The sequence below is a fragment of the Ranitomeya imitator genome, chromosome 10 (genome assembly GCF_032444005.1).
Source record: "Ranitomeya imitator isolate aRanImi1 chromosome 10, aRanImi1.pri, whole genome shotgun sequence".
Taxonomy (NCBI): domain Eukaryota; kingdom Metazoa; phylum Chordata; class Amphibia; order Anura; family Dendrobatidae; genus Ranitomeya; species Ranitomeya imitator.
The window spans coordinates 23,072,517-23,144,605 of record NC_091291.1 but is presented as its reverse complement, the minus strand read 5'-3'; the positions used below and the strand labels follow the sequence as shown (position 1 = coordinate 23,144,605).

The following is a 72,089-nucleotide window of genomic DNA, read 5'->3' as shown; positions in this document are numbered from 1 at the left end:
TGTGGATTCTGACGTTACAGCTCCCTCTGCTGGCGAGACCGTTGGAATGAAAATGAGATTTCGCAAAAAATGTAATAGCCACATTCCACCAATTTGCTGCCCATCTTATTTTTCCCCCTATTATGGATTGTTTTGTAGCCCACATTTTCTTATGGGACTTGCCCTGTACTTAGATTTGTGTAAAACAGCAAGTTGTACTTAAAGGAGTCTCTAATTTTTTTAGTTGGCTTGGTTTTGGTAAACTGTTGGGCTGTCAAAACTGGGACCAGAGGGAATCCGCAGATCAGGACACCTGTGATAATAAAAGTACAGCAGTGAGTTTAAAAGTAACTTTTTTATGCACATTCATGTATAAATTTGTTTAACTTAACTCCTTCATGCTCCAAGATGTATATATCCATCATGGATGAGGTCCGGGTGCGTGAAGGCTCAGGCACTGCACAAAGAGCAGGTGCCAGCTGCGCCATACAGCTGGCGTCTGTCCCTAACAGCAGCTAGCGCCAATTATTGCTGTTTAACCCCTTAATGAAGCACTCCTCTTCCTCCTTTCCTCCTCTTCCGCCTTCTCTTCTTCCTCCTCTTCCTCCTCCTCCTCTTCCTCCTCATCCTCCTCCTCCTCTTCCTCCTCATCCTCCTCCTCTTCCTCCTCCTCCCCATCCTCCTCTTCCTCCTCTTTCTCCTCTTCCTCTTCCTCCTCTTCCTCCTCTTCCTCCTCTTCCTCCTCTTCCTCCTCTTCCTCCTCCTCCTTTCCTCTTCTTTCTCCTCTTTCTCCTCCTCCACTTGCTCCTCCTCCTCCTCTTCCTCCTCTTCCTCCTCCTCCTTTTCCTCCTCATCCTCGCCTTCCTCCTCTTCCTCCTCCTCCACTTCCTCCTTTTCCTCCTCTTTTCCTCCTCCTCCTCCTCTTCCTCCTCTTCCTCCACCTCCTTTTCCTCCTCCTCCTCTTTCTCCTCTTTCTCCTCTTCCTCCTCCTCCTCCTCTTCCTCCTCTTTCTACTCTTCATCCTCTTCCTCCTCTTTCTCCTCTTCCTCCTCCTCCTCTTCCTCCTCCTCCTCCTCTTCCTCCTCTTTCTCCTCTTCCTCCTCTTCCTCCTCTTTCCCCTCTTCCTTCTCTTTCTCCTCTTCCTCCTCCTCATTCGTCTCCTTCCATCAAAGTGTTTATCCTCTTTATATATTGCAATCATCATATTACATAGCACTGTGTACTTACAATTGCTCATTTTACCTTTCTACCCGGTTAATTCTTCTCTTTCTCCTGCTCTATGTAGAAACAGGAAGTCTCTTTTCCCTGCATTTATAATCCCCATCTTCAACTTCTGACCCAGCTGTTCCCTCATTCCACTGACATTGACTTTTGCAGTGATTCATGACTCACGCAGGGAAAATTGACCTCCTGTTTCTACATAGAGCTTAATATGATCTCACACTCAATTTTTCTTTTTTTTTACAAAGTTCAGATTTTTTTTTTAAGACACTAAAATATTAATAAAATAAAACTTGTTAAGACCCAATGAAGAATTTGTTGCTTTTAATTCACTTTATTGGATTGGAAAAAAAAAACTTTTTCATCACTTAAAAATTATATATACAGGTTTGTCACCAGGGTAAATGTACTGACGGGGAGAATTATATTTCCAGGTCATTTTTATAGCGTGTTTTTCCCCATTTGGAATTTTTTTTTTCCCATTTTTCGGTACATTATTTAGTAGAATGAACGGTGTCATTAAAAATACAAATCGTTCTCCAAAAAAAAAAGTATATCGATGGAAAATGAAAAAAAAAAAACCTGGCTCTTGGAAAAAAAAGGAGAAAACAACAAAAGAACAGAGACAAAAAGTGGCTGCACCCTTAAGGGGTTAACTTGAAAACCCCTTTAAATGGTGACAATATTTTAATTAGTAGGATTTATTGGAAATTATTGATCATGGGCTCCAAATACAGAGAATCCCACTGATCAGAAAAATTAGCCAGTTCTCTGTGTCACAGATACTGGACCGCTGCCTATTGCCGTGGTGATGATTGGTGGAGTTTTTTTTATATATAAATATATGTGTATATGTCATTTACTTTTGTAATTATATATTTTTATTTTATTACATTGCTGTTTTATATCAGTTACCACATGTGGCCACCAGAGGGCAGTGCGGCCTAAGGAGAATACAAGACAAAACCCTAATCCAGGAACAATGAGAGGCAGTAATGGCGTATGGCCACTAGATAGCACTAAAGAACAGTGTTTGCATAGTGCCCCAATCACAGTAATGAAAGGGTAAAGTAGTCCAAGTTTGCTGACCATTATAATGGATAATGACCACCTAAAGTATTGCAGTAAGGGTTTTACCATATAGGCAAGGGTGCACATCTGCAGCCCCGACGCGCGTTTTGCATAGGCTGCCTCAGGGGGGACTGTGTGGGCATGTATGCAGTATGGAACCTTTTATAAACCTTCCAGTAGCTGTATGGACTTCCAACTGCTCTAATGGCGTGCATGATGGGTCGGTTTTTGGTGGCGGGATCACGCCACTTCCTGCAATCCCAGTGACAGGGCAGGTCAAGGAAAAGTTTTCTTCCACATTAGAGGCACACGCTGTCCGGTGTGGATGCCTTGAGAGAAGCGCTACTGGAGCAGCGATGGGCATGCGCACGCAGCGATGGCCATTTTTGAACAGGGAAGAAGTGTGGGCAAACATGGTAAGTCGCAGTGGAAAAAGGAATGAAGAAAAAAAAGTATATGGGAAAACCAAAAGTGCGTGAAAGTAATAAATGGAAAAGATATATGAACTTCTTGAAAAAAGAGGAAAATGTACATGAAAAAAAAAAAAAGAGGGGTGGTCTGCGGTGTCAATGCAAACTGGAAAAAGAAAAAGGGAAGGAGGAAACAATATAAGTTGTGATCTACCAGTTAGCACATGTGGCCACCAGAGGGCGGTGTGGCCTGTAGTAAGCAGCAGGCGCTCGTTTCTCGCCATTATTAATGTGCGCGGTGAGAGCGCAGATTGAACGATAAACTAATTATTGTAAATGAGAAACGAGGGAACATATTGAAGAACATATTTAGCTCCCTGGTGTTTTGTGGAAATTACGGCTCCAGCAGTCGCACCTCGGCGCACAGCTCGCACGATTCCCACATATTCTGTTTACACAACACTGAGCGGTTAATGACAACTAAACATAAAGTGATAATATACTAAAGAGGGGAAAGGGGAAAGGAGGTGTTTGTCTAATCGTGAAAAATTGGAGTTTCCCACAGTTATCTCATATGGAAAACCCATAATGGATTGTCAGGAGATGCCGAGTTATCACCCAGCACCAGAACCAGGAACAAGTCTACTCCCGATCATCAGACATCACTGTCACTGGACCGCAGCAACTCAGACACTTACACAAAATCCCAGAACGTTCAAACAATGAAACAATTGTGAAAGCTGTATAAGTATGATTATACAATACATTACTGATCCTGCATTATACTCCAGAGCTGCACTCACTATTCTGCTGGTGCAGTCACTGTGTACATACATTACATTACTGATCCTGAGTTACATCCTGTATTATACCCCAGAGCTGCACTCACTATTCTGCTGGTGCAGTCACTGTGTACATACATTACATTACTGATCCTGAGTTACATCCTGTATTATACTCCAGAGCTGCACTCACTATTCTGCTGGTGCAGTCACTGTATGCATACAGTACAGTAAAGATCCTGAGTTACATTCTGTATTATACTCCAGAGCTGCACTCACTATTCTGCTGGTACAGTCACTGTGTACCTACATTACATTACTGATCCTGAGTTACATCCTGTATTATACCCCAGAGCTGCACTCACTATTCTGCTGGTGCAGTCACTGTGTACATACATTACATTACTGATCCTGAGTTACATCCTGTATTATACCCCAGAGCTGCACTCACTATTCTGCTGGTGCAGTCACTGTGTACATACATTACATTACTGATCCTGAGTTATATCCTGTATTATACCCCAGAGCTGCTCTCACTATTCTGCTGGTGCAGTCACTGTGTACATACATTACATTACTGATCCTGAGTTACATCCTGTATTATACCCCAGAGCTGCTCTCACTATTCTGCTGGTGCAGTCACTGTGTACATACTGTTGTGAATTCTGTGATCAAGCTCCCTCCTGTGGTCACGAGTGGTACTGCGGCTTCTGAGTTTCCTTCCTCAGGTGATGAGGTTAAGTCGTTAGGTGCTGCTCTATTTAACTCCACCTAGTGCTTTGATCCTGGCCTCCAGTCAATGTTCTAGTATTGGTCTTGCTTCCTCCTGGATCGTTCCTGTGGCCTGTCTGCTCAGCATAAGCTAAGTTCTGCTTGTGTTACTTTTGTTGCTATATTTTCTGTCCAGCTTGCTTTTTTGGTTTTGCTTGCTTGCTGGAAGCTCTGAGACGCAGAGGGAGCACCTCCGTACCGTTAGTCGGTGCGGAGGGTCTTTTTGCCCCTCTGCGTGGTTGTTTGTAGGTTTTTGTGTTGACCGCAAAGCTATCTTTCCTATCCTCGGTCTATTCAGTAAGTCGGGCCTCACTTTGCTAAATCTATTTCATCTTTGTGTTTGTATTTTCATCTTACTCACAGTCATTATATGTGGGAGGCTGCCTTTTCCTTTGGGGAATTTCTCTGAGGCAAGGTAGGCTTATTTTCTATCTTCAGGCTAGCTAGTTTCTCAGGCTGTGCCGAGTTGCATAGGGAGCGTTAGGCGCAATCCACGGCTGCCTCTAGTGTGGTGTGATAGGATTAGGGATTGCGGTCAGCAGAGTTCCCACGTCTCAGAGCTCGTCCTATGTTTTGTGGTTTTTGTCAGGTCACTGTATGTGCTCTGACCTCTATGTCCATTGTGGTTCTGAATTACCTATTCATAACAGTACTGCAGGCCCAAACTACTATGCTTCTCAATAGAGGGAAAAAAGTTCTGAGACCATTTTTTTTTTCTTTGCACTGTGTTTTGCCTTTTTTTCCCCTAGACATTTGGGTGGTTCAGGACACAGGTGTGGTGATGGACATTAAAGGTCTGTCTTCATGTGTGGATCTTCTCACTGCAAGAGTACAAAATATTCAAGACTTTGTGGCTCAGAATTCTATGTTAGAACCAAGAATTCCTATTCCTGATTTGTTTTCTGGAGATAGAGCTAAGTTTCTGAGTTTCAAAAATAATTGCAAACTGTTTCTGGCGTTGAAACCTCGCTCCTCTGGTGACCCAGTTCAACAAGTTAGGATCATTATTTCTTTATTACGTGGCGACCCTCAAGACTGGGCATTTTCTCTTGCGCCAGGAGATCCTGCATTATGTAATATTGATGCGTTTTTTCTGGCGCTCGGATTACTGTACGATGAACCTAATTCAGTGGATCAGGCAGAGAAAAATTTGCTGGCTCTGTGTCAGGGTCAGGATGAGGTAGAGATATATTGTCAGAAGTTTAGGAAGTGGTCCGTACTCACTCAATGGAATGAATCTGCGCTGGCAGCAATCTTCAGAAAGGGTCTCTCTGAAGCCCTTAAGGATGTCATGGTGGGATTTCCTATGCCTGCTGGTCTGAATGAGTCTATGTCTTTGGCCATTCAGATCGGTCGACGCTTGCGTGAGCGTAAATCTGTACACCATTTGGCGGTATTATCTGAGCATAAACCTGAGCCTATGCAATGTGATAGGACTTTGAAAGGCAAGAACACAGACGTCAGAATGGGCTGTGTTTCTACTGTGGTGATTCCACTCATGCTATCTCCGATTGTCCTAAGCGCACTAAGCGGTTCGCTAGGTCTGCCACCATTGGTACGGTACAGTCGAAATTTCTTTTGTCCGTTACCTTGATCTGCTCTTTGTCATCGTATTCTGTCATGGCATTTGTGGATTCAGGCGCTGCTCTGAATTTGATGGACTTGGAGTTTGCTAGGCGTTGTGGGTTTTTCTTGGAGCCCTTGCAGTGTCCTATTCCATTGAGAGGAATTGATGCTACGCCTTTGGCCAAGAATAAGCCTCAATACTGGACCCAGTTGACCATGTGCATGGCTCCTGCACATCAGGAGGATATTCGCTTTCTGGTGTTGCAAAATCTGCATGATGTGGTCGTGTTGGGGTTGCCATGGCTACAAGTCCATAACCCAGTATTAGATTGGAAATCAATGTCTGTGTCCAGCTGGGGTTGTCAGGGGGTACATGGTGATGTCCCATTTCTGTCTATTTCATCATCCACCCCTTCTGAGGTTCCAGAGTTCTTGTCTGATTACCGGGATGTATTCGATGAGCCCAAGTCCAATGCCCTACCTCCGCATAGGGATTGTGATTGTGCTATCGATCTGATTCCTGGTAGTAAATTCCCAAAAGGTCGACTGTTTAATTTATCTGTGCCTGAGCACGCCGCTATGCGGAGTTACGTAAAAGAATCCTTGGAGAAGGGTCATATTCGGCCGTCGTCATCGCCATTGGGAGCAGGGTTCTTTTTTGTGGCCAAGAAGGATGGTTCGCTTAGACCTTGTATTGATTACCGCCTTCTAAATAAAATCACGGTCAAATTTCAGTACCCCTTGCCGCTGCTATCTGATTTGTTTGCTCGGATTAAGGGGGCTAGTTGGTTCACCAAGATAGATCTTCGTGGTGCATATAATCTTGTGCGTATTAAACGGGGCGATGAATGGAAAACTGCATTTAATACGCCCGAGGGCCATTTTGAGTACCTGGTTATGCCATTCGGACTTGCCAATGCTCCATCAGTGTTTCAGTCCTTTATGCATGACATCTTCCGAGAGTATCTGGATAAATTCCTGATTGTATACTTGGATGATATTTTGGTCTTCTCGGATGATTGGGAGTCTCATGTGAAGCAGGTCAGAATGGTGTTCCAGGTCCTGCGTGCTAATTCTTTGTTTGTGAAGGGATCAAAGTGTCTCTTTGGTGTTCAGAAGGTTTTATTTTTGGGGTTCCTTTTTTCCCCTTCTACCATCGAGATGGACCCTGTTAAGGTCCAGGCCATTTATGATTGGACTCAGCCGACATCTCTGAAGAGTCTGCAAAAGTTCCTGGGCTTTGCTAATTTTTATCGTCGCTTCATCTGTAATTTTTCTAGTGTTGCTAAACCATTGACCGATTTGACCAAGAAGGGTGCTGATGTGGTCAATTGGTCTTCTGCTGCTGTGGAAGCTTTTCAAGAGTTGAAGCGTCGTTTTTCTTCTGCCCCTGTGTTATGTCAACCAGATGTTTCGCTCCCGTTCCAGGTCAAGGTTGATGCTTCTGAAATTGGAGCGGGGGCTGTTTTGCCGCAAAGAGGTGCTGATTGCTCGGTGATGAAGCCATGCGCCTTCTTTTCCAGGAAGTTTTCGCCTGCTGAGCGAAATTATGATGTTGGCAATCGAGAGTTGCTAGCCATGAAGTGGGCATTCGAGGAGTGGCGTCATTGGCTTGAAGGAGCTAAGCATCGCGTGGTGGTCTTGACTGATCACAAGAACTTGACTTATCTCGAGTCTGCCAAACGGTTGAATCCTAGACAGGCTCGTTGGTCGCTGTTTTTCTCCCGTTTTGACTTTGTGGTTTCATACCTTCCGGGCTCTAAAAATGTGAAGGCGGATGCCCTGTCTAGGAGTTTTGTGCCCGACTCTCCGGGTTTGCCTGAGCCGGCGGGTATTCTCAAAGAGGGAGTAATTGTGTCTGCCATCTCCCCTGATTTGCGGCGGGTGCTGCAAAAATTTCAGGCTAATAAACCTGATCGTTGCCCAGCAGAGAAACTGTTTGTCCCTGAGAGGTGGACAAATAAAGTTATCTCTGAGGTTCATTGTTCGGTGTTGGCTGGTCATCCTGGAATCTTTGGTACCAGAGATTTGGTGGCTAGATCCTTTTGGTGGCCGTCTCTGTCGCGGGATGTGCGTTCTTTTGTGCAGTCCTGTGGGATTTGTGCTCGGGCCAAGCCCTGCTGTTCTCGTGCCAGTGGGTTGCTTTTGCCCTTGCCGATCCCGAAGAGGCCTTGGACACATATCTCTATGGATTTTATTTCGGATCTCTCCGTCTCTCAAAAAATGTCGGTCATTTGGGTAGTTTGTGATCGCTTTTCTAAGATGGTCCATTTGGTACTCTTGTCTAAATTACCTTCCTCCTCTGATTTGGTGCCATTGTTCTTCCAGCATGTGGTTCGTTTACATGGCATCCCGGAGAACATCGTTTCTGACAGAGGTTCCCAGTTTGTTTCAAGGTTTTGGCGAGCCTTTTGTGCTAGGATGGGCATTGATTTGTCTTTTTCCTCGGCTTTCCATCCTCAGACAAATGGCCAGACTGAACAAACCAATCAGACCTTGGAAACATATCTGAGATGCTTTGTTTCTGCCGATCAGGATGATTGGGTGTCCTTTTTGCCTTTGGCTGAGTTCGTTCTTAATAATCGGGCCAGCTCGGCTACCTTGGTTTCACCGTCTTTCTGCAATTCTGGGTTCCATCCTCGTTTCTCTTCAGGGCAGGTTGAGTCTTCGGACTGTCCTGGTGTGGATACTGTGGTGGACAGGTTGCAGCGGATTTGGACTCATGTAGTGGACAATTTGACCTTGTCCCAGGAGAAGGCTCAACGTTTCGCTAATCGCAGACGCTGTGTGAGTCCCCGACTTCGTGTTGGGGATTTGGTTTGGTTGTCATCTCGTTATATTCCTATGAAGGTTTCCTCTCCTAAGTTTAAGCCTCGTTTCATTGGTCCATATAGGATTTCTGAGGTTCTTAATCCTGTGTCTTTTCGTTTGACCCTTCCAGATTCTTTTTCCATCCATAACGTATTCCATAGGTCATTGTTGCGGAGATACGTGGCGCCTGTGGTTCCATCTGTTGATCCTCCTGCCCCGGTTTTGGTGGAGGGGGAGTTGGAGTATATAGTGGAGAAGATTTTGGATTCTCGTGTTTCGAGACGGAAACTCCAGTATCTGGTTAAGTGGAAGGGTTATGGTCAGGAAGATAATTCCTGGGTCTTTGCCTCTGATGTCCATGCTGCCGATCTTGTTCGTGCCTTTCAAATGGCTCATCCTGGTCGGCCTGGGGGCTCTGGTGAGGGTTCGGTGACCCCTCCTCAAGGGGGGGGGGTACTGTTGTGAATTCTGTGATCAAGCTCCCTCCTGTGGTCACGAGTGGTACTGCGGCTTCTGAGTTTCCTTCCTCAGGTGATGAGGTTAAGTTGTTAGGTGCTGCTCTATTTAACTCCACCTAGTGCTTTGATCCTGGCCTCCAGTCAATGTTCTAGTATTGGTCTTGCTTCCTCCTGGATCCTTCCTGTGGCCTGTCTGCTCAGCATAAGCTAAGTTCTGCTTGTGTTACTTTTGTTGCTATATTTTCTGTCCAGCTTGCTTTTTTGGTTTTGCTTGTTTGCTGGAAGCTCTGAGACGCAGAGGGAGCACCTCCGTACCGTTAGTCGGTGCGGAGGGTCTTTCTGCCCCTCTGCGTGGTTGTTTGTAGGTTTTTGTGTTGACCGCAAAGCTATCTTTCCTATCCTCGGTCTATTCAGTAAGTCGGGCCTCACTTTGCTAAATCTATTTCATCTCTGTGTTTGTATTTTCATCTTACTCACAGTCATTATATGTGGGGGGCTGCCTTTTCCTTTGGGGAATTTCTCTGAGGCAAGGTAGGCTTTTTTTTCTATCTTCAGGCTAGCTAGTTTCTCAGGCTGTGCCGAGTTGCATAGGGAGCGTTAGGCACAATCCACGGCTACCTCTAGTGTGGTTTGATAGGTTTAGGGATTGCGGTCAGCAGAGTTCCCACGTCTCAGAGCTCGTCCTATGTTTTTTGGTTTTTGTCAGGTCACTTGTGTGCTCTGAACTTCAAGGTCCATTGTGGTTCTGAATTACCTATTCATAACAACATACATAACATTACAGATCCTGAGTTACAGCCTGTATTATACTCCAGAGCTGCACTCACTATTCTGCTGGTGCAGTCACTGTGTACATACATAACATTACAGATCCTGAGTTACATCCTGTATTATACCCCAGAGCTGCACTCACTATTCTGCTGGTGCAGTCACTGTGTACATACATTACATTACTGATCCTGATTTACATCCTATATTATACCCCAGAGCTACACTCACTATTCTGCTGGTGCAGTCACTGTGTACATACATAACATTACATATCCTGAGTTACAGCCTGTATTATACCCCAGAGCTGCACTCACTATTCTGCTGGTGCAGTCACTGTGTACATACATTACATTACTGATCCTGAGTTACATCCTGTATTATACTCCAGAGCTGCACTCACTATTCTGCTGGTGCAGTCACTGTGTACCTACATTACATTACTGATCCTGAGTTACATCCTTTATTATACCCCAGAGCTGCACTCACTATTCTGCTGGTGCAGTCACTGTGTACATACATAACATTACAGATCCTGAGTTACATCCTGTATTATACTCCAGAGCTGCACTCACTATTCTGCTGGTGCAGTCACTGTGTACATACATTACATTACTGATCCTGAGTTACCTCCTGTATTATACCCCAGAGCTGCACTCACTATTCTGCTGGTGCAGTCACTGTGTACATACATTACATTACTGATCCTGAGTTACATCCTGTATTATACTCCAGAGTTGCACTCACTATTCTGCTGGTGCAGTCACTGTGTACATACATTACATTACTGATCCTGAGTTACATCCTGTGTTATACTCCAGAGCTGCACTCACTATTCTGCAGGTGCAGTCACTGTGTACATACATTACATTACTGATCCTGAGTTACATCCTGTATTATACCCCAGAGCTGCACTCACTATTCTGCTGGTGCAGTCACTGTGTGCATACATTACATTACTGATCCTGAGTTACATCCTGTATTATACCCCAGAGCTGCACTCACTATTCTGCTGGTGCAGTCGCTGTGTACATACATTACATTACTGATCCTGAGTTACCTCCTGTATTATACTCCAGAGCTGCACTCACTATTCTGCTGGTGCAGTCACTGTGTACATACATTACATTACTGATCCTGAGTTACATCCTGTATTATACCCCAGAGCTGCGCTCACTATTCTGCTGGTGCAGTCACTGTGTACATACACTGTTTTTTCTTGGTATTTTGACATTGTTTATGATGGGCATTCTAATATTGTTTGTGTGGTGTGCACTCTGATACTTTTTTGATGGGCACTGATACTTTTTATGGTGGGCACTCTTGATACTTTTTATGATGGGCACTGATACTTTTTATGGTGGGCACTCTGATACTTTTTATGGTGGGCACTCTGATACCTTTTATGGTGGGCACTCATACTTTTTATTGTGGGCACTCTGATACCTTTTATGGTGGGCACTCATACTTTTTATTGTGGGCACTCTGATACGTTTTATGGTGGGCACTCTGATACTTTTTATGGTGGGCACTCTGATACGTTTTATGGTGGGCACTCTGATACGTTTTATGGTGGGCACTCTCATACTTTTTATTGTGGGCACTCTGATACGTTTTATGGTGGGCACTCTCATACTTTTTATTGTGGGCACTCTGATACTTTTTATGGTGGGCACTCTGATACGTTTTATGGTGGGCACTCTGATATGTTTAATGGTGGGCACTCTGATACGTTTTATGGTGGGCACTCTCATACTTTTTATTGTGGGCACTCTGATACTTTTTATGGAGGGCACTCTGATACTTTTTTGGTGAGCACTCTGATACTTTTTATGATGGGCACTGATACTTTTTATGGTGGGCACTCTGATACTTTTTATGGCGGGCCCTCTACTTGATACTTTTTATGGTGTGCATTATGATACTTTTTATTGTGGGCACTCTGATAATTTTTATGGTTGGCACTCTGTCTGATACTTTTTTATTGTGGACACTGTCTGATACTTTTTATTGTCGGCACTGAGATACTTTTTTATGGTGGGCACTCTGTCTGATACTTTTTATGATGGGCACTCTGATACTTTTTATAGTGAGCATTCTAATGCTTTTTATGGTGGGCATTCTGATGCTTTTTATGATGGGCACTCTGTCTGATACTTTTTATAGTGGGCACTGTGACTGATCCTTTTTATGGTGGGCACTCTGTTTGATCCTTTTTATGGTGGGCACTCTGCTCCTTTTTATGGTGGGCACCCTGTCTGATACTTTTTATAGTTGCACTCTGATACTTTTTATGGTGGGCACTTTGACTGATCTTTTCTATGGTGGGAACTCTGATCTTTTTTATGGTGGGCACTCTGATACTTTTTATGGTGGACACTCTGATACTTTTCATGGTGAGCACTCGGTCTGACACTTTTTGTTGTGGGCACTCTGATACTTTTTATGGTGGGCACTCGGTCTGACACTATTTATGGTGAGCACTCTGAATGACACTGTTTATGGTGGGCACTCTGGATGACACTGCTTATGGTGAGCAGTCGGAATGACACTGTTTATGGTGGGCACTCGGGATGCCATTATTTATGGTGGGCACTCTGGATGACACAGTTTATCGTGGGCACTCTGGCTGACACTGTTTATGGTGGGCACTCTGGATGACACTGTTTATGATAAGCACTCTGGATGACACTGTTTATGGTGAGCACTCTGGATGACACTGTTTATGGTGGGCACTCTGGATGACACTATTTATGGTGAGCACTCTGGATGACACTGTTTATGGTGGGCACTCTGGATGACACTGTTTATGGTGGGCACTCTGGATTACACTGCTTATGGTGGGCACTCAGGAAGACACTGTTTATGGTGGGCACTCTGGATGACACTACTTATGGTGGGCACTCTGGCTGACACTATGGTGAGCACTCTGGATGACACTGTTTATGGTGGGCACTCTGGCTGACACTATTTATGGTGGGCACTCTGGCTGACACTATTTATGGTGGGCACTCTGGATGACACTATTTATGGTGAGCACACCTGATGACACTTTTTATGGTGGGCACTCTGGATGACAGTGTTTATGGTGGGCACTCTGCATGACATTATTTATGGTGGGCACTCTGGATGACACTGTTTATGGTGGGCACTCTGGATGACAATATTTATGGTGGGCACTCTGGATGACAATATTTATGGTGGGCACTCTGGATAACACTATTTATGGTGAGCACTCTGGATGACAATATTTATCGTGGGCACTCTGGATGACACTATTTATGGTGGGCACTCGGGATGCTATTATTTTTGGTGGGCACTCTGGATGACAGTTTATCGTGGGCACTCTGGCTGACACTGTTTATAGTGGGCACTCTGGATGACACTGTTTATGATGGGCACTATGGATTACACTGCTTATGGTGGGCACTCTGGATGACAGTGTTTATGGTGGGCACTCTGGATTACACTGCTTATGGTGGGCACTCTGGATGACAGTGTTTATGGTGGGCGCTCTGGATGACACTGTATATGATGGGCACTCTGAATGACACTATTTATGGTGGGCACTCTGGATGACACTACTTATGGTGGGCACTCTGGATGACAATATTTATGGTGAGCAATCTGGATGACACTGTTTATGGTGGGCACTCTGGATGACACTACTTATGGTGGGCACTCTGTATGACACTATTTATGATGGGCACTCTGGATGACACTGTTTATGGTGGGCACTCTGGATGACACTATTTATGGTGAGCACTCCTGATGACACTTTATGGTGGGCACTCTGGCTGACACTTTTTATAGTGGGCACTCTGGATGACAGTGTTTATGGTGGGCACTCTGGATGACATTAGCTATGGTGGGCATTCTGGATGACACTGTTTATGGTGGGCATTCTGGATGACAATATTTATGGTGGGCACTCTGGATGACAATATATTTGGTGGGCACTCTGGATAACACTATTTATGGTGGGCACTCTGGATGACAATATATATGGTGGGCACTCTTGATGACATTATTTATGCTGGGCACTCTGGATGACATAAATTATGGTGGGCACTCTGGATGACACTGTTTATCGTGGGCACTCTGGATAACAATATTTATGGTGGGCACTCTGGATGACAATATTTATGGTGGGCACTCTGGATGACAGTGTTTATGGTGGGCAATCTGGATGACATTATTTATGGTGGGCACTCTGGATAACACTATTTATGGTGGGCACTCTGGATAACAATATTTATGGTGGGCACTCTGGATGACATTATTTATGGTGGGCACTCTGGATAACACTATTTATGGTGGGCACTCTGGATGACAATATTTATGGTGGGCACTCTGGATGACAGTGTTTATGGTGGGCACTCTGGATGACACTGTTTATGGTGGGCACTCTGGATGACACTGTTTATGGTGAGCACACTGGATGACACTGTTTATTGTGGGCCCTCTGGATGATACTGTTTATTGTGGGCACTCTGGATGACACTGCTTATGGTGGGCACTCTGGATGACACTGTTTATGGTGGGCACTCTGGATGACACTGTTTATGGTGGGCACTCTGGATGACACTATTTATGGTCGGCACTCTGGATGACAATATTTATAGTGAGCACTCTGGATGACACTGTTTATGGTGGGCACTCTGGATGACACTATTTATTGTGAGCACTCTGGATGACACTGTTTATGGTGGGCACTCTAGATGACACTGTTTATGGTGGGCACTCTGGATTACACTGCTTATGGTGGGCACTCTGGATGACACTGTTTATGGTGGGCACTCTGGATGACACTATTTATGGTCGGCACTCTGGATGACAATATTTATGGTGAGCACTCTGGATGACACTGTTTATGGTGGGCACTCTGGATGACACTATTTATTGTGAGCACTCTGGATGACACTGTTTATGGTGGGCACTCTAGATGACACTGTTTATGGTGGGCACTCTGGATTACACTGCTTATGGTGGGCACTCTGGAAGACACTGTTTATGGTGGGCACTCTGGATGACACTACTTATGGTGGGCACTCTGGCTGACACTATTTATGGTGAGCACTCTGGATGACACTGTTTATGGTGGGCACTCTGGCTGACACTATTTATGGTGAGCACACCTGATGACACTTTTTATGGTGGGCACTCTGGATGACACTGTTTATGGTGGGCACTCTGGATGACACTGTTTATGGTGGGCACTCTAGATGACAATATTTATGGTGGGCACTCTGGATGACAATATTTATGGTGGGCACTCTGGATAACACTATTTATGGTGAGCACTTTGGATGACAATATTTATCGTGGGCACTCTGGATGACACTATTTATGGTGGGCACTCGGGATGCTATTATTTTTGGTGGGCACTCTGGATGACAGTTTATCGTGGGCACTCTGGCTGACACTGTTTATAGTGGGCACTCTGGATGACACTGTTTATGATGGGCACTCTGGATTACACTGCTTATGGTGGGCACTCTGGATGACGGTGTTTATGGTGGGCACTCTGGATTACACTGCTTATGGTGGGCACTCTGGATGACAGTGTTTATGGTGGGCGCTCTGGATGACACTGTTTATGATGGGCACTCTGAATGACACTATTTATGGTGGGCACTCTGGATGACACTACTTATGGTGGGCACTCTGGATGACAATATTTATGGTGAGCAATCTGGATGACACTGTTTATGGTGGGCACACTGGATGACACTACTTATGGTGGGCATTCTGTGTGACACTATTTATGATGGGCACTCTGGATGACACTGTTTATGGTGGGCACTCTGGATGACACTATTTATGGTGAGCACTCCTGATGACACTTTATGGTGGGCACTCTGGCTGACACTTTTTATAGTGGGCACTCTGGATGACAGTGTTTATGGTGGGCACTCTGGATTACATTAGCTATGGTGGGCATTCTGGATGACACTGTTTATGGTGGGCATTCTGGATGACAATATTTATGGTGGGCACTCTGGATGACAATATTTTTGGTGGGCACTCTGGATAACACTATTTATGGTGGGCACTCTGGATGACATAAATTATGGTGGGCACTCTGGATGACACTGTTTATCGTGGGCACTCTGGATAACAATATTTATGGTGGGCACTCTGGATGACATTATTTATGGTGGGCACTCTGGATAACACTATTTATGGTGGGCACTCAGGATGACAATATTTATGGTGGGCACTCTGGATGACAGTGTTTATGGTGGGCAATCTGGATGACATTATTTATGGTGGGCACTCTGGATGACACTGTTTATGGTGGGCACTCTGGATGACACTGTTTATGGTGAGCACAATGGATGACACTGTTTATTGTGGGCCCTCTGGATGATACTGTTTATTGTGGGCACTCTGGATGACACTGTTTATGGTGGGCACTCTGGATGACACTGTTTATGGTGGGCACTCTGGATGACACTATTTATGGTGGGCACTCTGGATGACAATATTTATGGTGGGCACTCTGGATGACACTATTTATGGTGGGCACTCTGGATGACACTGTTTATGGTGGGCACTCTGGATGACACTTTTTATGGTGGGCACTCTGGATGACACTTTTTATGGTGGGCACTCTGGATGACACTGTTTATGGTGAGCACTCTGAATGACACTGTTTATGGTGGGCACTCTGGATGACACTGTTTATGGTTGCACTCTCACTGACACTGTTTATGGTGGGCACTCTGGAATGCACTGTTTATGGTGGGCACTCTGGATGACAATATTTATGGTGGGCACCCTGGATGACAATATTTATGGTGGGCACTCTGGATAACACTATTTATGGTGGGCACTCTGGATAACACTATTTATGGTGGGCACTCTGGATGACAATATTCATGGTGGGCACTCTGGATGACAGTGTTTATGGTGGGCACTCTGGATGACACTGTTTATGGTGGGCACTCTGGATGACAATATTTATGGTGAGCACTCTGGATGACACTGTTTATGGTGAGCACACTGGATGACACTGTTTATTGTGGGCCCTCTGGATGATACTGTTTATTGTGGGCACTCTGTATGACAGTGTTTATGGTGGGCACTCTGGATGACACTGTTTATGGTGGGCACTCTGGATGACACTATTTATGGTGGGCACTCTGGATGACAATATATATGGTGGGCACTCTGGATGACACTATTTATGGTGGGCACTCTGGATGACACTGTTTATGGTGGGTACTCTGGATGACACTTTTCATGGTGGGCACTCTGGATGACACTTTTTATGGTGGGCACTCTGGATGACACTGTTTATGGTGAGCACTCTGAATGACACTGTTTATGGTGGGCACTCTGGATGACACTGTTTATAGTTGCACTCTCACTGACACTGTTTATGGTGGGCACTCTGGATGACACTGTTTATGGTGGGCACTCTGGATGACATTGTTTATGGTGAGCACTCTGGATGACACTATTTATGGTGGGCACTCTGGATGACACTGTTTATGGTGGCCACTCTGGAAGACATTGTTTATGGTGAGCACTCTCACTGACACTGTTTATGGTGAGCACTCTGGATGACACTGTTAATGGTGAGCGCTCTGGATGACACTATTTATGGTGGGCACTCTGGATGACACTGTTTATGGTGGGCACTCTGGATGACATTGTTTATGGTGAGCACTCTGGATGACACTGTTTATGGTGGGCACTCTGGATTACACTGTTTATGATGGGCACTCTGGATGACAGTGTTTATGGTGGGCGCTCTGGATGACACTGTTTATCGTGAGCACTCTGCATGACAATGTTTATGGTTGCACTCTGGATGACCCTGTTTATGGTGGGCGCTCTGGATGACACTGTTTATGGTGAGCACTCTAGATGACACTGTTTATGGCGGGCACTCTGGATGACATTATTTATGGTGAGCACTCTGGATGACAATATTTATGGTGGGCACTCTGGATGACACTGTTTATAGAGGGCACTCTGGATGACAATATTTATGGTGGGCACTCTGGATGACAATATTTATGGTGGGCACTCTGGATGGCAGTGTTTATGGTGGGCACTCTGGATGACATTATTTATGGTGGGCACTCTGGATGACACTGTTTATGGTGGGCACTCTGGATGACAATATTTATGGTGGGCACCCTGGATGACAATATTTATGGTGGGCACTCTGGATAACACTATTTATGGTGGGCACTCTGGATGACAATATTCATGGTGGGCACTCTGGATGACAGTGTTTATGGTGGGCACTCTGGATGACATTATTTATGGTGGGCACTCTGGATGACAGTTTATGGTGGGCACTCTGGATGACATTGTTTATGGTGAGCACTCTCACTGACACTGTTTATGGTGAGCACTCTGGATGACACTGTTTATGGTGAGCACTCTGGATGACACTATTAATGGTGGGCACTCTGGATGACACTGTTTATGGTGGGCACTCTGGATGACACTGTTTATGGTGGGCACTCTGGATGACATTGTTTATGGTGAGCACTCTGGATGACACTGTTTATGGTGGGCATTCTGGATTACACTGTTTATGGTGGGCGCTCTGGATGACACTGTTTATGGTGAGCACTCTAGATGACACTGTTTATGGCGGGCACTCTGGATGACATTATTTATGGTGAGCACTCTGGATGGCAATATTTATGGTGGGCACTCTGGATGACACTGTTTATAGAGGGCACTCTGGATGACAATATTTATGGTGGGCACTCTGGATGACAATATTTATGGTGGGCACTCTGGATGACAGTGTTTATGGTGGGCACTCTGGATGACAATATTCATGGTGGGCACTCTGGATGACAGTGTTTATGGTGGGCACTCTGGATGACATTATTTATGGTGGGCACTCTGGATGACAGTTTATGGTGGGCACTCTGGATGACAGTGTTTATGGTGGGCACTCTGGATGACAGTGTTTATGGTGGGCACTCTGGATGACATTAATTATGGTGGGCACTCTGGATGACACTGTTTATGGTGGGCACTCTGGATGACAATATTTATGATGGGCACCCTGGATGACAATACTTATGGTGGGCACTCTGGATAACATTATTTATGGTGGGCACTCTGGATAACACTATTTATGGTGGGCACTCTGGATGACAATATTCATTGTGGGCACTCTGGATGACTGTTTATGGTGGGCACTCTGGCTGACACTATTTATGGTGGGCACTCTGGATGAGACTGTTTATGGTGGGCACTCTGGATGACAATATTTATGGTGGGCACCCTGGATGACAATATTTATGGTGGGCACCCTTGATGACAATATTTATGGTGGGCACCCTGGATGACAATATTTATGGTGGGCACTCTGGATAACACTATTTATAGTGAGCACTCTGGCTGACACTGTTTATGGTGGGCACTCTGGCTGACACTATTTATGGTGGGCACTCTGGATGATACTGTTTATGGTGGGCACTCTGGATGACACTGTTTATGGTGGGCACTCTGGATGACACTGTTTATGGTGGGCACTCTGGATGACACTGTTTATGATGGGCACTCTGGATGACAGTGTTTATGGTGGGTGCTCTGGATGACACTGTTTATGGTGGGCACTCTGGATGACACTGTTTATGGTGAGCACTCTAGATGACACTGTTTATGGCGGGCACTCTGGATGACATTATTTATGTTGAGCACTCTGGATGACAATATTTATGGTGGGCACTCTGGATGACACTGTTTATAGAGGGCACTCTGGATGACAATATTTATGGTGGGCACTCTGGATGACAATATTTATGGTGGGCACTCTGGATAACACTATTTATGGTGGGCACTCTGGATGACAATATTCATGGTGGGCACTCTGGATGACAGTGTTTATGATGGGCACTCTGGATGACATTATTTATGGTGGGCACTCTGGATGACACTGTTTATGGTGGGCACTCTGGATAACAATATTTATGGTGGGCACCCTGGATGACAATATTTATGGTGGGCACTCTGGATGACACTATTTATGGTGGGTACTCTGGATGACACAGTTTATCGTGGGCACTCTGGCTGACACTGTTTATGGTTGACACTCTGGCTGACACTATTTATGGTGGGCACTCTGGATGACACTATTTATGGTGGGCGCTCTGGATGACACTGTTTATGGTGGGCACTCTGGATGACACTGTTTATGGTGGGCACTCTGGATGACACTCTTTATGGTGGGCACTCTGGATGACACTATTTATGGTGGGCACTCTGGATGACACTGTTTATGGTGAGCACTCTGGGTCACACTGTTTATGGTGGGCACTCTGACTGTTTATGGTGGGCACTCTGGATGACACTCTTTATGGTGGGCACTCTGGATGACACTATTTATGGTGGGCACTCTGGATGACACTATTTATGGTGAGCACTCTGGGTGACACTGTTTATGGTGGGCACTCTAACTGTTTATGGTGGGCACTCTGGATGACACTGTTTATGATGGGCACTCTGGATGACAATATTTATGGTTGCACTCTGGATGACACTGTTTATGGTGGGCACTCTGGATTACACTGTTAATAATGGGCACTCTGGATTACACTGTTTATGGTGGGCGCTATGAATGACACTGTTTATCGTGGGCACGCTGGATGGCACTGTTTATGGTGGGCGCTCTGTCTGACACTGTTTATGGTGGGCACTCTGGATGACACTGTTTATGGTGGGCACTCTGGATGACACTGTTTATGGTGAGCGCTCTGGATGACACTGTTTATGGTGGGCGCTCTGGATGACACTGTTTATGGTGGGCCCTCTGGATGACACTGTTTATGATGGGCACTCTGAATGACACTATTTATGGTGGGCGCTCTGGATGACACTGTTTATGGTGAGCACTCTGGATGACAATATTTATTGTGAGCACTCTGGATGACACTGTTTATGGTGGGCATTCTGGATGACAATATTTATGGTGGGCACTCTGGATGACAATATTTTTGGTGGGCACTCTGGATAACACTATTTATGGTGGGCACTCTGGATGACAATATATATGGTGGGCACTCTTGATGACATTATTTATGCTGGGCACTCTGGATGACATAAATTATGGTGGGCACTCTGGATGACACTGTTTATCGTGGGCACTCTGGATAACAATATTTATGGTGGGCACTCTGGATGACAATATTTATGGTGGGCACTCTGGATGACAGTGTTTATGGTGGGTAATCTGGATGACATTATTTATGGTGGGCACTCTGGATAACACTATTTATGGTGGGCACTCTGGATAACAATATTTATGGTGGGCACTCTGGATGACATTATTTATGGTGGGCACTCTGGATAACACTATTTATGGTGGGCACTCTGGATAACACTATTTATGGTGGGCACTCTGGATGACAATATTTATGGTGGGCACTCTGGATGACACTGTTTATGGTGGGCACTCTGGATGACACTGTTTATGGTGAGCACACTGGATGACACTGTTTATTGTGGGCCCTCTGGATGATACTGTTTATTGTGGGCACTCTGGATGACACTGTTTATGGTGGGCACTCTGGATGACACTGTTTATGGTGGGCACTCTGGATGACACTGTTTATGGTGGGCACTCTGGATGACACTATTTATGGTCGGCACTCTGGATGACAATATTTATGGTGAGCACTCTGGATGACACTGTTTATGGTGGGCACTCTGGATGACACTATTTATGGTGAGCACTCTGGATGACACTGTTTATGGTGGGCACTCTAGATGACACTGTTTATGGTGGGCACTCTGGATTACACTGCTTATGGTGGGCACTCTGGAAGACACTGTTTATGGTGGGCACTCTGGATGACACTACTTATGGTGGGCACTCTGGCTGACACTATTTATGGTGAGCACTCTGGATGACACTGTTTATGGTGGGCACTCTGGGTGACACTTTTTATGGTGGGCACTCTGGATGACAGTGTTTATGGTGGGCACTCTGCATGACATTATTTATGGTGGGCACTCTGGATGACACTGTTTATGGTGGGCACTCTGGATGACAATATTTATGGTGGGCACTCTGGATGACAATATTTATGGTGGGCACTCTGGATAACACTATTTATGGTGAGCACTCTGGATGACAATATTTATCGTGGGCACTCTGGATGACACTATTTATGGTGGGCACTCGGGATGCTATTATTTTTGGTGGGCACTCTGGATGACAGTTTATCGTGGGCACTCTGGCTGACACTGTTTATAGTGGGCACTCTGGATGACACTGTTTATGGTGGGCACTCTGGATTACACTGCTTATGGTGGGCACTCTGGAAGACATTGTTTATGGTGGGCACTCTGGATGACACTACTTATGGTGGGCACTCTAGATGACACTGTTTATGGTGGGCACTCTGGATTACACTGCTTATGGTGGGCACTCTGGAAGACACTGTTTATGGTGGGCACTCTGGATGACACTACTTATGGTGGGCACTCTGGCTGACACTATTTATGGTGAGCACTCTGGATGACACTGTTTATGGTGGGCACTCTGGGTGACACTTTTTATGGTGGGCACTCTGGATGACAGTGTTTATGGTGGGCACTCTGCATGACATTATTTATGGTGGGCACTCTGGATGACACTGTTTATGGTGGGCACTCTGGATGACAATATTTATGGTGGGCACTCTGGATGACAATATTTATGGTGGGCACTCTGGATAACACTATTTATGGTGAGCACTCTGGATGACAATATTTATCGTGGGCACTCTGGATGACACTATTTATGGTGGGCACTCGGGATGCTATTATTTTTGGTGGGCACTCTGGATGACAGTTTATCGTGGGCACTCTGGCTGACACTGTTTATAGTGGGCACTCTGGATGACACTGTTTATGGTGGGCACTCTGGATTACACTGCTTATGGTGGGCACTCTGGAAGACACTGTTTATGGTGGGCACTCTGGATGACACTGTTTATGGTGGGCACTCTGGGTGACACTTTTTATGGTGGGCACTCTGGATGACAGTGTTTATGGTGGGCACTCTGCATGACATTATTTATGGTGGGCACTCTGGATGACACTGTTTATGGTGGGCACTCTGGATGACAATATTTATGGTGGGCACTCTGGATGACAATATTTATGGTGGGCACTCTGGATAACACTATTTATGGTGAGCACTCTGGATGACAATATTTATCGTGGGCACTCTGGATGACACTATTTATGGTGGGCACTCGGGATGCTATTATTTTTGGTGGGCACTCTGGATGACAGTTTATCGTGGGCACTCTGGCTGACACTGTTTATAGTGGGCACTCTGGATGACACTGTTTATGATGGGCACTCTGGATTACACTGCTTATGGTGGGCACTCTGGATGACGGTGTTTATGGTGGGCACTCTGGATTACACTGCTTATGGTGGGCACTCTGGATGACAGTGTTTATGGTGGGTGCTCTGGATGACACTGTTTATGATGGGCACTCTGAATGACACTATTTATGGTGGGCACTCTGGATGACACTACTTATGGTGGGCACTCTGGATGACAATATTTATGGTGAGCAATCTGGATGACACTGTTTATGGTGGGCACACTGGATGACACTACTTATGGTGGGCACTCTGTCTGACACTATTTATGATGGGCACTCTGGATGACACTGTTTATGGTGGGCACTCTGGATGACACTATTTATGGTGAGCACTCCTGATGACACTTTATGGTGGGCACTCTGGCTGACACTTTTTATAGTGGGCACTCTGGATGACAGTGTTTATGGTGGGCATTCTGGATGACACTGTTTATGGTGGGCATTCTGGATGACAAAATTTATGGTGGGCACTCTGGATGACAATATTTTTGGTGGGCACTCTGGATAACACTATTTATGGTGGGCACTCTGGATGACATAAATTATGGTGGGCACTCTGGATGACACTGTTTATCGTGGGCACTCTGGATAACAATATTTATGGTGGGCACTCTGGATGACATCATTTATGGTGGGCACTCTGGATAAAACTATTTATGGTGGGCACTCTGGATGACAATATTTATGGTGGGCACTCTGGATGACAGTGTTTATGGTGGGCAATCTGGATGACATTATTTATGGTGGGCACTCTGGATGACACTGTTTATGGTGGGCACTCTGGATGACAATATTTATGGTGAGCACTCTGGATGACACTGTTTATGGTGAGCACACTGGATGACACTATTTATTGTGGGCCCTCTGGATGATACTGTTTATTGTGGGCACTCTGGATGACACTGTTTATGGTAGGCACTCTGGATGACACTGTTTATGGTGGGCACTCTGGATGACACTATTTATGGTGGGCACTCTGGATGACAATATTTATGGTGGGCACTCTGGATGACACTATTTATGGTGGGCACTCTGGATGACACTGTTTATGGTGGGCACTCTGGATGACACTTTTTATGGTGGGCACTCTGGATGACACTTTTTATGGTGGGCACTCTGGATGACACTGTTTATGGTGAGCACTCTGAATGACACTGTTTATGGTGGGCACTCTGGATGACACTGTTTATGGTTGCACTCTCACTGACACTGTTTATGGTGGGCACTCTGGAATGCACTGTTTATGGTGGGCACTCTGGATGACAATATTTATGGTGGGCACCCTGGATGACAATATTTATGGTGGGCACTCTGGATAACACTATTTATGGTGGGCACTCTGGATAACACTATTTATGGTGGGCACTCTGGATGACAATATTCATGGTGGGCACTCTGGATGACAGTGTTTATGGTGGGCACTCTGGATGACACTGTTTATGGTGGGCACTCTGGATGACAATATTTATGGTGAGCACTCTGGATGACACTGTTTATGGTGAGCACACTGGATGACACTGTTTATTGTGGGCCCTCTGGATGATACTGTTTATTGTGGGCACTCTGGATGACACTGTTTATGGTGGGCACTCTGGATGACACTGTTTATGGTGGGCACTCTGGATGACACTATTTATGGTGGGCACTCTGGATGACAATATTTATGGTGGGCACTCTGGATGACACTATTTATGGTGGGCACTCTGGATGACTCTGTTTATGGTGGGTACACTGGATGACACTTTTTATGGTGGGCACTCTGGATGACACTTTTTATGGTGGGCACTCTGGATGACACTGTTTATGGTGAGCACTCTGAATGACACTGTTTATGGTGGGCACTCTGGATGACACTGTTTATAGTTGCACTCTCACTGACACTGTTTATGGTGGGCACTCTGGATGACACTGTTTATGGTGGGCACTCTGGATGACATTGTTTATGGTGAGCACTCTGGATGACACTATTTATGGTGGGCACTCTGGATGACACTGTTTATGGTGGGCACTCTGGAAGACATTGTTTATGGTGAGCACTCTCACTGACACTGTTTATGGTGAGCACTCTGGATGACACTGTTAATAGTGAGCACTCTGGATGACACTATTTATGGTGGGCACTCTGGATGACACTGTTTATGGTGGGCACTCTGGATGACATTGTTTATGGTGAGCACTCTGGATGACACTGTTTATGGTGGGCACTCTGGATTACACTGTTCATGATGGGCACTCTGGATGACAGTGTTTATGGTGGGCGCTCTGGATGACACTGTTTATCGTGAGCACTCTGCATGACAATGTTTATGGTTGCACTCTGGATGACCCTGTTTATGGTGGGCGCTCTGGATGACACTGTTTATGGTGAGCACTCTAGATGACACTGTTTATGGCGGGCACTCTGGATGACATTATTTATGGTGAGCACTCTGGATGACAATATTTATGGTGGGCACTCTGGATGACACTGTTTATAGAGGGCACTCTGGATGACAATATTTATGGTGGGCACTCTGGATGACAATATTTATGGTGGGCACTCTGGATGGCAGTGTTTATGGTGGGCACTCTGGATGACATTATTTATGGTGGGCACTCTGGATGACACTGTTTATGGTGGGCACTCTGGATGACAATATTTATGGTGGGCACCCTGGATGACAATATTTATGGTGGGCACTCTGGATAACACTATTTATGGTGGGCACTCTGGATGACAATATTCATGGTGGGCACTCTGGATGACAGTGTTTATGGTGGGCACTCTGGATGACATTATTTATGGTGAGCACTCTCACTGACACTGTTTATGGTGAGCACTCTGGATGACACTGTTTATGGTGAGCACTCTGGATGACACTATTAATGGTGGGCACTCTGGATGACACTGTTTATGGTGGGCACTCTGGATGACACTGTTTATGGTGGGCACTCTGGATGACATTGTTTATGGTGAGCACTCTGGATGACACTGTTTATGGTGGGCATTCTGGATTACACTGTTTATGATGGGCACTCTGGATGACACTGTTTATGGTTAGCACTCTGCATGACAATGTTTATGGTAGCACTCTGGATGACACTGTTTATGGTGGGCGCTCTAGATGACACTGTTTATGGCGGGCACTCTGGATGACACTGTTTATGGTGGGCACTCTGGATGACACTGTTTATGGTGGGCACTCTCGATGACATTGTTTATGGTGAGCACTCTGGATGACACTGTTTATGGTGGGCATTCTGGATTACACTGTTTATGATGGGCACTCTGGATGACACTGTTTATGGTTAGCACTCTGCATGACAATGTTTATGGTAGCACTCTGGATGACACTGTTTATGGTGAGCACTCTAGATGACACTGTTTATGGCGGGCACTCTGGATGACATTATTTATGGTGAGCACTCTGGATGGCAATATTTATGGTGGGCACTCTGGATGACACTGTTTATAGAGGGCACTCTGGATGACAATATTTATGGTGGGCACTCTGGATGACAATATTTATGGTGGGCACTCTGGATGACAGTGTTTATGGTGGGCACTCTGGATGACAGTGTTTATGGTGGGCACTCTGGATGACATTAATTATGGTGGGCATTCTGGATGACACTGTTTATGGTGGGCACTCTGGATGACAATATTTATGATGGGCACCCTGGATGACAATACTTATGGTGGGCACTCTGGATAACATTATTTATGGTGGGCACTCTGGATAACACTATTTATGGTGGGCACTCTGGATGACAATATTCATTGTGGGCACTCTGGATGACTGTTTATGGTGGGCACTCTGGATGACATTATTTATGGTGGGCACTCTGGATGAGACTGTTTATGGTGGGCACTCTGGATGACAATATTTATGGTGGGCACCCTGGATGACAATATTTATGGTGTGCACCCTGGATGACAATATTTATGGTGGGCACCCTGGATGACAATATTTATGGTGGGCACTCTGGATAACACTACTTATTGTGAGCACTCTGGCTGACACTGTTTATGGTGGGCACTCTGGCTGACACTATTTATGGTGGGCACTCTGGATGATACTGTTTATGGTGGGCACTCTGGATGACACTGTTTATGGTGGGCACTCTGGATGACACTGTTTATGGTGGGCACTCTGGATGACACTGTTTATGATGGGCACTCTGGATGACAGTGTTTATGGTGGGTGCTCTGGATGACACTGTTTATGGTGGGCACTCTGGATGACACTGTTTATGGTGAGCACTCTAGATGACACTGTTTATGGCGGGCACTCTGGATGACATTATTTATGTTGAGCACTCTGGATGACAATATTTATGGTGGGCACTCTGGATGACACTGTTTATAGAGGGCACTCTGGATGACAATATTTATGGTGGGCACTCTGGATGACAATATTTATGGTGGGCACTCTGGATAACACTATTTATGGTGGGCACTCTGGATGACAATATTCATGGTGGGCACTCTGGATGACAGTGTTTATGATGGGCACTCTGGATGACATTATTTATGGTGGGCACTCTGGATGACACTGTTTATGGTGGGCACTCTGGATTACACTGTTTATGGTGGGCGCTCTGGATGACACTGTTTATGGTGGGCGCCCTGGATGACACTGTTTATGGTGGGCGCCCTGGATGACACTGTTTATGGTGAGCACTCTGGATGACATTATTTATGGTGGGCACTCTGGATGACACTGTTTATTGTGGGCCCTCTGGATTACACTGTTTATGGTGGGCGCTCTGGATGACACTGTTTATGGTGGGCGCTCTGGATGACACTGTTTATGGTGGGCGCTCTGGATGACAGCGGAGGAGGAGACTGGAGGGGCCCCGTGGGTACATTTAATCCCCCTGGTGGGTCACGTCTCATTAGATATACGGTAACTATCATTCTCACGGCTGCCTATGTTGCAGACTGTAAATGTGAAGGTGATAAACATCATTCATTAGGGCAGAGATTATGTCAGATTCATTCCCAAAACGATTTTGGACTTTTTTTTTGTTTGATGGAAGATATTATAATGAGGAAATTGGCCGCCATCCACTCGTTCGCGGCATCAGTGCCAGATAAGCTGAAAGCAAGATGTGACCTGATTTCAGGTCTGCTGCTAACAGGAAGCCTGTCGCCTCCTATTAATTTCCCCTTTAATCATTTGAAAAGAACTTTGTCTTTAAATCCAAAAACTGAACAGAAAAGAACATTGGTGTCAGTGTACACTGCCATTCTAGTATTCTATTCATGAACAGTGCTCGGACTGCTGCCCGTATTTATAATCAGTCATTGCTTTCCCAAAGTCCAAAGAACCGGTATGAGACAGGAGGGAGTAGTAGAGGAAGATGAGAGTTGTAGTTCGGCAGCGTTAGACGAGTGAGTAGCCTTGGGTTTACTTCTTGAACTCATAATCCATTTTGCAAAGGGTTAATGATGCGCTCTGTCCACTCTCTAGCAATTAAGAGGCCCTGCCCCCTCCATCTCCACAGTGGGGGTGATGATGATGATGATGAGGGCAGTACTCTTTCCCCAGCACTCCACTGGCTGCACTGTTACATCTGTATCCTCCAGAGGAGCCTCGTCAGCTGCTCAGACACAGCGGAAGGCACAGGGGATTATACAGCTCCTACAAGTAAGTCTCTGATATACAGGTGTAGCAGAGCCGAGTTTGTCGGATGTATCAGAGCTGAAATTGGCGGATGTATCAGATGTAGCAGAGCTGCGTTTTCCAGGTGTAGCAGTGTTAAGTTTGTCAGATGTAGCAGAGCCGAGTTTGTCGGATGTATCAGATATAGCAGAGCCGAGTTTGTCGGATGTATCAGAGCTGAAATTGACGGATGTATCAGATGTAGCAGAGCTGCGTTTTCCAGGTGTAGCAGTGTTAAGTTTGTCAGATGTAGCAGAGCTAAGTTTGCCCGGTGTAGCAGAGCTGAATTTATCAGATGTAGCAAAGCTGTATCAGATGTAGCAGAACTAAGTTTGTTGGGTGTAGCTGGGCTGAATTTGTCAGATGTATCAGATGTAGCAGAGGTAAGTTTGCTGGGTGTAGCAGAGCTGGGTTCATCTGATGCTACAGATGTGGTAGAGCTGACTTTGCTGGGTGTTGCAGAGCCGAATCTATGAGATGTAGCAGAACTGAATTTGTTAGTTGTTTCAGAGCTGAGTTTACCTGATGTAGCAAAGCTGATTTTATCAGATGTAGCAGAGCTGAGTTTGTCATATGTATCAGATGTAGCAGAGCTAAGTTTGCCGGGTGTAGCAGAGCTGAATCTATGAGATGTAGCAGACCTGGGTTTGTCAGATGTAGCAAAGCTGAGTTTGGTGTAGCAGAGCTGAATTTATCAGATCTAGCAGAGCTGAGTTTGCTGGGTGTAGCAGTGCTGAGTTTGTCTGATGTATCAGATGTGGTAGAGCTGACTTTGCCAGGTGTTGCAAAGCTGGATCTATGAGATGTAGCAGACCTGGGTTTATCAGATGTAGCAGAGCTGAGTTTGCCTAGTGTAGCAGAGCTGAATTTATCAGATGTAGCAAAGCTGAATTTGCCTGGTGTAGCTGAGCTGAATTTGTCAGATGTATCAGATGTAGCAGAACTAAGTTTTGCCGGGTGTAGCAGTGCTGAGTTGGTCTGATGTGTGAGATGTAGCAGAGCTGACTTTGCCAGGTGTGTATAACAGAATCTGTCAGATGCAGCAGAGTCATCATGTACTCGCCATGGCGATATCCTAATGTGGTACTGTGCTTTTACATAGGACTGCGCATATATTCATAGGGCACACACAAAATATACAGTCCTAAGAAAATGTGTAAAATAAAAAAAAAATATCTCAGCTTGAATAAATCTCTCCATCCATCTTTAAATCTATTCCAAAGCTGAAGCTCCAGAACTGAGTTTGTCATTTGGCTCAAACCATCATCACATCTCAATTTGCCATCTGTATCTTTACATAGGACTGCTGTGAAAACAAGACAGTGCAGAAAACAGGAAAACAAGACAGTGCAGAAATCATGCAGCTAGATCACTAACTTGGCTCTGCTACATCGTATTTCTCTTTTGCCTTCTTAGTCTTTTCTCACTTTAACAGTCTCTACCTTGTAAGTAGCTTTTTGAGGACAGCCGTGCCCCTTGTTGTTGAATCTGGGGCGCTCTGCATTGGGGGAGACATTGGGTTACCCATAATATAATGCCCCCAGTACTAATACAGACCCCCATTAGGTGAAGAATTTCCCATGTCATAGGCATAAAAAACATAGAGGCCAGAACTGAAGTTTCCCCTGCTTGATCTGACCTTGCTAGCGCAGCTACCTGTAGTCACCACTAGGGGGAGATCACAGCACAGATTGAGCACTGGTTGTATACATCCAAGTGGAGGTAGCTCCCTCTAGTGGTGGCTTCAGGCAGACAGAATGCGGATGTGTTCCTCTTGCAGAGGATTATCTAGGCTGAATGCTTTGCAGAAAATAATGGATCTGCAAAGATTTATTGGTTTTTGCATGTAATCAATGATTCTCCCATGCACTGACAATAAACAGAGGTCTTACAACTGGTGAAAATTGAAACAAAAAGTTTATTGGAAAGTTGCAGAACTTTGTATACTTGAAATAAAGCAGTAAATAACTGATCTGCCATACCAGATGTGGCCACTATGAAAAGGATGGCGCTGTCTGATAAGTACTCAGTGCCAAGACCTCCTCGATCAACTGATCGCTAGCGATTTCTTACTAATCTGATACTGATAGTCGGGAAATATCCCTTAAGGGAATAAAGTAATGATGAATTTGGGTGCAATGCCCCTTTAAGTCCACATCTGCAGTTTTCCTGAAGATATGGAGCTGCCGTATCTCATAAGAGACTGGGAAGTGTGCACTGTACAGATGGCAGCAGCGATGCCAAGGGGAAGATTTACACAGCGCCATTAATTGCTTCTCACCAAGAGGTTTGTGTGCAAATGGTCTGTGCCAAAAGCAGGTCAGGTCACCGGAAACATCGAGCCCGCCGTCTGCCAGATGAGTGCGGACCGTGCCAACAGCAGTGGTAAGAAATCAGACAACTCCGTACTGCAAGATTACTGCAACGTAGGGGACATCAGGGCAAGTGGCATCATAATGTCACCCGCTTATAGTGACCGGTGACACACTGACACTAAAAGCACAGGAAGACAGCTCTGACACTAGGGGCACAGGAAGACAACACTGACACTAGGGATACAGGAAGACAACACTGCCACTAGGGATACAGGAAGACAACTCTGACACTAGGGATACAGGAAGACAACACTGACACTAGGGACACAGGAAGACAACACTGCCACTAGGGGCACAGGAAGACAACACTGCCACTAGGGATACAGGAAGACAACTCTGACACTAGGGATACAGGAAGACAACACTGACACTAGGGATACAGGAAGACAACTCTGACACTAGGGGCACAGGAATAGAACACTGACACTAGGGATACAGGAAGACAACACTGCCACTAGGGATACAGGAAGACAACTCTGACACTAGGGACACAGGAAGACAACACTGACACTAGAGACACAGGAAGACAACACTGACACTAGGGATACAGGAAGACAACTCTGACACTAGGGATACAGGAAGACAACTCTGACACTAGGGACACAGGAAGACAACACTGCCACTAGGGGCACAGGAAGACAACACTGCCACTAGGGATACAGGAAGACAACTCTGACACTAGGGATACAGGAAGACAACACTGACACTAGGGATACAGGAAGACAACTCTGACACTAGGGGCACAGGAATAGAACACTGACACTAGGGATACAGGAAGACAACACTGCCACTAGGGATACAGGAAGACAACTCTGACACTAGGGACACAGGAAGACAACACTGACACTAGAGACACAGGAAGACAACACTGATACTAGGGGCACAGGAAGACAACACTGACACTAGGGACACAGGAAGACAGCTCTGACACTAGGGGCACAGGAAGACAACACTGACACTAGGGATACAGAAAGACAACACTGACTCTAGGGACACAGGAAGACAACACTGACACTAGGGACACATGAAGACAACACTGACACTAGGGATACAGGAAGACAACTCTGACACTAGGGACACAGGAAGACAACACTGACACTAGGGGCACAGGAAGACAACAGTGACACTAGGGACACAGGAAGAGAACACTCACACTAGGGTCACAGGAAGACAACACTGACACTAGGGATACAGGAAGACAACACTGACTCTACAGGCACAGGAAGACAACACTGAAACTAGGGGCACAGGAAAACAACACTGACACTAGGGGTACAGGAATACAACACTGGCACTAGGGGCACAGGAATACAACAATGACACTCGGGGAACAGGAAGACAACACTGACACTAGGGGCACAGGAAGACAACACTGACACTAGGGACACAGGAAGACAACACTGGCACTAGGGGCACAGGAAGACAACACTGACACTAGGGGTACAGGAATAAAACACTGGCACTAGGGGCACAGGAAGACAACAATGACACTCGGGGAACAGGAAGACAACACTGACACTAGGGGCACAGGAAGATAACACTGACACTAGGGGCACAGGAAGACAACACTGACACTAGGGGTACATGAATACAACACTGGCACTAGGGGCACAGGAATACAACAATGACACTCGGGGAACAGGAAGACAACACTGACACTAGGGGCTCAGGAAGACAACACTGACACTAGGGGCACAGGAAGACAACACTGACACTAGGGGCACAGGAAGGCAACACTGACACTCGGGGAACAGGAAGACAACACTGACACTAGGGACACAGGAAGACAACACTGGCACTAGGGGCACAGGAAGACAACACTGACACTAGGGGCACAGGAAGACAACACTGACACTAGGGGCACAGGAAGGCAACACTGACACTCGGGGAACAGGAAGACAACACTGACACTCGGGGAACAGGAAGACAACACTGACACTAGGGGCACAGGAAGACAACACTGACACTAGGGGCACAGGAAGACAACACTGACACTAGGGGCACAGGAAGACAACACTGACACTAGGGGCACAGGAAGACAACACCGACACTAGCGACATAGGAATAGGACACTGATACAAGGGGCACAGGAATATGACACTAACACTCGGGGTACAGGATAATGACGCTGACTCTTGGGGTACAAAATAATTACTCTAATACTAGGGATATAGGATAATGACGCTGACAGTAGGGGTACAGAATAATGACACTGATTCTTGGGGTACAGGCTACTCTTTCGCAGGTGTCTTGCAGCAGTTTAGTTGATTAGCTCATGATTTAATCAGATCTATTTTTGTTTATTTTCCTGTTTCCACAGAGATAGAATATTCATTTAATTTTGGAACCTTCCGCATTTCTTAGACGGTTCTCTTGTATCGTCCTCGAGTATGAATGTAAATTTGCAATTACTGGGAGATTTTTTTTTTCCTTTTCCTTCATTAGAAAGAGAATAATTTAGTTCTCTGTGAAGCTGAGCGGAGATGGCGGACAGTGCTGGTTATAAAGTGAGAGCGCCCGAAAGGCACAGTTCATTCTTCATTTCTGGATTGTAGCAAAAACAATGAAAAAGTTAAAGCATCACTCACCAACAGCTCAGCTCAGTGTTATTGTGGAGCGGCGTTATTACTGCTTACTTTATTCTTACAACAAAACATTTATCTGTGATAGAAGCTGAGTACCGAAAGATTGTCATGTATGTGCACAGTGACTGCACCAGCAGAATAGTGAGTGCAGCTCTGGGGTATAATACAGGATGTAACTCAGGATCAGTAATGTAATGTATGTACACAGTGACTGCACCAGCAGAATAGTGAGTGCAGCTCTGGAGTATAATACAGGATGTAACTCAGGATCAGTAATGTAATGTATGTACACAGTGACTGCACCTGCAGAATAGTGAGTGCAGCTCTGGGGTATAATACAGGATGCAACTCAGGAGCAGTAATGTAATGTATGTACACAGTGACTGCACCAGCAGAATAGTGAGTGCAGCTCTGGAGTATAATACAGGATGTAACTCAGGATCAGTAATGTAATGTATGTACACAGTGACTGCACCAGCAGAATAGTGAGTGCAGCTCTGGAGTATAATACAGGATGTAACTCAGGATCAGTAATGTAATGTATGTACACAGTGACTGCACCAGCAGAATAGTGAGTGCAGCTCTGGAGTATAATACAGGATGTAACTCAGGATTAGTAATGTAATGTATGTACACAGTGACTGCACCAGCAGTATAGTGAGTGCAGCTCTGGAGTATAATACAGGATGTAACTCGGGATCAGTAATGTAATGTATGTACACAGTGACTGCACCAGCAGAATAGTGAGTGCAGCTCTGGAGTATAATACAGGATGTAACTCAGGATCAGTAATGTAATGTATGTACACAGTGACTGCACCAGCAGAATAGTGAGTGCAGCTCTGGAGTATAATACAGGATGTAACTCGGGATCAGTAATGTAATGTATGTACACAGTGACTGCACCAGCAGAATAGTGAGTGCAGCTCTGGAGTATAATACAGGATGTAACTCAGGATCAGTAATGTAATGTATGTACACAGTGACTGCACCAGCAGACTAGTGAGTGCAGCTCTGGGGTATAATACAGGATGTAACTCAGGATCAGTAATGTAATGTATGTACACAGTGACTGCACCAGCAGAATAGTGAGTGCAGCTCTGGGGTATAATACAGGATGTAACTCAGGATCAGTAATGTAATGTATGTACACAGTGACTGCACCAGCAGAATAGTGAGTGCAGCTCTGGAGTATAATACAGGATGTACCTCAGGATCAGTAATGTAATGTATGTACACAGTGACTGCACCAGCAGAATAGTGAGTGCAGCTCTGGGGTATAATACAGGATGTAACTCAGGATCAGTAATGTAATGTATGTACACAGTGACTGCACCAGCAGAATAGTGAGTGCAGCTCTGGGGTATAATACAGGATGCAACTCAGGAGCAGTAATGTAATGTATGTATACAGTGACTGCACCAGCAGTATAGTGAGTGCAGCTCTGGAGTATAATACAGGATGTAACTCGGGATCAGTAATGTAATGTATGTACACAGTGACTGCACCTGCAGAATAGTGAGTGCAGCTCTGGGGTATAATACAGGATGTAACTCAGGATCATTAATGTAATGTATGTACACAGTGACTGCACCTGCAGAATAGTGAGTGCAGCTCTGGAGTATAATACAGGATGTAACTCAGGATCAGTAATGTAATGTATGTATACAGTGACTGCACCAGCAGTATAGTGAGTGCAGCTCTGGAGTATAATACAGGATGTAACTCGGGATCAGTAATGTAATGTATGTACACAGTGACTGCACCAGCAGAATAGTGAGTGCAGCTCTGGGGTATAATGCAGGATGTAACTCAGGATCAGTAATGTAATGTATGTACACAGTGACTGCACCAGCAGAATAGTGTGTGCAGCTCTGGAGTATAATACAGGATGTAACTTAGTTGCTGCATTGCTTCTGTAACACCCCAAGAAACCGGTTGTTACAGTGGTATTGCCTTCCTCACGGGGAGGGTGATGCCATGCCTGGAAGCGAGGAAAGATCCATTTAACAGATAACATGTACATGCAACACTGTTCTGACTCCAGGCCAGAAGGGGGAGTTCTGATTCAGTTTGTGGGTGGCTTCCCTATATATTCTGGCTGGAGGAGGAGTTAGTTAGTCTGTCAGAGAGGAGAGACGAGTGAGGAGTGGAAAGCTGGGGCCGTGCAGACACGAGGTTCTGCAGCTCCTGGAAAGAGAAGAGAGAGGCAAAACAGTCTGTAGGAGACTGTGAGGGGAAAAGGAGCAAAGGAGAAGTGAAGAGCTGGAGGGGAGCTGCGACTGAGCTCTCTCCACACTGAAGCTCAGAATACCGGAGGCCAGAATTCCGAGGTTGTGGGGGTTTCTTCTTGCCCCACAGCAGAAACCGACGGGCAAGAGATTTCAAGTCACCTGACCACCATTAACACCCGAAGGCACAGCAGCATATAGAGCCCGGAGTCACCACGAGAAGGGACACTTGTAAAAAGGCGTGAGTTGCCTGCCGTGCGGGTACCATCATACCTAAAGGGACAGAGAGAAAGTGAGGACCTTGTGTGAAGCCTTAGGCAGCAGAGGACTACAACACAGTGCAGTAAGAAAGGCTTCCAACCCCACCTGGCTAGGGGGATTCTGAATCGCTTCCAGGCTGGCCGGACCTCACCATCACCTGTGATCCGTACCCTGGACTGTGGCTGCATAATAACAGTAAAAGGTAAAGAGACTGCAACCTTGTGTCCACTAATTCTTTCCGGTACTACACCGTCTGTCATCTGTACCCAATACACCGGGAGACCTGTGGACTAAGCTTCACCTGTGGGAAGTCATACCATCCCTACTGCAATACCATCCTCCCCAGAGAACCCCTTTAAGCAGCGTCGGTCATCCCTGACCATATACCACAGGTGGCGTCACGAACATTCTTTATTCAAAACAACCCCTTTAAAGACCTTCCCTTTAACAGGGACAGGTCACTGCCACCGTGACTACTCCTTTTACGACCACCGGACCTGGTACCGAGTATCCCCTAGGCCCTAGCGGGCGCTCCACTTCTGTAGATTATATCTGAGTTTGTACTGACTCATCTGTTCTGCGCTCACTTATAATAACCATCACTCATTATTTCCTTATAATACATAATATTAAATTCTGGATGTAATATAGATGTGGATGATTATGATAATATCTGCGCTCAGCTGCCCGTGAACGTCACATTTTTTTCTCATAACTTGTCGTATGACACGTCACGTCAGGGCGAGATCCGCACATGGACGGCCGATCATCAGTGATCTAATTATCACAATTGTTTCCTGGCAGTGATGCGATTAATTACGGTAACGTATAATTATCAGCGGCTCCTTCCATCTCCTTCCTATAAGGATCGCTTTGCATTAGGTCACAGATCAGATTGTCGCAGCGAAGCCTTAAAGACGGTGAAATCATCACGTAATTCATATGCGGAAAAAAACGGAATATTCTTATATGTCTAAGAAAAGTGATCTAGGTAACAAGTTACACCTCTGAACAATTTTTGACCATACTTCTATTTTATCGGGGGTTGTAAGACTTTTGCCACTTTTTTCTACTTTTCGAATTCATCTTAGTAAAAATAAACAACTTTGCAGATCTCTGTGACCTCCGAGAACTTGTCATCAGGGTCTTTATTACCCTGGTCCTATCGACAGATTTAATACAGTGGGGACTGAGTCACTGTCACTAATGACCCAGGTCTTCGTTAATCAATGGGGATTGTTGGAAAAGTAACGCTAATGATTGACAGTAATCCCAACGACGGAGACTAATAATGAGGAACCCGCCTTAAACCTTGTGACCTGAGAGATCGTCTTCATCTTTTTTATGTCATTCATTGGACACATGGCTAGTGATCAGCAAGAGATGGCATCGCTACCTTTAATGGTTATTTAAAGGGGCACTCCAGACCCAGTCTTCTCAGGAATACTCGGTGGAGCACCATGAGTACCTTTCCACCAACAACCCAACATTTGAAAGGAGTATAAAATATGGGCAGTGGGAGTAATGACGGCACAATCAGGATATGACGGAATAAGAGAGGAACCCTAAGACTGAAGAAGTTGGATACACTGATGGAGAAATACTAGTGAGTGAATTCAACTTTCTTGGGAAAACACTGTCTGGGGTCTCCCTTTAAATTTCCCATGAGTGCATAGTCATCAAAGGCGCCCAGAGAAAACTTCAGATGATGTCGTAAAGCTCTCGTTTCTGATTTAGAATCGTAGGGTTGAGGTTGAAGTTGAGGTTCACCTGGTTAGGTGGATCCTCTAAATCTGAGGTCGAGGTGGGCACAAAGATCCAGGGCGTTGATGAAGCAAGCTGAAATTTTCATAGGCGTCAAGGAGGTGGAACCCAGCAGGAATCGAAGCAAGTAAAGGACAGAAGGCGGAGAACGCCAAACATAGAGGTCTACAGTCAAAATTCCAAGACACAGGTGTGTGTCAATGGGCCTATAATAGGTTTAGGGAGATGATGTAATTGATCCACGCTGGGAAATCTACAAAACCAACGTGGAGCTCAACAGAAGGCAGTGGACCCAGTAGAAGGAGGTGAATCCCGGAACAGTTGTGTTACAGGTTTCTCTGTAACTTCTATTAAAACTCCTTCTCCCTTACAAGGCTCCATAAAGTGCCCAAAAAATATTATGATACAGCTCACCCAAAATACAGTTACTATTATTTATAATTTAATGACCTTTGGATTGATCTTGAGCCATGGTGAGTTGATGGATGGATAGTCTATAGGAAGATTGATCCTGCGCAAGCCCAGATAGGTCCTAAAGGGTCTTCTCCGCCATTATCTTGATAGAACTAAGCCATTCGGTTGTCGGTCTTCCTCTTCTCCTTGCTTCTTCTATTTTTCCGACCATAATGTCTCTCCACAATGATTGCTCTCTTCGTACGATGTGTCCGCAAGTTGCTTCGAGTGACATGTCTGACTTGATTTGTTCCAAAATTGATTAGTTTTATCTTCTTGTCATCCATGGTATTGATAACATCCTTCTCCAGCACCACATTTCGAAGGCATTGTTCCTTCTTCTGTCTTGTTTCTTTATTGTCCAGGTCTCGCATCCGTATGTTGCTATAGAAAAGAGCAGGCTATGTACGAGTCGTGTCTTTACCAGTGAAATGTTCCTCGATTTGAAGACCTTGTCCAGTGACTTCATTGTTGATTTGCCCACAGCGATTCCCTTATTGACTCCCGATGTCTTCACTGTATCTTGAGTGATCATTGATCTGAGTAGTTTGAAGTCCTTTACAACTTTTAGTTCGCCGTCGTCCATTTTAAATGTGTCCCTGTCATACCTGGCAGTAGCCAATATCTTTGTCTTCTTTGTGTTGAGCCCCATGTTCGAGCCTTGCATCTCGATAAGTCCTTCATTCCATCTACGCTATACATTGGTCGAATAATGCCATCAAACAGTGAACAAAAACTACAAATAAAACCTAAAAAAATACAATCAAAAGGTGCCTGATTAATATCATCATACATAGCTAAAACAATGCAAACATATATTGCTCAAATAATGCAAGTATGACTGTCCAAAAATTATCATCATACAATGCCCAAATAAAGCCATTATACAGTTCCCCAATAATACCATTATACATAGCGAAAACAGTACAAACATAGATTGCTCAAATAATGCAACTATCACTACTGTCCAAAAATTATCATCATACAATGCCCATATAAAACCATTATAAAAGTGCCCCAATAATACCATCATGCATACTGAAAACAATACAAACATACATTGCTCAAATAATGCAACTATCACTATCCAAAAATTATCATCATACAATGCCCATATAAAACCATCATAAAGTGTCCCAATAACAAAACCATGCATGACAAAAACAATACAAACATAGATTGCTCAAATAACGCAACTATCACTGTCCAAAAATTATCATCATACAATGCCCATATAAAACCATCATAAAGTCCCCCAATAACAAAACCATACATAACAAAAACAATACAAACATAGATTGCTCAAATAATGCAACTATCACTGTCCAAAAATTATCATCGTACAATGCCCAAATAAAACCATTATACAGTGCCCAAATAATATAATCAGTGTCTGCATAAAACAATTATATAATTCATTTAGTGCCCAAATAATAAGGTCATAAATAATAAAGCCGTACAGCCCAAACAACCTTGACATCCAGTTGTATCCTGTGCTTTGTGTTTGATTTTCTATAAATTGCGTAGATCCAGGGGATTAATATTTATACCAATCAGAGATGATTAGACTTAATGATCAGAGTAATATTTGTCACTAGTTAATCAGTGGGGCAAATTTATGGACAGCCTCAATCATTCTGCATTATTTTTGCATTTCTTAGATGGCGCTGTGCGTCCAGTCGACCAGCTGTCAGTGAGCTATTATCCACCACAGGACGCCGCTGACTTCCCCTCCCGTGTCCAATCTCGTCCACTTTCACAAATAATAATGGCGCAAAACTCGTTCCACTAATGAACAACACCTTCTGTTCCCAATTACCGGGCTCTGAGCCAGAGATCGTCCATTAACCACTTCCTTCTCGATGACCAGGAGCTTGGCCGAGCTTCATGAGCAATCTGATTGGGTATTGATCCAGATGCCGCAAACTCCTGCCCTGCGCCTTCTCCACCTCCGGACCTCACCGTCTGAGATTTACACACTTTATGTTCATACATTTATTCTTCTATGATGTTCTGCCCGTCTGAGAGAGCGAGTGAGAAAAAGAAAGCGAGAATGAGAGAGAAAGAAAGAAACAGACAGAAGGAAAGAAAGATATATTAAAAGATAAAAAGATGAATAAATACATTAATAAATTGATAGATAATGATTTGATGGGTGGACGATCAGAATACATATATAGACAACAGATATTAGATAGATAATTAAGAGATAGAGACATAGATAGATAATAGATTGGTAATAGATAGATAGATATATAGATAGATAATAGATAATAGATAGATAATAGATAGATAATAGATAATAGATAGATAATAGATAGATAATAGATAGATAGATAATAGATAGATAATAGATAGATAATAGATAGATAATAGATAGATAGATAATAGATAGATAATATATAAATAGATAATAGATAGATAGATAGATAGATAGATGATAGATAGATAATAGATAGATAATAGATAGATAGATAATAGATAGATAATAGATAATAGATAGATAATAGATAGATAATAGATAGATAATAGATAGATAATAGATAGATAATAGATAGATAGATAATAGATAATAGATAGATAATAGATAATAGATAGATAATAGATAGATAATATATAAATAGATAATAGATAGATAGATAGATAAATAATAGATAGATAGATAATAGATAGATAGATAGATAATAATAGATAGATAATAATACTGTAGATAGATAATAGATAATAGATAGATATAGATAATAGAAAGATAGATAATAGATAGATAATACATAGATAGATAATACATAGATAGATAATACATAGATAGATAATAGATAGATAGATAATAGATAGATAATAGATAATAGATAATAGATAGATAGATAATAGATAGATAGATGATAGATAGATAATACATAGATAGATGATAGATAGATAGATAATAGATAGATAGATAATAGATAGATAATAGATAGATAATAGATAGATAATAGATAGATAGATAATAGATAGATAGATAGATAATAGATAGATAATAGATAATAGATAATACATAGATAGATAATAGATAATAGATAGATAGATAATAGATAGATAATAGATAGATAGATAGATAGATAGATAGATAGATAGATAGATAGATAACAGATAATATACTTTTTATCATAAGATTTGTCCAGTTTAACTAAAAAGTGTCATATTGGAAAATTGAACTGCAAAGTGTTTGTGTTGCCGCAGCCGTAGTGGAAGGTGTCGGAGGCCGTACAATCCTCACACCCAAACATAACACGGCCATTGGCTTTACAAGGAGAATGTGAAAAAGAACTCAGAAAATCTAGACAATAAACGTCTGCTAATGCCGCACATGAAGAGGAATGAAAACACTGTGAGCTATAAAACAGAGAAGGGACATTCATAGCAATTTATATGCAATTTTACCTGTTCAATATTTATACTGGGAGGAAATCAGCAAGTAGGTCTAAATATGGCAGCAACCAATAAAATGTTCAAAGTGGTCCAACATATTACGGGGAATTATTAGATATCGCCATCATAAACAACATTTTAGAAAGTGCTGTACATATAAGATTAATCAACATTTGCTGTTTACTCACTGTGTGCAAACATTACATTACCTATCTTGTATTACGCTCCAGAGCTGCACTCACTATTCTGCTGGTGCAGTCACTGTGTACATATATTACATTACTGGTCCTGAGTTACATCTTGTATTACGCTCCAGAGCTGCACTCACTATTCTGATGGTGCAGTCACTGTGTACATATATTACATTACTGGTCCTGAGTTACATCCTGTATTATACCCCAGAGCTGCACTCACTATTCTGCTGGTGCAGTCACTGTGTACATACATTACTGATCCTGAGTTACATCCTGTATTATACCCCAGAGCTGCACTCACTATTCTGCTAGTGCAGTCACTGTGTACATACATTACTGATCCTGAGTTACATCCTGTATTATACCCCAGAGCTGCACTCACTATTCTGCTGGTGCAGTCACTGTGTACATATATTACATTACTGATCCTGAGTTACATCTTGTATTACGCTCCAGAGCTGCACTCACTATTCTGCTGGTGCAGTCACTGTGTACATATATTACATTACTGGTCCTGAGTTACATCCTGTATTATACCCCAGAGCTGCACTCACTATTCTGCTGGTGCAGTCACTGTGTACATACATTACTGATCCTGAGTTACATCCTGTATTATACCCCAGAGCTGCACTCACTATTCTGCTAGTGCAGTCACTGTGTACATACATTACATTACTGATCCTGAGTTACATCCTGTATTATACCCCAGAGCTGCACTCACTATTCTGCTGGTGCAGTCACTGTGTACATACATTACATTACTGATCCTGAGTTAGATCCTGTATTATACCCCAGAGCTGCACTCACTATTCTGCTGGTACAGTCACTGTGTACATACATTACATTACTGATCCTGAATTACATCCTGTATTATACTCCAGAGCTGCACTCACTATTCTGCTGGTGCAGTCACTGAGTACATACATTACTGATCCTGAGTCACATCCTGTATTATACCCCAGAGCTGCACTCACTATTCTGCTGGTGCAGTCACTGTGTACATACATTACATTACTGATCCTGAGTTACATCCTGTATTATACCCCAGAGCTGCACTCACTATTCTGCTGGTGCAGTCACTGTGTACATACATTACTGATCTTGAGTTACATCCTGTATTATACTCCAGAGCTGCACTCACGATTCTGCTGGTACAGTCACTGTGTACATACATTACTGATCCTGAGTTACAGCCTGTATTATACTCCAGAGCTGCACTCACTATTCTGCTGGTACAGTCACTGTGTACATACATTACTGATCCTGAGTTACATCCTGTATTATACTGCAGAGCTGCACTCACTATTCTGCTGGTGCAGTCACTGTGTACATACATTACATTACTGATCCTGAGTTACAGCCTGTATTATACTCCAGAGCTGCACTCACTATTCTGCTGGTGCAGTCACTGTGTACATACATTACATTACTGATCCTGAGTTACATCCTGCTTTATACTCCAGAGCTGCACTCACTACTCTACTGGTGCAGTCACTGTGTACATACATTACATTACTGATCCTGAGTTACAGCCTGTATTATACCCCAGAGCTGCACTCACTATTCTGCTGGTGCAGTCACTGTGTGCATACATTGCATTACTGATCCTGAGTTACATCCTGTATTATACTCCAGAGCTGCACTCACTATTCTGCTGGTGCAGTCACTGTGTACATACATTACATTACTGATCCTGAGTTACATCCTGTATTATACTCCAGAGCTGCACTCACTATTCTGCTGGTGCAGTCACTGTGTACATACATTACTGATCCTGAGTTACAGCCTGTATTATACTCCAGAGCTGCACTCACTATTCTGCTGGTACAGTCACTGTGTACATACATTACTGATCCTGAGTTACATCCTGTATTATACTGCAGAGCTGCACTCACTATTCTGCTGGTGCAGTCACTGTGTACATACATTACATTACTGATCCTGAGTTACAGCCTGTATTATACTCCAGAGCTGCACTCACTATTCTGCTGGTGCAGTCACTGTGTACATACATTACATTACTGATCCTGAGTTACATCCTGCTTTATACTCCAGAGCTGCACTCACTACTCTACTGGTGCAGTCACTGTGTACATACATTACATTACTGATCCTGAGTTACAGCCTGTATTATACCCCAGAGCTGCACTCACTATTCTGCTGGTGCAGTCACTGTGTGCATACATTGCATTACTGATCCTGAGTTACATCCTGTATTATACTCCAGAGCTGCACTCACTATTCTGCTGGTGCAGTCACTGTGTACATACATTACATTACTGATCCTGAGTTACATCCTGTATTATACTCCAGAGCTGCACTCACTATTCTGCTGGTGCAGTCACTGTGTACATACATTACTGATCCTGAGTTACATCCTGTATTATACTCCAGAGCTGCACTCACTATTCTGCTTGTACAGTCACTGTGTACATACATTACTGATCCTGAGTTACAGCCTGTATTATACTGCAGAGCTGCACTCACTATTCTGCTGGTGCAGTCACTGTGTACATACATTACATTACTGATCCTGAGTTACCTCCTGTATTATACTCCAGAGCTGCACTCACTATTCTGCTGGTGCAGTCACTGTGTACATAAATTACATTACCGATCCTGAGTTACCTCCTGTATTATACCCCAGAGCTGCACTCACTATTCTGCTGGTGCAGTCACTGTGTACATACATTACATTACTGATCCTGAGTTACATCCTGTATTATACTCCAGAGCTGCACTCACTATTCTGCTGGTGCAGTCACTGTGTACATACATTACATTACTGATCCTGAGTTACATCCTGTATTATACCCCAGAGCTGCACTCACTATTCTGCTGGTGCAGTCACTGTGTACATACATTACATTACTGATCCTGAGTTACATCCTGTATTATACCCCAGAGCTGCACTCACTATTCTGCTGGTGCAGTCACTGTGTACATACATTACATTAATGATCCTGAGTTACATCCTGTATTATACTCCAGAGCTGCACTCACTATTCTGCTGGTGCAGTCACTGTGTACATACATTACATTACTGCTCCTGAGTTACATCCTGTATTATACTCCAGAGCTGCACTCACTATTCTGCTGGTGCAGTCACTGTGTACATACATTACATTACTGATCCTGAGTTACATCCTGTATTATACCCCAGAGCTGCACTCACTATTCTGCTGGTGCAGTCACTGTGTACATACATTACATTACTGATCCTGAGTTACCTCCTGTATTATACTCTAGATGGAACAGCATTATAGTAGTTATATTCTTGTACATAGGGGGCAGTATTATCTACTATATAATTGTCTAAGGGTCACTTCCGTCTGTCTGTCCTTCTGTCACGGTTATTCATTCGCTGATTGGTCTCACCAGCTGCCTGTCATGGCTGCCGCGACCAATCAGCGACGGCCACAGTCCGATTAGTCCCTCCCCTACTCCCCTGCAGTCAGTGCCCAGCGCCCGCTCCGTAATCCCCTCCACTCACCGCTCACACAGGCTTAATGGCAGCGGTGACGGCCCACGGTGTAACGTGCTCCGTTACCGCTGCTATTAACCCTGTGTGTCCCCAACTATTTACTATTGATGCTGCCTATGCAGCATCAATAGTAAAAATACGTCATGTTAAAAATAATAATAAAAAAAAAAAAACCTGCTATACTCACCCTCCGCCACCGTTCTCGCTCCTCGCCACGTTCCCGGGACCGCTCCATTGCAAGCGGTAGCTTCTGGTCCCAGGGCTGGTGTGCGACAAGTACCTGCCGTGACGTCATCACAGGTCCTGCTCACACCAGCCGTGGGACCACTGGAAGCTGCCATTTGCAATGGAGCGGTATCGGGAGCGTGGCGAGGTGCGGCAAAGGCGGCGGAAGGTGAGTATATGTTTCTTTATTTTTTTTAAGTCTCTATACTATGTGGCTCTGTGTTTGGCAATATACTACGTGGCTGGGCAATATACTACGTGGATGGACAATATACTACGTGGCTGGGCAATATACTATGTGACTGGGCAATATACTACGTGACTAGGCAATATACTACGTGACTGGGCAACATACTACGTGGCTGGGCAATATACTATGTGACTAGGCAATATACTACGTGGCTGGGCAATATAGTACGTGACTGGGCAATATACTACATGGCTGGGCAATATACTACGTGACTGGGCAATATACTACGTGACTAGGCAATATACTACGTGGCTGGGCAATATAGTACGTGACTGGGCAATATACTACGTGGCTGGGCAATATACTACGTGACTAGGCAATATACTACGTGGCTGGGCAATATAGTACGTGACTGGGCAATATACTACATGGCTGGGCAATATACTACGTGACTAGGCAATATACTACGTGACTGGGCAATATACTATGTGGCTGGCCAATATACTACGTGACTGGGCAATATACTACGTGGCTGGGCAATATACTACGTGGCTGGGCAATATACTACATGGCTGGGCAATATACTATGTGGCTGGCCAATATACTATGTGGCTGGCCAATATACTACGTGACTGGGCAATATACTATGTGGCTGGCCAATATACTACGTAGCTGTGCAATATACTACGTGACTTGGCAATATACTACGTGACTGGGTAATATACTATGTGGCTGGGCAATATACTACGTGACTGGACAATATACTACGTGGCTGGCCAATATACTACGTAGCTGTGCAATATACTACGTGACTGGGCAATATACTACGTGACTGGGCAATATACTACGTGGCTGGGCAACATACTACGTGGCTGGGCAATATACTATGTGGCAATATACTACTTGAATGGGCAATATACTACATCACTGGGCAATATACTACGTGACTGGGCAATATACTACGTGGCTGGGCAATATACTACGTAACTGGGCAATATACTACGTGACTGGGCAATATACTACGTGACTGGGCAATATACTACGTGGGCTGTGCAATATACTACGTGGCTGGGCAATATACTACGTGACTGGGCAATATACTACGTGACTGTGCAATATACTACGTGGGCTGTGCAATATACTACGTGGCTGGGCAATATACTATGGGACTGGGCAATATACCACGTCGCTGGGCAATATACTACGTGGCAATATACTACGTGACTGGGCAATATACTACGTGGGCTGTGCAATATACTATGTGGCTGGGCAATATACTATGTGACTGGGCAATATACTACGTCGCTGGGCAATATACTACGTGACTGGGCAATATACTACGTGGCTGGGCAATATACTATGTGACTGGGCAATATACTACGTCGCTGGGCAATATACTACGTGGCTGGGCAATATACTACGTGGCTGGGCAATATACTATGTGACTGGGCAATATACTACGTAACTGGGCAATATACTATGTGAGATGTGCAATATACTATGTGTCTGGGCAATATACTACGTGACTTGGCAATATACTACGTGGCTGGGCAATATACTATGTGGCTGGGCAATATACTACGTGACTGGACAATATACTACGTGGCTGGCCAATATACTACGTAGCTGTGCAATATACTACGTGACTGGGCAATATACTACGTGACTGGGCAATATACTACGTGACTGGGCAATATACTACGTGACTGGCAATATACTACGTGGCTGGGCAATATACTACGTGGCTGGGCAATATACTATGTGGCAATATACTACTTGAATGGGCAATATACTACATTGCTGGGCAATATACTACGTGGCTGGGCAATATACTACGTAACTGGGCAATATACTACGTGACTGGGCAATATACTACGTGACTGGGCAATATACTACGTGGGCTGTGCAATATACTACGTGGCTGGGCAATATACTACGTGACTGGGCAATATACTACGTGACTGGGCAATATACTATGGGACTGGGCAATATACCACGTCGCTGGGCAATATACTACGTGGGCTGTGCAATATACTACGTGGCTGGGCAATATACTATGGGACTGGGCAATATACCACGTCGCTGGGCAATATACTACGTGGCAATATACTACGTGACTGGGCAATATACTACGTGGGCTGTGCAATATACTATGTGGCTGGGCAATATACTATGTGACTGGGCAATATACTACGTGACTGGGCAATATACTACGTGGGCTGTGCAATATACTACGTGGCTGGGCAATATACTATGGGACTGGGCAATATACCACGTCGCTGGGCAATATACTACGTGGCAATATACTACGTGGGCTGTGCAATATACTATGTGGCTGGGCAATATACTATGTGACTGGGCAATATACTACGTCGCTGGGCAATATACTACGTGACTGGGCAATATACTACGTGGCTGGGCAATATACTATGTGACTGGGCAATATACTACGTAACTGGGCAATATACTATGTGAGATGTGCAATATACTACGTGGCTGGGCAATATACTATGTGTCTGGGCAATATCAGGGCTGCCACTAGAAATTTCGGGGCCCCATACTGGCAAAATTTTCGGGGCCCCCTTGAGACTCCGCCCAGGCTCCACCCCAGCCCCGCCTCCAGGCTCCACCCCTCGAACTGTCCACAGTCCCACCGCTCTCTCTTGGAAAAACTCCACTTCTCACCTATCACACATTGACAGTTCCCATCACCAGATCACACATATAGCCGGCAGCTTTTGTTTTGGCCAAAAGATTTTTTAAGCCGCCACCATAACACGGTAGACACTTTTGGCCGGGCCCTACTCTGCTGTAACCTATTAAATATTTGTTAAAATATGCAATACAATTTAGGTATATTTTTATTTATTTTTCAATTTGTAAAATGCCCAATAATATCACATACAAGGAACAAATACCACAACACCATGTCCAGATGACATATTACCACCACAGTGATCGAATAATATCACATACAAGGAACAAATACCACAACACCATGACCAGACCACATATTACCACCACAGTGATCGAATAATATCACATACAAGGAACAAATACCACAACACCATGTCCAGACCACATATTACCACCACATAGTGACTGAATACTACAATTCTGATCAGTAATTTTTAAAAAAGCACCATACTATCACCATAAGTGCCATTATACACAGGAGATCTGTACTTAGTATGCAGTGTCTGTGTACAGATAATATAGTGATCACTAGTGAAATTATACACAGGAGCTCTGTATACAGTGTATAGTGTCAGTGTATAGGTAACACACTGACTCACCAGTGACGTCTCTAGGTGAAGTCCTTCATCTTTCATCCAGCACAGACCGCCATCATTTCATCCAGCCAGGACTTCTCTCTGCAGGAAATAACACAGTTATCTCGAGCTCCGCTTGCAGAACACATTACTTAATTTTTCACAACTTCTACATTACACCACATGAAGAAGGCGACATAGTATCACTCTATACAGTAACAGGACCGCCCCCATTTAAAACAGTATACTCAAAAAATAAAATAAATACATCACTGCAGTAATAATATCCCTAAATTAGCCCCTATGGTATTAATAATATCACCCAGCCTGGCCCCGTGTGTCTCATTCCTGGCGTCAGCGAGATATTCTCCCATCCTGCCCTCATGAGTATCCATTCTGCCCCATATGATCTCCTTATCCTGCCCCATATGATCGCCCCATGTGATCTCTCCATCCTGCCCCATCTGTCTCCATCATATCCATCCTGCCCCATGATCCTGCACGATCTGTCTCCAATTCTGCCCCCAGTGTCTCCAATCATGCCCCATGTCTCCATTCTGCCCCCTATGTCTCCAACCATGCCCCCATGTCTGCAATCCTGACACTTGTCTCCAATCATGCCCCCTGTGTCTCCATTCTGCCCCATCTGTCTCCAATCCTGCCCCATCTGTCTCCAGTCATGCCCCCATGTCTTTCATCCTGCCCCGTGTCTCCAATCATGCCCCGTATCTCCATTCTGCCCCGTGTCTCGCATTCTGCCCCTGGGTCTCACAGTCTGCCCCTGTGTCCAGCATTCTGCACCTGTCACTGTGTCCAGCATTCTGCCCCTGTCACTGTGTCCAGCATTTCTGCCCCACTGTGTCCAGCATTCTGCCCCAATGTCCAGCATTCTGCCCCTGTCACTGTGTCCAGCATTTCTGCCCCTGTCTCCAGCATTCTGCCCCACTGTGTGTCCAGCATTCTGCCCCACTGTGTGTCCAGCATTCTGCCCCACTGTGTGTCCAGCATTCTGCCCCACTGTGTGTCCAGCATTCTGCCCCACTGTGTGTCCAGCATTCTGCCCCACTGTGTGTCCAGCATTCTGCCTCACTGTGTCCAGCATTTCTGCCCTGTGTCCAGCATTTCTGCCCCTGTGTGTCCAGCATTCTGCCCCACTGTGTCCAGCATTCTGCCCCACTGTGTGTCCAGCATTTCTGCCCCTGTGTGTGTCCACCATTCTGTCCCACTGTGTCCAGCATTTCTGCCTCTGTGTCCAGCATTTTTGTCCCACTGTGTCCAGCATTTCTGCCCCACTGTGTCCAGCATTTCTGCCCCTGTGTGTCCAGCATTCTGCCCCACTGTGTCCAGCATTCTGCCCCACTGTGTGTCCAGCATTTCTGCCCCTGTCTCCAGCATTCTGCCCCACTGTGTGTCCAGCATTTCTGCCCCTGTGTCCAGCATTTCTGCCCCTGTGTCCAGCATTTCTGCCCCTGTGTCCAGCATTTCTGCCCCTGTGTCCAGCATTTCTGCCCCTGTGTGTCCAGCATTTCTGCCCCTGTGTGTCCAGCATTCTGCCCCACTGTGTCCAGCATTTCTGCCCCACTGTGTGTCCAGCATTTCTGCCCCTGTGTATGTCCACCATTCTGTCCCACTGTGTCCAGCATTTCTGCCCCTGTGTCCAGCATTTCTGCCCCACTGTGTCCAGCATTTCTGCCCCACTGTGTCCAGCATCCTGCCCCCATTGTGTCCAGCATCCTGCCCCACTGTGTCCAGCATTTCTGCCCCACTGTGTCCAGCATTTCTGCCCCACTGTGTCCAGCATTTCTGCCCCACTGTGTCCAGCATTTCTGCCCCACTGTGTCCAGCATTTCTGCCCCTGTGTGTCCACATTTCTGCCCCACTGTGTCCAGCATTCTGCCCCACTGTGTCCACCATTCTGCCCCACTGTGTCCGGCATTTCTGCCCCTGTGTCACTGTGTCCAGCATTCTGCCCCACTGTGTCCACCATTCTGCCCCTGTGTGTCCACCATTCTGTCCCACTGTGTCCAGCATTTCTGCCCCACTGTGTCCAGCATTTCTGCCCCACTGTGTCCAGCATTCTGCCCCACTGTGTCTGGCATTTCTGCCCCTGTGTGTCCAGCATTCTGCCCCACTGTGTCCACCATTCTGCCCCACTGTGTCCAGCATTTCTGCCCCACTGTGTCCAGCATTTCTGCCCCACTGTGTCCAGCATTCTGCCCCACTGTGTCCACCATTCTACCCCTGTGTGTCCACCATTCTGCCCCTGTGTGTCCACCATTCTGCCCCTGTGTGTCCACCATTCTGCCCCTGTGTGTCCACCATTCTGCCCCACTGTGTCCAGCATTTCTGCCCCTGTGTGTCCAGCATTTCTGCCCCTGTGTGTCCACCATTCTGCCCCTGTGTGTCCAGCATTTCTGCCCCTGTGTGTCCACCATTTCTGCCCCTGTGTGTCCAGCATTTCTGCCCCTGTGTGTCCATCATCCTGCCCCCCGGGCCCCCCTGGATCGCAGCAGCTCTCAAAGAAAAAAAAAAAACACAACTTCTTACCTGGCCAAGCTCCAGCGCCGGGTGAAGCTCCCTCTCCAGGCTCCACACAGACGCACTCGCCGCCGGGCCCGGCGGCTGACAATGACGTCAGACGCCGGCGGCGGCGAGTGCGCACTGCGGCCCTATTCAGCCGCCAGCCTCAGACTGGCTGGCGGCTGTTAACTATTGACGTGCGGGCGCGGGCCCGCACGTCAATAGTGTGCCGCTGCCGCAGCACCTGCAGGTGGGGCCCGGTGACCAGATGAGACGGGGCCCGATGCGGGCCCCCTCTGCTCACCGGGCCCCATACGCCAGTTACGGCTGTCATGCCCTGATGGCGGCCCTGGGCAATATACTGCATGACTGGGCAATATACTACGTGTTTAGGCAACATACTACGCGGCTGGGCAATATACTACGTCGCTGGGCAATATACTACGTGACTGGGCAATATACTACGTGGCTGGGCAATATACTACGTGGCTGGGCAATATACTACGTGGCTGGGCAATATACTACGTGACTGGGCAATATACTATGTGGCTGGGCAATATACTACGTGGCTGGGCAATATACTACGTGACTGGGCAATATACTACGTGACTGGGCAATATACTACGTGACTGGGCAATATACTACGTGACTGGGCAATATACTGCGTCGCTGGGCAATATACTACGTGACTGGGCAATATACTACATAACTTGGCAATATACTACATGGGCTGTGCAATATACTACGTGGCTGGGCAATATACTACGTGACTGGGCAATATACTATGTGGCTGGGCAACATACTACGTGGCTGGGCAATATACTACGTGACTGGGCAATATACTACGTAACTTGGCAATATACTACATGGGCTGTGCAATATACTACGTGGCTGGGAAATATACTACGTGACTGGGCAATATACTACGTGACTGGGCAATATACTACGTGACTGGGCAATATACTACGTGGCTGGGCAATATACTACGTGACTGGGCAATATACTACGTAACTGGGCAATATACTATGTGGGCTGTGCAATATACTACGTGGCTGGGCAATATACATGACTGGGCAATATACTACGTCGCTGGGCAATATACTATGTGACTGGGCAATATACTACGTGACTGGGCAATATACTATGTGGCTGGGCAATATACTACGTGACTGGGCAATATACTATGTGGCTGGGCAATATACTACATCGATGGGCAATATACTACGTTGCTGGGCAATATACTACGTGACTGGGCAATATACTACATGACTGGGCAATATGCTACGTAGCTGGGCAATATACTACGTGACTGGGCAATATACTATGTGACTGGGCAATATACTACATAGCTGGGCAATATACTACGTGACTGGGCAATATACTACGTGACTGGGCAATGTACTACGTAGCTGGGCAATATACTACATTGCTGGGCAATATACTACGTAGCTGGGCAATATACTACGTCGATGGGCAATATACTACGTGACTGGGCAATATACTACGTGACTGGGCAATATACTACGTGGTTGGGCAATATACTACGTGACTGGGCAATATAGTACGTGGGCTGTGCAATATACTATGTGACTGGGCAATATACTACATGGGCTGTGCAATATACTACGTGGCTGGGCAATATACTACATGGCTGGGCAATATACTACATGACTGGGCAGTATACTACGTAGCTGGGCAATATACTACATGGCTGGGCAATATACTACGTGGCTGGGCAATATACTACGTGACTGGGCAATATACTACGTGACTGGGCAATATACTACGTGACTGGGCAATATACTACGTGGCTGGGCAATATACTACGTGACTGGGCAATATACTGCGTAGCTGGGCAATATACTACATGACTGGGCAATATACTACTTAGCTGGGCAATATACTACATGGCTGGGCAATATACTACGTAGCTGGGCAATATACTACATGACTGGGCAATATACTACTTAGCTGGGCAATATACTACATGGCTGGGCAATATACTACGTAGCTGGGCAATATACTACATGGCTGGGCAATATACTACGTAGCTGGCCAATATACTACGTGACTGGCAAAATACTACATGACTGGGCAATATACTACGTAGCTGGGCAATATACTACATGGCTGGGCAATATACTACGTGACTGTGCAATATACTACATGACTGGGCAATATACTACGTAGCTGGGCAATAAGCTACGTGACTGGGCAATATACTACATGAGTGGGCAATATACTACGTGACTGGGCAATATACTACGTCGCTGGGCAATATGCTGCGTGGACATGCATATTCTAGAATACCCGATGCGTTAGAATCGGGCCACCATCTAGTAGTAGTTATATTCTTGTAAATAGGGGCAGTATTATAGTAGTTATATTCTTGTACATAGGGGCAGTATTATAGTAGTTATATTCTTGTACATAGGGGCAGTATTATAGTAGTTATATTCTTGTACATAGGGGCAGTATTATAGTAATTAAATTCTTGTACATAGGGGGCAGTATTATAGTAGCTATATTCTTATACATAGGGGCAGTATTATAATAGTCATATTCTTGTACATAGGAGCAGTATTATAGTAGTTATATTCTTGTACATAGGAGCAGTATTATAGCAGTTATATTCTTCTACATAGGGGCAGTATTATAGCAATTATATTCTTGTACATAGGAGCAGTATTATAGTAGTTATATTCTTGTACATAGGAGCAGTATTATAGTAGTTATATTCTTGTACATAGGAGCAGTATTATAGTAGTTATATTCTTGTACATAGGGGCAGTATTATAGTAGTTATATTCCTGTATATAGGGGCAGTATTATAATAGTCATATTGTTGTACATAGGGGCAGTATTATAGTAGTTATATTCTTGTACATAGGGGCAGTATTATAGTAGTTATATTCCTGTATATAGGGGCAGTATTATAATAGTCATATTCTTGTACATAGGAGCAGTATTATAGTAGTTATATTCTTGTACATAGGGGCAGTATTATAGTAGTTATATTCTTGTACATAGGGGCAGTATTATAGTAGTTATATTCTTGTACATAGAGGGCAGTATTATTGTACTTATATTCTTGTACATAGGGGCAGTATTATAGTAGTTATATTCTTGTACATAGGAGCAGTATTATAGTAGTTATATTCCTGTACATAGGAGCAGTATTATAGTAGTTATATTCTTGTACATAGGGGCAGTATTATAGTAGTTATATTGTTGTATATATGGGGCAGTATTATAGTAGTTATATTGTTGTATATAGGGGCAGTATTATAGTAGTTATATTCTTGTACATAGGGGCAGTATTATAGTAGTTATATTCTTGTACATAGGGGCAGTATTATAGTAGTTATATTGTTGTACATAGGGGCTGTATTTTAGTAGCTATATTCCTGTACATAAGGGGTAGTATCGTAGTAGCTATATTCCTGTACAGGGGGGACAGTATTATAGTAGTAATGTTTTGGCACAAAGTGAAATCATTTTTTTTTTTTGGGGGGGGAGTGGTGGGTTCTTGCTTAAAGCAGCTTATTGATAGTTTCTTTTTTTCCAAGGTTTTTTTCTTCTGATATAACTACAGATGGATCGGAGATATAATAAGTGTTATAACACTATGTCACCACTGGTAGAAAGGTCCACAATGATCCACAGGAAAAGTTTGATTATTAGTCCCTTTTTCTCCACAGTCGTTTAATGAATGTGTCCCTTTAATTCCCTATAACAGACAGTTTTTCACCACGGCTTCCTGGAATGCTGGCAGGGATCCTCATCTCTTAAAGATTGTTCTTTAATTTCTCATCCAGTTGAAGTTCTCAGGCCCATTTATTCCAAGGTTATGGAGATAAGAAATCTTTATCTCAGTATGAGGCTTGTTCATTAGTATTAAAACCATTTGTCAGAAGTTTGCTATGAATGTGCATGTACAGAATCAGCTGAGACATAACAATTAGATGACATTTCTGAATAATGGTGCAAAATGCAAACAAAAACCTGTAAGTCCTGATAAAAGTCCGGTGATTATAAGTCACAGTATAAAATACAAGATGGAAGAATTCAGTCTTATAGCAGCATGAGTCTGGGCCGTACTGATACCATGTAGTGCAGGGCTTTAGGGGGCTGCTGTATAAGACTAGGGTACTATCATTGGTGTTGCTATGATCAATCCCCATATTAGAAGATGGAGTAGCCACCCACTGCCAATGCAAGATGCCCCCATGATTTTGCATTGTTCTTTTGCACTGTATGTTTCTATTTGCCTTTATATTGTATTTTGGGGTCTCAGCTTTGCTAGAGACAGATGATGACCTGTGAGATTTCTTTATCCAGTCTTCATATGCACTTATGCTCAGTGCACTTCTCTAATGTTAGTTTTAGGGGGTCTATGTCAGTTGCAAAGGGCCATGTCAGTTATAGGGGGCCTGTGTCATTTGCCCCACACCCTGATACGCCCCCAGAAAAAGTTGGTGGCAAAACGCGCGTCGGGGTGAGGTGACTACTCCCAGCTGAAATACTACTGATTCCTCATGTCAAGGTAATATTCACAATATTGCTACAATACACAACAATAGACATTGCATGGTGTAGCCCACAATCCAGATGAAGTCCTCACAAAGTCAATCATGACCATGATAAAAGGAAGAGAGGTAATGGTTAACAGTCTTTTTCCTTGGGATGATTTATAGAAATGTCTCTCAGAAGTGAAAGCAGATGGTGCTGATTCCAAGGATGTATGTTTGTCACGTCAACGCTGCGGACAGGAAGAGAATGCCAGCTGTAAAATAAGATACCGTACCTTTGCTGGATAAGATCATAATAAAGACATGCAGCGAAGCCCATGTTTTCATCCAGCCCCTATGAGTTTAGTGTACCCAGGCAGTAAATCCATTGGATTTCTTTTTGGGGCCAAAATCCTTCCCAAATCCCCACCCCTAGGTCCTAAGTGGACCTGGTCAATTGCTTTAATGTGCAAACCCCTAGAGTTCCAATTGTGGTATCTATTAAGGTGGCGTGGAAGTGTCTTGAGGAGGGCTTTGCCATCTATCGAGTGCACCTTGTCAATATCATGGTTGTGTTCCCTGACTCTGACCTTTAGTTCGCATGTAGGTAATCCGATGTATATCTTGATCTTGCCACATGGACACTCCGTGTAATAAATCACCCCTTTGGATGAACAGTTAAGGTGTTTGTGGATTTTGTAGGTACGGGAGCTCTCAAAATTGTTGACAGTTTTACATTTGGTTGGGTTCAGGCAGTCTTTGCCCACCGGGAAAAAAAAGCTGTTTGATCTAATGTTGTTGCACCTCTTTTCCCTTGAGGATCCGTAATGGCTGTGGGCCAATAGGTCCTTCAGATTACCTTGTCTTTTTAGCCACGAACTGAGGTGAAGGTGGCAAAATCCATGTAGGAATGGGGTCTTTCAACAAGTTTTTCTTAATAATTCCAGTCAACTGTTGCCACTGATTACTAAGGGTTGAAATAAATTGTACCTGCGTGTTGTCATTTGATGCCTCTTTGTGCCGATTGCAGTAGAGTGACTCGTTCCTTGACTTTTGGAGGGCCCTATGGTATCCTTTTCTGATTAACCTCCTGTTGTAACCGCGATCTTCAAATCTTCTGGCCAGATCTTTGATCTGGAAGGCCAAATCATCAGGGCAAATTCTCTTCACTCTGAGGAACTGGTCTATGGGTGTGCCCCTTCATTGTAGATCTGAGATGAGCTGAGTTGGCCATCAGAAGTGAATTTGTAGTCATTGGTTTTCGATAGACGTCAGTGTGTAGAGTGACATCTTTTGATGCTTAAATCAAGATGTTCAGGAATTCCAACTTCCTACTGAATTTAAAGGTAAGTTTTATATTATTTTCATTGGAATTCAGTTTTTGCATCAAGTTCTGCAATTCTCATTCAGTGCCCTCCCAGAAAAACAGTATGTCGTCAATATATCTGATCCAATTATGGACCCTGCCCATTTCCGGAATGTCATCCCCCAAGAAGATATTCCTTTCCCAAAGTTCTAAAAACATGTTTGCGTATGAGGGAGCACAAGAGGCCCCCTTAGCTGTACCTTGTAGCTGGAGGTAGATGTTATGATCAAATATGAAAATGCTATGCTTTAGAAGACACCAAAAAGTAGCCAACACACCATCTTTGCATTTTATTGAAGTGTACAGGGCTTCCACATCTGCGGTTACCAACATCATATTCTTATCGAGGTGGAGCTGGTCAATCCTTTGTAGGGCCTGGTTGGTATCTTTAATAAAAGAGGGAAGAATGGACACAAGAGGCATAAAAAAATGGTCAACAATATCGGAAATCAATTTGCATAATCCTCTAGTCCCCGAGACTATGGGGGATCCAAGGAGTTTTTATGTTCTTTGGGTATAAGATAAAAAGTAGGGCGCTTAGGGTGACTGTCATGGACCTTATCCAGAAGCTTCTTGGATATGATGCCAGCATGGTATGCCTTCTCCAGGATGATTGCTAGTTCGTTCTGGGAGACGGTTACACGCCAGTTTTTGATAGCACTTATTGTCATTCAGTTGTTTGTGTGCTTGTTTTTCATACATGTGTGTTGGCCTTATAACCACCTTCCCACCGGGTTTATATATGACATCATCCCAAGATTTTAACTCTTCCAAGGCTAATCTCTCCTGCCTAGACAAGTTGTGGTGGTTCTTTTGATTGGCTACTAGGGATTCTATTTCCTTGGTTACAAATGTCGTAAAGACTTCCACCGTAGGACAAAGTCCCAATGAAGGGAACTAACTGGATTTGGAAAAAAGATGAGGAGGGATGGTACTGACCTCTGTGGATTCGTTTTCATCCTCTAGAGATTCAAGTGTTCTGAGGGCCTCTTTCTCCTCCTCCGTAGTAAACACAGACTGGATTTCTGGTTTAAAATGTAATTTCTTTACAATGATTTTTCTGGAAAATAGATGGATATCTTTTACCGAGGTACTGGCGTCTAGATGGGAAGACTGGGAAAAGGTTAATCTTCTCTTGAGGACGTTACATTGAATATCAAATAAGGTATGTTCAGATAAATTGATTACGGTACCTTAAATTGCTCTTAGGCTTTTTTTTTCTGGGTCTTTGTGCTTTGTTGAATATATCCGGGAATTTACGACGGCTTCCACTTCTCAAATATGAATCCCTGGGATATTCTGAATCACTGACAGAGATACTGATTTAATTTCCCGAGATACTAGATGTATCTGACCCATCTTTACGTCAAGTACGTGGAAAGGCCATTTTTGGGGGTTGTTGCCAGTGGTATAATATGAGGGTTTCGTCATCTTTCATGTTCCAAAAATATTTCTGACTATTTCTTCTTCCCATTTATTGACATCCCTGTTCAAATCTTTGAACCAGTTATCGAGATGTTCACCAGGCACATCCTTTCGTAACGTCTTTGGTCGAGAGTCCAATTCAGTGTCTCGTTCTCCCAACGAGAGGGCATTTTTATCTATAATGACCTTAATGAGTTTCAGTTCATCTATTGGTCGAAATCTCATCGTCCAGATCAAATGTTGGGTAGAGCTGAACGCGCAATCCTTTGGGGACAATTTTTTTACTTAAATAGTTCTCCAATATAGTCTTATTTCACCAGATTTGAATTTTTCGATGGAGGACATTGTTGTAACGTTGCATCGTTTCTTCGTTACTAGTAGAGGTATCTTGAAAACCGACTTTAAAAAAATCAACGACCTTAGATCGGCAAGTATTTACCTTGGCTTTGAAATCCATTGGGATGGAAAAAAAATCTCTTATCAAAACAGTAAACAAGACTAATTGACCACTAATATCCGTTCATATTGCTAATGGCTCTTCTTAGACTCCTGACAAACATGATTAACTCAAGCCACAGGTATCAAGGATCGAGTTGAGAAGAGATCTATGATAAAATTCTATTTTATTAGTACACACATAATTCAAAAACGGAAGGTTTCCAAGCAGAAATGTCATATAGGGGATGCTTTTAGGTGACCAAAAATTATAATAAGGGGGAAGGTTTGCAAAACATTTTTTAAATAGTACTGTGAGATCATGTTTTTTTCCATACCCTTAAAATACACCAGGTTCAAAGCAATTGACCCAAGCAATAATATAATAAACAACATGTAATATAATGGCCAATGAGGGGTCAGAAAGGAGGTCTCCAGTTAATCCTTGAAATGAGTTAGAAGTAAAAAGGATCTGACAAGGGATGTCAGATTGTATATTTATTCAAATACTAGATGGTGGCCCGATTCTAACGCATCAGGTATTCTAGAATATGTATGTAGTTTATTTATGAAGATTTTAGAATAATACATTGGACACACAGGATTCGGCCGACCACGACCAATTAGGGAAGCGTGGTTCAAATCCCGCACCAATTCGCGGCCGGACTGCGCCTGTCGCTGATTGTTCGCGGCCGGCCATGTAGTATATAGCACAGCCACGTAGTATATAGCACAGTCACGTAGTATATAGCACAGCCCATGGAGTATATAGCACAGCCCACGGAGTATATAGCACAGCCCATGGACTATATAGCACAGCCCATGGACTATATAGCACAGCCCACGGAGTATATAGCACAGCCACGTAGTATATAGCACAGCCCACGGAGTATATAGCACAGCCCACGGAGTATATAGCACAGCCCACGGAGTATATAGCACAGCCCACGGAGTATATAACACAGCCCACGGAGTATATAACACAGCCCACGGAGTATATAGCACAGCCGACGGAGTATATAGCACAGCCCACAGAGTATATAACACAGCCCACGGAGTATATAGCACAACCCATGGAGTATATTGCACAGCCCGCTTAGTATATTGCACACCCCCTTAGTATATTGCACAGCCCACGTAGTATATTGCACAGCCCGCGCAGTACCACGCACGTAGTATATAACACAGGCCACGTAGTGTATAACACAGGCCATGTAGTGTATAACAAAGGCCACGTAGTGTATAGTACAGCCCACGCAGTATAATGCACAGCCCGCATAGTACATTGCACAGCCCGCATACTATATTGCACAGCCTATGAAGTACATTGCACAGCCCACGCAGTATATTGCACAGCCCGCGCAGTACATTGCACAGTCCGCATACTATATTGCACAGCCCGCGTACTATATTGCACAGCCCGTGTACCATATTGCACAGCCCGCGCACTATATTGCACAGCCCGTGCAGTACCACGCACGCAGTATATAACACAGGCCACGTAGTGTATAACACATGCCACGTAGTGCATAGTACAGCCCATGCAGTATATTGCACAGCCCGCGTAGTACATTGCACAGCCCGTGTACTATATTGCACAGTCCGCGTACTATATTGCACAGCCCGCGTACTATATTGCACAGCTCGCGTACTATATTGCACAGCTCGCGTACTATATTGCACAGCCTGCGTACCATATTGCACAGCCCATGAAGTACATTGCACAGCCCGCCTAGTACATTGCACAGCCCGCGTACTATATTGCACAGCCCACGAAGTACATTGCGCAGCCCGTGCAGTACATTGCAGAGCGTATATTGCACAGCCCACGTAGTATATAGCACAGCCCGCGTAATATATTGCCCACGTAGTACATTTCACAACGTATATTGCACAGCCCACGTAGTATATTGCCCAGTCACTTAGTATATTGCCCAGTCACTTAGTATATTGCCCAGTCACGTAGTATTTTGCCCAGCCACGTAGTATATTGCCCAGTTACGTAGTATATTGCCCAACCACGTAGTATATTGCCCAGCCACATAGTAGTATATAACACAGCCCACATAAGATATTGCACAGCCCACGCAGTATATAGCAATGTGGGCATCATATCCCTGTTAAAAAAAAAAATTAAAATAAAAAATAGTTATATACTCACCCTCCATTGGCCCCCGGATCAAAGCGGTTACCGACGCTCCTCGCGCACTCCGGTCTGAAGAGTGCATTGCAGTCTCGCGAGATGATGACGTAGCAGTCTCGCGAGACCGCTACGTCATCATCTCGCGAGACCGCAATGCATGGAGCGGTCACCGGGGCGTCGTGAAGAGCGGGATTGATCCGGGGGGCCGACGGACGATGAGCAAATAACTATTTTTGATTTTTTTAAATTATTTTTAACATTAGATCTTTTTACTATGGATGCTGCATAGGCAGCGTCAATAGTAAAAAATTGGTCACATAGGGTTAATAGCAGCGTTAACGGAGTGTGTTACACCGCGGTCAATGCTGCCATTAACCCTGTGTGAGCGCTGACCGGAGGGGAGTATGGAGCAGGCACTGATAACGGGGAGGAAGGAGCGGCCATGTTGCCGCCGGACTGTGCCCGTCGCTGATTGGTCGTGGCAAATCAGCGACTTGACCATCTTTATTTTTAATTGCATGATATTTATGTAGAGCCAGCTTACGAGCAAATAGATTTAGGTCCTTTTTTGAAATAAAAGGATCAAAACTCGAAATTGGAGCAAAAGATGAGCACTTCTTAAGGAATGAAAGATGTGCATCACTCAAAGTTTAGGATGATAGGTTAAATATCTGCAAATTATTACCCATCAAATTCATATTGTCCTCTACGATGGGTTCAGACCCCCTAAAAAAGAGATTCCTTGTCTCAAACTGCTCGTAGTTGGTAGCAAGGATGTTGACATCACTGGAGTCACGGGTATGGTTGGTACAAAAAGCTGCATGGACTGACACGATAGGTAGTCAGCAGGTATTCACTAAATTAACAAACATCGATTGTTCAATTAACCTGCACATTTGTCCCTCAAGGATAGCAGAACAAAAAGCTGCATGGACTGATACAATAGATAGACAGCGGGTATTAACCAAATTAACAAACATTGATTGTTCAATTATCCTGCAAAATTGTCCCTTAAGGATAGCAGAACAATAAGCTGCAAGGACTGAAAGAATAGATAGTCGGTAACCATTCAACAAAACAACAAACATCAATTCAATCTGCAACAAAAGCCAATGTTCATGCTCATGTCCCTGAGCCTATTTAATAATTTGTCTGGCATAATTAAGAATAAACACGGTGTCAACATACCCTCATTTCTAGGGTCAATGGTTTGTGATATTGCAGGATAAACATTCTAAAATGTTGGAGCTGTAGTTAAAGGGTTTGTCCAGCCATGGATGTCATATTCATCTTATCAATCACTGGAGATTCCATTTCTGAGGCTCTCTGGTCCCTCATTAGCTGATCATGTGCCATCTACACTTGTGCCCACTGCAGCCAATCACTGACTAAAGCAGGTTATGGCTGCAACAGTCACTTTGAGTGGACATCACATGATCTGCTGTAGAAAAGTCCAGAGACTATCAGGAGCCTCTAGGAGGGTTCAAATACTTTGAACCACTCCTATTTATTAATATTCTTTCCATATTATGGTCGGGAAGACTCGACTTCTGGGAAACTTGAGTTTTCTCTCTTCTCTCTATATAAATCACTTTGGACTTGGATTTGCTGATCTCAAGTGTCCACAGAAATGTCAACATAGATCATCTTCCGTCAGAGAGATGGAAGCTCAACGGCCTCATTTCCTCTTTTTAATGGGCCTCGCTTCGATTTGTCATTTTCGGGTCATCTGTTTCCTCTTCTTTGCCATTTCATCCTCTTCCATGATCCCATCATTTAAAGCAAATTGCTATCCCTTATGCTATGTACTATACAGATGTATCAGAGCTTAGCACTAGTGCAGACCTGACACTTCTCACAGCTGAGGGTTTGTTACACTTGTATCCAGTGTTTTCCAATTATCTACATCATAAGTTTCTCTCTAATCGAGAGTTTGCAACAATGTATCAGCTGTTGTGCGGGTCCAAAACGTGCTTGCGTCTACTATCGCATCTCTTGGAGGATGTTTCTGTATTAATTTACGTCACTTCTTGGGCGTAAATTATGATGAATTTGTCAGGTGTGCATGGTCACATCCCCCACCCTCACTTTTCAAAAAGTTTGAAAAGTTGTCCAAACTTTTGCTTAAAGTATGAGTTTGACATTTCAATCAGTCCCCAAAGTCCGAAAAGTTTCAGAACTTTTTTTTTAACGATAAGTTTTATTAGTTTAAGATTGGATTCCGCTCCTCCTCCCTGAAAAAGCAGAAAACAGGGGCGCCAACTAAATACACTAAAGGGCAACCATTGGGGTAATGTAGACAGATACAATCCCATCGATCAAGGGTCCTGAGAACAAAGAATGGAACAGAGGAAGAAACTTTTCCACTGAGATCTTTCGATGACTCTCCGGGGACTCCATCATGTTTGCACACATCCATTGTGAGGTTTCCGGAAGACTATGAGTACAGCTGGGACCAGGATCGCTATGAAGGCGCAGTACGACATACACTCATACAGGGTCAGATCCTGCTCTGCTTCACTGTGAAAACCCAAAATTAGCTGCCCAAACCTTCACTTTTTAATCCGTTTTTTTTAACTTTTTTAACTCTTTCCTTGCTTCAATGGTCTCCATGGGATACTAGAAGCTGTACCACTTTGATCGCCTCTGCTACACAAAGGCGATAATTAGATCGCCTGTGTGTAGCAGAAATGCTCATTACAATAGCAATCTGGCTATGACAATTATAGAGGTCTGCGGCACATCTCTGGTTGTATATCCACGCGTTTCGCAATGCTTCTTCGGGAAACGCGCGTCGGGGCAGAGGGACGCCGAGGTATTTCCCCATGTGGCTGACCCCAAGGTATATTATTTGATATCATTATATATATGCCATTTAATGAAAGTGGACTGTTTGCCATATCACTAGGAGGACAAGTGTTAAGCTACTCATTTATTGCTATGATATTGTGAGCGTATTTTGGCAGACATGCATCCCCTTTCACAATAATTATGCATGGATTTATCAGGCATGTAGGTTATATATTATTGGCATTCTATATTTACATATGCATTTAGTGTCAGCCCAGTGTTTTGGATAAACCTATGGCAGAATTGTCCCTTTTTGTGGTTCCAGTACCCTTCTTGTAAAAGTAGATACATGTTGTTTTTATGAAGATTTTTCTAATAAAATATTGGTTTTATATGAGTACCATGGTCGAGGTCATTCTATTCTTTGATCACGCCCAATGTGAGATACACCTCTGGTTAACATACCAACCCATCGGTGACCCGAAATCATGTGACGGGGTCACTAAAGGGTGGGATTAGTGACGCGCTTCCGGTAAGTGCGAGATAAATGCCGCTGTCAGAAATTACTTAACAGCCACGGGTGGATCACGATTCCACCCGCGGCTGTTGCAGGCACATATCAGCTATATATATCAGTTGTCATGCGCCCGGAAAGGTGCTGACTCCAGGGGGAAGTCCAATATTGGCGTACTATTATGTCAGAAAGGGGTTAAAGGGTATATCCACCTTTTGAAATTTTTTTTACTTAAACGCCATGTATTTGGGGGATAAAAAAAAATTGCTATAGCGTTTCATTAAAGATTTTGCACAAATTTGTCTTTTGCAGTCTCTTTTTTTTTCTGCAGATGTGGTCTGTGGTCATGAATGAGTTGAGAAGAGCTCAGAAAAAGACAGATAAAAGAGTTAAAAACTCTCCCATCAGGCAGAGCGCTGACTGACTGATTCTCAGTTGACTCATTCTGCAGCCAGCAATAGGGAGAGGAAGATAGAATCTAAAAATGGCCAAAAAAAGAAAAATGGTGCAACATTTTTTAATGAAACCCAATTGCAAAATTAATTTTTAGACCTTGATTACATGCATAAGTAGCAAAAAAATTTACTTTTTTAAGCTTAAATCTCCAATATTAATGCTGATCAGTGTATATATGTATATCCACCTGCTAGGAGATGAAACAATGTATCGGCGGGCTGGCGATGACTGATGTCTGTGTTTGACTCTGATATTCCCCTGGCACCATGGCAGCACGATCATTACAGCACTTAAGCAAATCAAATCAGCGGAACACTCGGGATGTCGGGTTCTCTTACATGAGACGGAATGTTTACAGCAGACGATTTGATACTTTGTAACTATCACTGTTATTATTACTTCTGTCGTTAGTCTTGTATGAAGCATCGGAAGTCCAGATCTGATTATATGGTGTCACCGCCATGTTTGATGACTGATGAGTGGGGGAATAAATTACTTTTTTAAAATTCTGAAATAATCTTCATTTGCATAATGTTATCGACATAAAGGATATTTATTGATCATAGTGGATCTATCCCAAAATTACTCATTTCTAACTGATTTTTGTTAAACAGAATTTGACACTTCTATAAATATGTAATTTATTTTTACCTGATATAAAAGCCGCCATTCTTCTGAATCCGGCGATGTTTTTCTTTTGTTCCTGCGCCTCTCCATTCCTGAGATATGACCTCTTCTTCCCTATATATAAATCTAATCTTTCTGACCAATAGGGTGTGGTCATCCATGGTTCCTTGTGGGCGTCTCCTTGAGGACCACGCCCATTTATATACAAGGAAGAAAAGGCAATATCTCAGGAATGGAGAGGCGTAGGAAGAAAAGAAAAACAACGTTGGATTCAGGAAAACAATGGCATTCACACCAAATAAAAATATATATATTTCATATGTTTGAGAAGTAAAATGACCTCTGTAATAATATGGGTGGAGCATAACACTATTTTTCCTCTGGTGAGAAAATCTGTGTCATAGAAAGGACAGCTGAGAATTGCTAAAATGTAGAAATCTTACAGTAACTGGGAAACAGGGAGAGCAAACATATAAATGTGCAGGTAGAGATGCTAGAAAAAGTTCCTTTTTTTGATCACACATTGGTTTTCGCAAAGTTTTTGGAGCAGAAACTGAGCAAAAACTCTCCAGATCAGTAACAGCAAAATGTATGAGATTGACACACATTACCTCTATCCATACAGTGTATTGGGCACAGGTCAGTACTGTCGCCATATTTGTAAAAATAAAGGTATGGATCTATTGGAAGGATGTAAGGGTAGATTCAACGTGGTCAATGCAACCATCCATGGTCTAAAGTCAATGCAACCATCCATAGTCTAAAGTCATCGCAACAATCCATGGTCTAAAGTCATCGCAACCATCCATAGTCTAAAGTCAATGCAACCATCCATAGTCTAAAGTCATCGCAATCATCCATGGTCTAAAGTCAATGCAACCATCCATAGTCTAGAGTCCAGTATTGAATCGTTGGCTAACTACATCATTCTAGTTTCCTCCTCCACTCGAGTGGTTTCCCTGTGAACAGGATTTGTTTAGTCTAAGGAAGGAAACCATAAAATCCTAAAATAGGTTTTGCAGAGATCTCATTCACATGTTATCACTTTTATATCAATAAGGAACTTGTGCTTTGAGCAATTATACATCAAGTTCTTCTGGCCGAGAACAGGAAGGCCGCCACTTGTTCACCCAACTTGTAGGACAGTCCTGCACAATTCTTGGTCTAGTTCTTTTTTTTCCTCAAATATAACGGTGCCATACTACTAGTTCTAACCATCGAAAGTGTATTGAAGTGTCTTAACTTTTCTGTACTTAAGATGTTGGGGAAAGAAAAGTATAAGGCATGTTGTATTCTCTTCTCTCCATTGAGAACATATCAATGCTTGGCTAAGCCAAGAAGACATGTGTATGGAGGATCGGGAGAAATCACATCCAGCCCAATGAGTGTTGAGCCAACAGATATCTAAGGTGAAAAGTCATCTAGAGTGTAGACCACCAATGGATAACCAGGAGGTGTCCTTGGAATCACTGCCAAACATTAGGGGTATAGTCACCTATAGCTTTGATCTTCGTAATGACTTTTATTGATCCTTGTAGATCTGTTCCTTTCTGAAAATCGCTCATTAATTCTTCTCTATTTTCACTTCCTAGAGATTATGAAGTCACCATGGCGCCAGCAGCAGAAGAAAGATACTTGTACTTGGCGATATACGTTATAACGATCGCCACGGGATTTCCTGCCAACCTCCTTGCCCTTCACGCATTCATTAGGAAGCTACGCATCAACGCCACCCCCAACGCCGTTCTGCTTTTCAACTTGACTATATCTGACCTATCGTTCCTGACATTCCTCCCGTTCAAAGTTACGGAGGTCTTCCAAGGTCAATGGTCAATGCCATCGTTCCTCTGTCCACTCAGTGGTCTCTTCTACTTCAGCACCATCTACTCCAGCACGTTGTTCCTCACCGCGGTCAGCGTGGAGAGGTACCTCGGAGTGGCCTTCCCTCTCAAGTACAAACTCTACCGTAAGCCAAGTTACGCTGTAGCAATTAGCGGCTTCCTATGGGTCTGCTCATTTGCCCATTGTAGCATTGTCTATGTGACCGAGTACCACCAAGCTTCCAACATCAGTAGTGATCGGTTTGTTTGCTATGATAACTTCACCGAGAAGCAGTTGGAAGTTCTTCTACCATTTCGTCTAGAGCTGAGTCTCCTCCTGTTCTGCCTCCCCTTCTTTATAACCTGTTTCTGCTATGGAAGCTTCATCAGGATCCTCATATCTTCTCCGCACATCCACAAGGACAAGAAGCAGAGAGCTATTGGCTTGGTACTTACCACGCTCTGTGTTTTTGCAATATGTTTTGCCCCTTACAACGTCTCTCATTTGGTTGGATTTGTAAAGAAGGAGAATTTAAAGTGGAGGGAAAAGGCTTTACTCTTAAGTACGTTCAACGCGAGTCTAGACCCGGTCATCTTCTACTTCTCCTCCACCGCCGTCCAGCACTCTTGCAAACGCTGCTTGATGAGGTTACACGTTTGCCATCCCAGTCCAGCTCTACATAGAATAATGGACAAGCAAAGCATAAAACTGGGTCCTGCACAGGCTTCAGACAGCTTTAAGGACTGACGTTGTTGTCTTATTTGAGTTGCACATTCCATTATTGTTGTGTCGTAGTGTTGACCTTCGGGGAGGAACATTTTGGTAAAGGCGTGATGTTTACATTGGGTTTTGCCATGGGTGTCCATAGAGGAGATGGAATCTGCTAATAACACATGTCCTATCCTGTAACAGGAGGACCTGGACCATATTTTCATCTATCAATTGATCCCCACTCCATCAAGGTGACCAAAAAGGAAGAGAGATGGAGATGGTGTCAACATGAGTTGGTCTTCATCGAAGCCACATGAGATGCCGCTATTATTATTATCCTTGGACTTTCCTAAGACCTTTAGGCTAGGGCTGCCTGGCAAATTGTAGACCTGCTACTATTTTGTAACTACTGAGCGTAAATATGGTCACATTGTGAGCAGCACATTGCTACTTCTACCACCAAACTTTGGCAGAAAGCTTCCATGTTTTCAGTATGACCATATTCACATATTGCGTGGCCAAAGTCACCAGGTAGCCCCACCATTTATCTACCTTACACCATAGCACAGTCTTCTTTTATGTCAACAATGATCTGGTTGAGGGAATGAATAAATGTTTAATCGGAGAAGATCAGACTGATACAATTTGTATTCTATAGTAACATAGTTAGTAAGGCCGAAAAAAGACATTTGTCCATCCAGTTCAGCCTATATTCCATCATAATAAATCCCCAGATCTACGTCCTTCTACAGAACCTAATTGTATGATACAATATTGTTCTGCTCCAGGAAGACATCCAGGCCTCTCTTGAACCCCTCGACTGAGTTCGCCATCACCACCTCCTCAGGCAAGCAATTCCAGATTCTCACTGCCCTAACAGTAAAGAATCCTCTTCTATGTTGGTGGAAAAACCTTCTCTCCTCCAGACGCAAAGAATGCCCCCTTGTGCCCGTCACCTTCCTTGGTATAAACAGATCCTCAGCGAGATATTTGTATTGTCCCCTTATATACTTATACATGGTTATTAGATCGCCCCTCAGTCGTCTTTTTTCTAGACTAAATAATCCTAATTTCGCTAATCTATCTGGGTATTGTAGTTCTCCCATCCCCTTTATTAATTTTGTTGCCCTCCTTTGTACTCTCTCTAGTTCCATTATATCCTTCCTGAGCACCGGTGCCCAAAACTGGACACAGTACTCCATGTGCGGTCTAACTAGGGATTTGTACAGAGGCAGTATAATGCTCTCATCATGTGTATCCAGTATACACTATACAATCTAAAATTCCCAAATCGGGTCATAGTTTTGGCAATTGGCTAGACCACGGTACCAGAACCCATGATACTGTATATTCCATTACCATATCTGGGAGATTTGTTCCACTGTGAGATTATATTATGTGTAATAAAACTGTAAAGAATTGTGCTTCGGTGATTGTCACCTTCTCCTCCATGCCTACCAAACAGGAAGCTTCAACCAGCAGTTGACAGCTCCTCAAGCATCTCAGTTTTCATGAGATTACCCACAAAAGTGGTCTCTGAGGAGGTAGAGTTTATATACATGGGCCCAAAATGGGAAGATTTGTGGGCAACATGAGTGACAGTTTAAAGAATGCTGCGCCTCTGAGCGTTGGACTGGGGTACCAAGGGCCCACCAGTAACCAACTCCAGGGCCCCACTTTAATGTGACATTATCCTCAATCACAAATGTACATAATAATGAACTGGGCAGATTGATAAATTAATAAGATGTTGCCTTTGACTGTACACAGTGATTCAAGTATATAGTGCCAAGTACTGCTCATATCAGAGGGTGGTGGCCCACCGGAGAATTCTCCTGTGCTCCTGTGGGCCAGTCCAAGTCTGCTTCTATCATAAGGAAAGTGTTTATATACTGCCTCCCTCCAAGAGAATAAAGCATTTGTATTCTGTCTGCCTACTGCTATACTTAGTGGTGTTATCTTGCCTATCTAGTCTCCGAGTGTACCATAGAGTGGAATGTTTGCATACGGTCTTTATCCTATGAATAGTTGTGTTTTCTTGCCTATCTAGTCTTTAGCAGTTACCGTAGAGTGGAATGTTTGTACTCAGGCTCCCTTCTGCAGTAGTTAATGTTTGTTATCTTGCCACTCTTGTCTACAGTAAAACAAGTGAGTGGAATATTTGCTTTATGTCTGCTTTCTGAACTTCTTAGTGGTGTTATCTTGCCTATCAAGTCTCCAGCAGTGCAAGAAAAAAGAATATTTGTATTAGGTCTACCTTCTGCTATCATTCGAGGCATTATCTTGCATATCCAGTCTCCAGCTGTACAAAAGACTTGGAGCATTTGGTATGCTGTCTGCCTTCTGATATTTTTAGTTGTGTAATCTTGCCTATCTAGTCTCTATCAGTTACAGTAGAGTGTATTGTTTGTATTCTGTCTGGTTATTGCAGTTCTTCGTGGTGATATCTTGCATATCCAGTCTCCAGCTGTACAAAAGACTTGGAGTATTTGGTATGCTATCTGCCTTCTGGTATTTTTAGTGGTGTTATCTTGCCTATCTAGTCTCTGTCGGTTACAGTAGAGTGGATTGTTTGTATTATGTCTGCTTATTGCAGTTCTTAGTGGTGTTATTTTGCCTATCCAGTCTCAAACTGTACAAAAGACTTGGAGTATTTGGTATGCTGTCTGCCTTCTGATATTTTTAGTTGTGTTATCTTGCCTATCTAGCCTCTATCAGTTACAGCAGAGTGTATTGTTTGTATTATGTCTGGTTATTGCAGTTCTTCATGGTGTTATCTTGCTTATCCAGTCTCCAGCTGTACAAAAGACTTGGAGTATTTGGTTTGCTGTCTGTCTTCTGGCATTTTTAGTTGTGTTATCTTGCCTATCTAGTCTCTGTCAGTTACAGTAGAGTGGATTGTTTGTATTATGTCTGCTTTCTGCAGTTCTTTGTGCTGTTATCTTGCCTATCCAATCTCCATCTGTACAAAGGCTTGGATTATTTGGTATGCTGTCTGTCTTCTGGTATTCGTAGTGGCATTGTCTTACCTATTTAATCTCCAGCAGTTGTGATAGATTGGAATATTTGAACTTAGTATCCCTTCAACAATTCTTAGTGGTGCTATTTTGCCAATCTAGTCTCCATCAATACAAGAGAGTGGAGTATTAGTATTATGTCTACCTCCTACTATTGTTAGAGGTATTCTCTTGCCTATCTAGTCTCCAGCAGTTCAAAAGATTTGGAGCATTTGGTATGCTCTCTGCCTTCTGGTATTTTTAGTTGTGTTATCTTGCCTATCTAGTTTCTTGCAGTTACAGTAGAGTGGAATGTTTGTATTATGTCTGTGTTCTGCAGTTCTTAGTGGTGTTATCTTGCCTATCAAGTCTCCAGCAGTACAAGAGAATAGACTATTTGCATTATGTCTTCCTTCTGCTATCATTAGAGGTGTTATCTTGCCTTTCTCGTCTCCAACAGTTGAATAGACTGGAGTATTTG

The 72,089-nt window shown here is 44.0% G+C and overlaps 1 protein-coding gene across 1 annotated transcript; it reads left to right on the top strand.

Moving 5' to 3' along the window:
* Nucleotides 1-28,793: 28,793 nt before the first annotated feature.
* On the top strand, nt 28,794-69,263 carry LOC138650910 (free fatty acid receptor 2-like). The gene is made up of 2 exons (XM_069740783.1): nt 28,794-28,837; nt 67,673-69,263. Exon 2 carries the CDS (start codon nt 67,689-67,691, stop codon nt 68,646-68,648), a length of 960 nt encoding a protein of 319 aa, XP_069596884.1. The 5' UTR covers nt 28,794-28,837; nt 67,673-67,688; the 3' UTR covers nt 68,649-69,263.
* Nucleotides 69,264-72,089: the final 2,826 nt, after the last annotated feature.

What these genes read in the sequence shown, in the direction of transcription:
- LOC138650910 (XM_069740783.1), top strand. Translation starts at nt 67,689, where the DNA reads ATGGCGCCAGCAGCAGAAGAAAGATACTTGTACTTGGCGATATACGTT.